The 65,161-nt window shown below is 40.7% G+C and overlaps 1 protein-coding gene across 1 annotated transcript; it reads right to left on the bottom strand.

Annotated features, from left to right (window-relative positions):
• Positions 1 to 5,855: 5,855 nt before the first annotated feature.
• Positions 5,856 to 61,075, bottom strand: runx3 (RUNX family transcription factor 3). The gene is made up of 8 exons (XM_028000325.1): positions 60,861 to 61,075; positions 60,471 to 60,558; positions 37,525 to 37,766; positions 36,743 to 36,899; positions 35,021 to 35,125; positions 19,672 to 19,818; positions 13,205 to 13,279; positions 5,856 to 8,655 (listed from the first exon to the last, which is right to left on the bottom strand). The coding sequence occupies exons 2-8, from the start codon at positions 60,526 to 60,528 to the stop codon at positions 8,174 to 8,176; spliced, it is 1,266 nt and encodes a 421-aa protein (XP_027856126.1). The 5' UTR covers positions 60,529 to 60,558; positions 60,861 to 61,075; the 3' UTR covers positions 5,856 to 8,173.
• Positions 61,076 to 65,161: the final 4,086 nt, after the last annotated feature.

The raw sequence follows: 65,161 nt of genomic DNA, 5'->3' as shown, positions 1-65,161 counted from the left end.
TATACAGTACATTTCCAATGCTTAGAAATCCATTTTATTAGTATTTGGGGAGGGATGGTGCTCAGTGGCTTATATTTTATTTTAAAAAAATGTGCTTTATTCTTCAGCTGTCCAAAAGTGAAATATTCCTTTCATTGCTTTGTTGAAGATATAAATTAACACTTTTTGGGGGGTTTTATACCCAAGTTTTAAGACTGTACTTTATGATGTGGCTGAAGCCGTGCCTGTGGAAAGGCAGGATGTTCCCCCTTGTCAGAGATGAGATTACTAAACTGAGCTGATCGACAAACACTTGACACGCACTTAAACTCATAGGTGGAAACAATGGCTGCTAATGTAGAACCATAATTTAGGAGCAACACGTACAGCACGTCTTCTTTCGACATGGGACAACATTAACTATTCTCTTCCTCAGACATTGATCTACTCTTACATTAACACTTGGAGAGATTATTCATACTTAACAAACTGGAGTCTTCCAATAATTGTCATAAGGCTTTTTTTAAGAATTTGTTTCAAAGTACAATGTAATTTATTAGTCAATGCCATTAAAACATATTCATAGTTCCTTGACTTTTTTGAATTTTTGTTCTTTACATCCACAGATTTTGTGTTGTATTTACGAGATACAAACTCAGTGCAAAATTGTTACATGGAAAAAGAATGCATAATTTAGTAAATGATTTCTGAATAAACCTTTCAAAGATAAGTATGCATTCACAGTCATCCTTCTTTACTCTAACATTCCTAAATATAATCATGTGTCACAAACTGCCTTTCTGAAGTCCCCTAATTAGAAAATATTGTCCACAAACAACATTATGAAGACTAAGGAACACACAAGACATGTCAAGTTGAGAAAAGAGGGGAAACAACCCTAACATTCAGACAGAGATACAATTGAATAATTCAGATCAAAGGATGTTCATGTTAGAACGACCAAGTCAAAGTCCAGATTCAAATCTAACTGAGAATGCTAATTGAAATGTACTTTTCAGAGATATTATCCATACTGAGCTTTAGCTGTTTTGCAAAGATTGGGGAGGAGGGGGAATCTGTCTCTACTGCAAAGCTGGCAAAAACATACTCCTAAAGATTTGAAGCTCCAGTTGCAGCGAAAAGTGGTTCCATATTGTGCAGACTAAAATGGACTGAACAGGTTTTCATTAATCAAAAATGTTCAACTACATTTTCTTTCTTTTTTTTTTTTTTACAGTTTTACTCTATTGACCTATCCCTCAAAAATAGTGTTAAAATGCATAACTGTTGTGGTTTCATGTTCAAGGGTTTAAATACTTTAGCAACGACTATAATAAATCACAAAACAAAAGAACTGTGTTAAGTTTTGAGATATTTCTTTGAAATATACTGTAAGTAGTATGGTGCCATTTTTATTGGTAATTTCCTGTATTTGTCATTTTAAATCAGGGGTTCTTTCAGGCCATGAGAGCTACTAACCTTTAGATGCATCCCCTCTCCAACACATCTTAATGAAATATCTGAATCCACCAGCGGTGTGTGTCTGCATGTGTAGGATAATAGACTGTAAACAGTGTCATTCACACTTTGCTGCTAGCACTGCTATATCATGGTCATTCCTTCCCGCATGTATTCCTGCTGCTGCTCCTGATTAAACTCATAATTGCTTCTTCATACTGAGCAGCGTACTGATGGCAGACGACATGTCAACGGTCCACAGTTAAACTACAAGGTCTGGCGTTTTCAGATGTAAATCACGAGCCAATCAATGAATGCGGTCAACTGTCAAATTGTTTCAGTGCTGTACCTGTCTTGGTGCAACTAGTACTACCCCTAAAGTAGGTACAAAAATCTGAGAACCTACAGCCGCACTGCATTTGCTAACGTAAAATTAACGAACCAGGACTGTACCGGTTAGAGACGGTCTAGTGGAAAAGCATCTATAGGTTCTTCTCTAGTTTGTGGAATTACTGGCGCCTTAGTTTATATAGCAATAGATGATTATTTTATTTTTATTGCATTTCCTTGTTGTTGTTCTGTCTGTTTTTGTTTATTATGGGCAATGTATGTGTCTTAATTAAACGTTTTGATCTCAGCTGTGCAGAGGCCTTCTAATGAACACTTCATTTGAGTCAGGTGTGTCGGAGAAGGGATGCATGTAAAAGTTCCAGGATGGTAACTATCTACTAATGTGTATCAAAGTGATTTTAGAACAAGTGTAAAAAGGCAGGAAAAATCAATTTAATTTTTACATCAAGTTGAAATTTGAGATGTAGGACTGGTGTAATATTTTGTGTGTCTGAAACAATTTTGTAGCTGGTTAAGAAGTCTGGATAACAGTTTTAGGGCCCTTCTTTTTTGGTCACCCCTGGCTTTAGTGGACCCACTTTTTGTTAAAACATTGACTGACTCTGCAGCCTCTTAGGCTGGATATGTGCTGCAGTGTGGGAACTGGGAACTGGCTGGAGTATCGTAACAAACAATGGTCTCTATAGACCCAGTACAGATGAGAAATTACCTTCACTGGGATCCCTCTGAATTGGGAGAGCCCTCTCTCCAAATCCCACACCATGTCAGCGAGGCAGCACAAGTCATTTGTGTGAAATCGGTTGCATCACAGCTCTCGTGGTTTCTTAGCCCCTGTATTCCTCGGTCATTCTGTGGGAACCCTGATTTTTGGCGGTAGCCTCTGTTCCCACCGGCGGCCTGGTTAGAAAATAGACTTGCGTTCGCGTACCAGTTGCTGAAACCAAGCCGGTTCTTGCCTGCTCCTTCTCACGGGGTCCACTGGAGAAGAGGTCAGCGACTGCAGAAGGGGCCTTAATGGGTTTCGCATGCAGGTACCGCAAAAGCGACACGGGATCATGTTTTTATGAGAAATGAGAGAGTTTTAGCAATTGTGTGCTTGTTCCAAAACACTCCCTTTTCTCTGTTCTCTCCTTCTGTCTGTCTTGTCTGTTCTTGTTTTTGTCTCCAAAGCTGGTTTAATTTTTATCTCAGAGATTTATTTGGAACAGGATATGATTTGTGTAATACAAACAAGACACTTTGTTCTTTTCCCTGTTTACTTTTTTTCTTTGCTGTGACTTCCAGTACTTTTCATCAACTTTAAACAATTGTGTTTGCCAACCTGGTTATACATTTGATGACAACTGGAACCAGACAGGAACCTCACTATGTGGGCAAAGATTTCTTGTCTTTCCTGCAGAGTTACAGTTTCTGAAAGAGAAGCAACATAGTGGGAACAAAGGAGATGGGGCGGAAAAAAGTAGCACTTCTTCACATCCAAAACAAAAACTGATGTGCTCCCCACATGTGGACGACGAGATTTGCGCCTCAAAGAGTGTGTAAAGACAGCTGGAAAATTCCCTTGAGCCTGGCCTAATTGAAAGCTTATCATCTTTTCTTTGTGCTTCCTGAGTGACGGGGCGATGCAGAACGACTCCGGGATGAGACCTGCAGGGAATACCGTCATACTCTCAGGGTGTGAAGTGGAGCTCAGACTGTCTGGGTGGACTGGCTTGGGGGGGATGAGATCTGTCAGCACAGGATTTTTTAAGTGTGTGTGTGTGGGGGGGGGTATGTATGGAAGGGCTCTGAGTGTGCATAAATTGAATACAGTGTGTATCAAGGCTTCCTCCTGAGTCTTTGTTGTTTTGCCAAAGCTGCCCCCATAGAAGTCCTGATGCAGACACGCACACAGGAGAAACCATAAAGGGGAAGAAAAGAGGCTGAATAAGAAGAAAGGATAAAAAGAACAGATACAAGAGGATAAACACAGAATAACAGTGAAAATTGACGAAGAACAAAGCGCTTAGACAGGCTTTTCATGCCACACCAACAGGTGGCATTAGTTTAAAGAGTGAGGAACTGTGAGTATTTTGTTACAGGTTAACCACATCTAAAATCAGACCACCCCACAAGGTAGCATCTCAAGTGTTTAATCTTGTGGCTTGGCTTCAGATGATCCAAACAGATGCCATAATCTTGGCATGAATTGACAACCACATAGCTGGTGAGAAAGCCAGCCGACATTCCAAGCTTCTCCATATTGTTTTTAACAAGTGACAACTTGCCGACGTGTGCTAACACGGACTCTGCCAGGGCGGTGTTGGATTCCTGGGATACGTTTTTATGCACATTCTGGGTACCACCGTGTTGACAGCAGAGGCATTTTTAATCCTCTGAGGGGTCCCAGCGAGAGGCTCACTGATGGCAAAGAAGGTCTTTATTAGAGGGTTACTGGGGACAAAATGTCAAGAAACATCCTAAAGTGTAATGAGCGGGAAACATGACATTTGTGGTATTTTTATTGTATGAGGATAAATCTGCGACAATCTGTTGGGTCAGAATGTTCTGGAATGAAATTGGTCCCATAAATATTCTGGCATTTCTTTTTTTTTTACCTCCCATCTTCATGTCTCATCTGAAAGTTTTTGTGGAGGTGATTCATACACTGTCTCCATGTTTAGCATTTTTTAGTCCCGACACCTCCCACAGTTTAACAAACTAAAATAACCTCCAAGACTGGGATCAGTGTTAATTTTCAAAATAAAACATGTACTGCAATAAAAATAAATATAATGATGAAATGGCTTTAGAGAAGGACACAAGTGCAGATGACTTGTACTATCAAGGGGTAAAATTGTCCATGTTAATTTAACTTTGGTGCACTAATTTACTGTTTACTTGACTTCCACACCAATATTATAAAAATGGTTAAATTCTGCTTGTATTTATAAGTAATGTATACTATTTTTTATAAGTGGGTCATTTAAAAAGTCCAGATTGAAAAATGAGGTTGCATGATGAAAAATTGTGACTATCTTTAAAGACTAAATATTCTTCGTGGACTTTTTTTGTCCTCTTAGAATTTTATTTTTCTACATTTTTGGATGCATTGATTATTCCAATGACTATCCAGGTTCTTATGGATTTATGTTTCATTTTTACATTTTATTGTCCAATTGCCGTTTACACTTAATGAAGCAAACTGCTCCCCATTTGTATTTTTGCAATTATTATTTTGTAATCTTACTGTAAAAATGTTTTTTTATGGAGAAAAATTGTCTGGTGAGGGTTGATGTTAATGACAACAATACAAATTTCTTTTTTAAAAAAGAATTTTTTTATCTTTTAGATGATTAACTGAACCATGCTTTTTAAGTTCAAGTGTAAGATCTTGTTTTATAATCCTTACTTTAAGCATCTCCACAACTTTTCTGCTGTTTCTTAGTCTTTGATGCTTTTTGTTCACTAATGACCTCTAACAAATTTCTGAGACCTTCATAGAACACCTGTAATTATATAGAGATTAAATTACTCACAGGTAAACTTTGTTTACTAATTGAGTGATTATTATTATTATTTTTTTTTAGACATTGGACTTAGTTGGCTCTATCTTAGTGGGCCTCTCCTGTCAGTCTACTTTCATATAAGGGACACTAGAGCCCACAAAAGACCCCCTGGAGGGGTAAAAAAAATATATATATATATTTGGTCTTAATGACAGAATTTCTATGCGCAAAGTAAATTAAACTAAGCATCCAAAAATAAGAACTAGGGTGTTTAGAAAGGCTGTATTGAAAAATTATCAATCTGTTTAACAGCACTTGAGAAATCTTTGAAAAATATATAAATTTCATAGGGGGGCTAATAATTTTGACCTCAACTGAGGCATACATGCATATGCCACCATTTCCACATATTTCAATTTTTAAAATATTTTGAATGTGCTATTTTGTGTTGGTCTATCACATAAAATTACATTAAAATTATATGACAAAATGTGAAAAAGTTTAAGTGGTGTTGATACTTTTGTAAGGTGCAATATATGTAGTTTCACCATAAAAAAAATTCAATTCTGAAGACAGAAGTGAGGCGTCTTTTTTTTTAATTAAAATGATTAAAAACTACATTATCCGCAAACTTTACAAGCACTCATATGGAAGCAGTAATGGTTTCAGCACATACACATGTTTTTTAAATTAACATATCAGTTTCAGATGTACATGCTTTCAGCATAGAGAGCAACGAAGAGAGAAGAATGACCTAAAATGAAACTGGGATTCTTTTAAAAAGAAAACTGATGGAACATTGTGCTCTTTAATTAAACATACAAAATTGGACTGACTTGTACACTTTGGCTTCATAGTTTTGCATAAACAAGGACAATAAAGTTCATTCAACACAGATGAGTCGCCACAAATCTCAACATTTAAAGAGTTTTACAGGCAGTTGTATAGATCTTTGGTTTTTATAGAAAGTAACCACACAAACATCATGTGATTTCTCTAGCTGCATGATTGTCATGTTTTTAACAGAGTTGAGGTTTGAGTGGCTAAAAATACAACATGCTTTTCCTTAGTAGGAATGAGACAACATTTGTGGAATAAAGCTGAAAACGTCTTGCATACATGTATTTCTTCACCTGAGCTCCAAATGCAAGCGTGTTTGGGTCACTATTTACTCAGAGATCAAACCTCAGCTCTGTAGCAACCATTTCTGAGTCACAACTACAGTCTTTTGCTATCAGACACCTGATATCTGTTGCAAATACCTCAGCTCTCGGCACAGGAGAAAATGGTCTGCACAGGCGTGTGAACAAAGGCTAGTAAATTAGAACAAGAGGGACAGTTGTGACCACAAATGCTTCAAAGCGCTACTGATGACTCAGAACAAAGGGACCTGTGCAGAACAAGAGACGGTTGGTAAGAAGATCCCGCTCTGGATCCTCCTCTTCCCTCTGTCTCTTTAAAAAGGCACTCAGGATGGGGGGAATGTGCAGACACACCTGTGCTGCAGGATTGTGATTATTTTTGTGTAATATTTTTCAAAAAGGACACTTGAAGTGTGTTTGAACAACATGCACAGGAATATTTCATATTTCGCTCTGCACACTTTCAAATCCAGCAAAATATAAGGAAAGTCAAAAAAATAGTGCAAAAAATTAGCTCTTTTTTTGTTTTGTAAGCGCAGGAAGGCAAATTGTAAATAATCTAAAAGATCCTGGCTCTAGGATCTTTTTGGGCATAGTCCATTTGGAATAAAGGTTTTAGTGCACCAAAGCTACATTGGAAGGCAACAAAATTACATAAAAAGTTTTTTTCATAATTTAGTTGCAATATATTACAAAAACTCCAAATTCATACTTAACAAACATGGTAAATATACTGTATAAATGCTTATAAAAAAGGAAAAATGAAAGAAATGCTTAAGGATTTGGGGTATTTGCATACATTTCCCCAAAGTTTGGCTCAAATAAATATCAAAAGTAAACCACGTTGTCCAGTTAAAATAATGAAAATAAAAATAAATTCTGGCGAGGACTTTAAAACTTACGAAAAAGCTTGAATAAAGAAGTAAAAGTAAGGAGTACAGACAACAGAACTCAACTTATCTGCAGAAAATAAACCAAACTGTTTTTGTCTCATTCCTTCAATAATCATCCATTGTTCTGCTGGAACATGATGAAACAGCAGAGAATTCATTTCTTAATCTTGAAAACGCTTCTCAATAATGCAGCAATTGTTCTGAGACGTTTCCTCTCTAACCAAAGGCTAATGTCTCTCTGTGGATAATAAATAGACCAAAAGGTTCTGCAGAAGTACTCTGAGCACATGAAACAGCCCTGTATGCTCGTGAAAACATTTTTACATCTGATGCAAATTTTTTACAGAAATGAAAGCTTAAAGGGACGATTGCCACAGCAGTGCAGCCATGCTTAGCCAGTGATGGAGCAGAAAACCGGTCTGACTTCTCTTCTCCACCTGCCAAGTTGGCTGGATCAGTCTGAGCAGTCTGTTTGATGAACGTCTGCTGTGGCTTTCATCTCAGCAGACGTACTAATTGTTTGCACCTCCACGCTGTTGTTCGTTTGACCTCGAGTACCTGTCTACATCACTGCGATGGCTTTCTAACAATTATTTACAGTCTCCGCTGAGTGCCACTTTGACTTGTATGGCTTTGGAAGGTCTTTGAGAGTACAGGTTTCAGAGCAGTGCAAGAGTTCACTCTGAAACAACAAAATGTCTTCAAACAGTAAAAGCAAAAGTCTTTAAAGCAAGAAAACAAAGGCAAACATGCAACATTTTTGTTTTTTTTTTTTTTCAGTGTTCAGCTTTGTTGTTCATCAATATTTTCACTTCTCGACCCTCTCTCCTCCCAATCTCCCAATTTTCTAGCTCTCTTCCAGTCAATATGGCCTCCAGACGGATTCATCCAAACGACCTGAAGCGCTCATAGCTGTTGGGGAGTTGCTGTGGCTGCCGTCGGCTTCCACGCCCTCGCTCTGGGTGTTCAGGCCCGGGTTCATCAGACTGTTGGTCCCTCCAGTGCCCGTGGCCCCGGAGCATGAAAGGAGGCGGGTGGGGGAGCGCTCACCCCCAGTGTTTCCTGGTGCCACCATAGAGAACTGGTAGGATCCGGAGCCCGTGCCGTAATACAGGTAAGAGTTGGACTGGAAGTTTTGAGACTGGTTGTTTGAGTAAGGTGGCGGCAGGTAGGTGTGGTATCTAGAGGAGGCCGACATGCTGAGACCGCTGATGCCGGTGCTGGAGGTGTTGGCAGAGTAAGGGAAGGCCCCCGGGTAGTGCATACGGGGGTCTGAGAAGCGAGGGTCTGTCAGCGGGGACAGAGAGGGGAAGGTACTCCTCTGTGGGAAGAGGTCTGTAGTCCCTGTTTGAGACACAAAGACAAATAAAAAACCGTTAGAAGTATTCATCCATGATGGAAAACCGCTGTCGCCGTGATGAAACAATGGGCTCAAACATTTCCTTTTTACAAACATCAGGATTCTCTGCACTATTACACATTTCCAGAGCAAACCTTCCTAAACCTTCATTCTGTTCTCCAATTTCTTGCGATAAACCACTCTATGGAAATATTTGCTCAAAAGTAATGAACTGAGACATTTTTTGGCTCAGTAACAGTCATCAAGCATTGACAGCACATCATCCCACAGCCTCGTGCACAAGACCGAAGTTATGAAAAGGCCCCCCTCACCAGCGCCCTCCTACCGGTCCTTCAAAAGGAAATCAACGTACAGCTCTCTGTCCTCTGAGCAATGAAAAGGGGCATTGTCGGTGCTAAGGGGTGCTTTGTATAAACACTGATGGCTTGTTGCACTGTTGTGCAACATCTCATAAATCATACTTCGGTGAAACAGGCGGACGTTCACAATTGGAGACGGAGAGAGAGAGGAAGAAAGACGTTTTCTGTTCATGTATAAATGTCTATCACAGTGCAGATCCTGTCAAAGTTAAATGTTAACTGTGAGCTTACAGGTAACGAAGCTGAATCCTTCTGGGTCTATATAATTTGTTTAAAAGCCAGGAGGGAAATATAAATAAAGTTGAAAGCCTCTAAGCAGGCTTGAAATGTCTTCATTCCTTAGTTCCCTCCTTATTTATAAAGAAATATATTATGTAGTTCATAATAAGTCAATGAAAAGCTTGTTTTAATACAGAATTGTCAGCTGACTGAAAAATATACCCATGCATGGGTTTCTGGCTTGTCTGAGATTCCTTTTGCTTTGCATTCAATGTGACATAGCTGGGAGGCAATCATCTTGGAGACGACTGCTGAGGTGTTAAGGAATGCCAGCTGCTTTAATAGCAGCCTTTGGCTTATCTGCTTGTTGGCTCTATCCCAGTGATAGTGTGGTAATTAAGGCAGGTTTTGGTACATTGTACAGGTGCCAAGTCTTGCTGGAAAATGAAATGCACATGCCCATAAAGCTCGTCAGCTAGGGGAAGTATGAATTTCTCTAGAGTTTCTTGGTAGATGGTAACATTGACTTGTGACTAGATAAAACACAGAAGAGCAGCAGCACACTCAGACAACATGACTCCCTAAATGATCGGCATCCGTGTAATCGTCACACTGAAGATTTAAACTAATTTAAAAGATGATGTATTTTCATCTGAAAGGAAGAGCTGTCTCTTTTTTCCAGATAAGACGCTTCTGGCATTTCTAATTCCGGAGTGACTTTAAACAAGGATTTAAAACAGTCACAACCAATTTCCTAGATACATTTTTTGTGTTATGGCACTTCTGACTCCACCTGTAGTTCACACTTTTTTTCAAAACCAGTAATTGGGTTTCCTACCACTCTTTTTCCTTCCACTTAACATTTCAAACTGTAAAAAAGCTTTGTTGGCAATATATTGTGTTCCCATTTGATGAGAAATTGAATTTTGGGTTTTCTTTGGTTGTACTTAAAAAGGTATTAAATTTAACAAAAATAGATGTTTACCATTAAACACATATTAAATATTGTTTATTTATTGAAATAAACAAACTTTTTGACATTTATTCTACATTCTAATTTATTTAATTGCATCTGTACATATTAAGCTCTGTCTGAGTCCCTGTGACATTCGGATAGTTCAGAAGAAAGTCTGACATTCGGATAGTTCAAAAGAAAGTCTGGTGACTAAGAGTCACGTTTAAACACGGAACTGAAAACACCCTCTTAATGTCTTTGGTTGTTGGAGAAAGTTCCTCATATTTGCTGCTAGCGTAGTGAGCACCACATCCACACCTGCCACCTGCACACACGTTCATTTATCTAAACAGAGCTCCATTCTTGGTTATTTGTTTCTCCCAATGTGGCTTTCTTGGGCTCAATGTGCCCACATGACTATAAGTGTAAAATAGCTATTTGGATGGCAGAGAAAAGAGAGCTTGTATTTATAAAATAGCAAGCGCTTGCACGCCACAGCCCTAAGGGGGGGATGCCAAGCTTGTGTGCTGCAGTGTTTTTCAAATCTCTTTTCCTTATGTGTGGAGAACAGGATCCATTTTCAGCAACAAAATAGAAAATACTCCTTTGTAATTTCCATGGGCCCGGCTATACTGTGATGTTTTTTTGTTTTTTTTCCTTCCTCACACATTTTTATATTTTGTTTTACTTTTCTTGTATAAAAGCAGAGAGTTTGTTCATGGTGGGGGTGCTGTTTCTTTTTCCAGAGTCTACCAGGAACAGCAGTCGGCTCCATATCTGATTTCATGGAAGGAAAATCCAAACCATCAGCTGCTGTTGATTCGGGTGAAGTGGAGTCAGATTATTTCCTACCGGACTCCCAAAACGCCTTTGCTCCCTCTCTGCGTGTGTGTGTGTCTCTTCGTCTCTCCCTGCCTGCTCTAAATTTAGGCGTCAGGGTGGAGCTGGGGAGGGGACTTGCAGGCTATGGCTGCTGCGTGCCCACCCTGCTTATGATCTCCCTGTTGATTGGAGTTGGTGGAAACATGCTGGCTAAACTGTGTCGGGGATTGACTCCTGCATTCTGTCAGGGGAAACTGGATTGGACACTTATCACAACACTTTAATGGGCTTGTTCAGGCTCAGGCTCTTGGCTGCGAGCCACAAGGTGTCTGCAGACACCTTCCAGGCTCCATGGTCCAGTAGCTCCCTCTGGAGGAGAGAAAGAGCTAAACAAACTGCTGTGTTAACTGAGAGGAGGTCTGCATTTTCTCTCTCCTGCATACCTTTCTGCATCTCCCCTCTCCCCCACCCACTGTAAGTACAGGCTTTGCTATTGTGGCTGTAGTAACGACAGTGCATCTTTGGCCGAGAGGGTCTTCCCAACCAAGCTTTGCAGTAGTTGCCTGTAACCTCTGCGGCACAAACCCCACACATGATCTCCATTAGACTCATCTGAAATGTGTTGACTAAATTGCAGGGACAGGAGGAGAAGGGATGGAACCCAGAGGGCTCGCTGGCACCGTCTCCCGTCTGTGATGTTCCCAGTCTGTGAAGTGGGTAGGTGGGAATCAGGGATTTTATTGAGAACATTGTGTTCCAGCGCCCCTTCTTTTTCTCCACTGCTTCTGAGTCCTGCAAACTCTTTTAAGGGCGGAGCCTTCCTCCTTTCCACATAGCTCAAGAAGTCCACTAGTCTACACTGAAGCGTGTAACCCAGATAGGCCTGGAGGTTTGTCTCATTTGCCTACGGCAGAAACTGATTTTGGTTATTAACATAAGGGCAGGATTGAAGCGATCGCCTCCGTGTGTTTAATTGTGCATCGGGGCATATACGTGTGTATGTGTCTATCCCACTGTGGTAGCTGGTGATGGGAAGATGCAAATCCAGGCGCTCACCTGTGAAATGTTTACTCAGGCTTGATGCAAACTGTGACAGGCAGGGCCCAGGGAATGGTGTCTCAGGCAAATAAGGTGGAGGGAAGGAAAAAGGGAAAGAGAGTTCCAGCTGGTGCAGCTACGTGCTACAGTGATATCCCTGAAGGGACTTCGCTGAGTCTCAGTATTAATCATAAAAATTCTGATTCAATGATTGGTTTGGGTGACTCGAACAGTGGATGCCATTAAGATGAGCAGTCACTGTTGATAAGCATGAGAAGGCGGCTACTGCTGCTGCTATGCATGCCAAAGAATAGGAGACTCAAATGAACACAAATGATTTCCAGGTGTTTATTTAAGCATCAAGCCTTTGCAGTCGGAGCTTCAAGTTGAATGCAAATGACAATCACCTCTCTGCTGTGGAACCGCGGTCAACAGCACCAAAAGCTTCATCTATGGTAACGCTTCATCATGCCAGAGCACAGGCTCTTTGCATGTTCTCCACTTGTGACATGCAATACAAGCAATGGGAAGTGGAATTTGTGATTGTAAAAAAACCTGAGATTTTACTAATGTATCAACAGGTACAGTGGCACGATTACAATGTTTATTTGTTAAGTAAATCCTTTCCTCGGAGATGATTCTCCCCTGTGATTTATTGCAGTCGCTACCGGTCTTTTGTGTCTATGACTAGTTTCAAATCTTGGAAATGGCAGCTTAAAAAGTCATATATCTGTTCTCATAAGTCAGACTACTAAACCCTGTCCTGAAAGTCTTCTTTGTGTCTGAAAGTGGGTCCTCTTTACAGTGTGAGTGGATGACTCAGCACGTCTGGTGTGGGGTTGGTGGTTTCTGGGTAAGGCATGGATTAGTGGCAGTGGGGGCTGCAAAGAAAGCAGCAAAGATCCACATCACCCAGAGACAAAGGAAAGAAAGACTGAGTAGGAGGGGATGAAGGAGGGAGACTCAGTGGTGGTGTTAGTGGAATGTAATGGGATGTAGTAAGGCTCTTCAAACAAAATCAAAACAGACCTCACCCCTTATGTTACATGCATGCTTGTTTTTCCAAATCCAGAATCTCAAAGGAGAGTCATGGAATTGTGTTGATATGTAAACATGAAAAGGGAGAAATCAGTCCCTCACCTGGCCATGATCTCAGATCCTCCTCCACCTTACAGGTCTTCAGAGTGGGTGTATCCATTTGCTCCGGCCACAGACCTGCATCAAAACACAAAGGAACCAGCAGGTCAATACTGCGATCTGCTTATATGACTAATATACATTTTGGCACCCAATTCTTGTGCACACAAATTTTCCCTACAACTCAAATATCCAGTCAGAATGATGTCAGAAGCTAGTTGGGGACTTAAAAAGTGTAAAGTCAAAGTGCAACAAGCAACAACACATTAAGCTAAATTGCATTGGTGTATCCATTTATTTCAGCCTATATGTATAATTTTGAGTCGGTTTAGATTTAAGAAGATTCACAATGTAAAATTATAGAATTAATACTTCTTTTTTTTTGTATAATCTCGCAACCTTAAAAAATATAACAGTTCAAATAAATCAAAAGCCAAAAAAATTACTGGCATTTATGCCCTTTATTATGATTTTAAAATTTGAGTACACAAACACATGTATGGGTTGTAAATGCTTGATGTTTATAGTAATGAAATCATTGTATTTGGCTTGGGAACCTAAAACACAATCCAAATAGCCTTCTTTAGGACAGACTGGTCCAAACTGTTCTGACACCTGGTGGTTTTGAGATGTTTGTTCCTGTCACAGGTTGGCCTCTGCTGACTGAGCAGTGAAGACTGAGAAGAGAAAGGGGTGGGTTTCTCACCACTGTGAGACCAGGCTTGGAAAAACACGCTTCATGGGTGCATATGAGGTATTTTTGGGCCCTTTAGGCGAGACACTGGAGGAGGTGAGATCTCTGCTTAGGACACTCGGTAGCCTGTCCAGCAGAGCTGTCAGGAAGTGAAGGAAAGGTCAAGGACCTGCTGGCCCAACGCGTGGGACCCGGCTTCACACCTGAAGGCTACACCGCAGTGGACTTGGGACAAACAGTTAGTATTTATTCAAAGTCTGAGATGGCGTGTTTGCTACCAGACAACCTGCACGAAGCTCTGTTTACAAATATATCACGTGGTATTCGTTTTTTTCTTTTTAAGGCACAAGCAATCAGCCATGATTCTGATACAACAATGAAGTAAACTCCCAATCTGTCATTGTGACAAGTTGTTCTTCGAATAACGCCAAAGGGCAGAGATGGGAGTGGCGGGGGGGTGGCACTAGGTTTTTCAGCCACAGCTTGTGTAAGATCTTTGCTTCCCCTGGAGCCCCTCCACTTCCTTTGCAAATGTCCAAATCAGCACTCAGCCACCGAGAGGTCCCGCACTATGCCTCACAATGGCAAATTCTTACACATAAATGGCCTTATTCAGAAAAGCTTGCAAGCAGCTGGTGCGATTCGCTCAAGAAAATAAACATTTCCTTCAAATATTTTGATTGGCCAGCAGACAACATCAATACCAGAGGCACAGATTACCCCTGTTAATAGGAGGACCAGCCCCCTAGGAGGAGCTGCAGAGCGGGGAATGGTGAAGTGTTGACTGCGTCACTAATTAGGCCACTCTGGGATGGTTCCAGTGCAATTTTGGGGATGACAAGAATAAACCCTTCTGCTTTTGAAGTTTATGTGTGCAGATGAAAGGGATGGCTGAGATGTTGCTTGAGCCAAAATGGCGTCCCATCCTCATGACTCCAGATCTAGCAACGCCTCTGAGACATGTAATGAATTTGGCGTAATGAAGCGTGTCATTGAGACACAGTGAATACTGGTCCTTGTGCTGACTTCCTGTTTCGCTCAGGCCTTAGGCGTCACACAGGGGAGAGAATGTGTGTGAGGGAGAGAGGAAGACAGAAAGAAAGACGCCAACCGAGGAAAGCAGAGCGAGAGAGAGAAAGAGAGCGTGTTACAGAGGGGAGGAACATGGCCTTGGCTCAGCTATGCGGGACATTTGATATGTCTTTTGAGCCCTCACTTATAACGTGAGCAAAAACAAACACATGGGCTGAAAAATCCTACGTTCTCTTTGAGAGCTGGTCGTCTGCCCGCCCTTCCCGTCTCACCCCGGACTCAATAGAGACTGTTCATGGGATACATGTAGTTTCTGTAATTGCTGAAATGTAAGACTCAGCCTCACTCTGATGTGAAGTTGTGACTTACACAAACAGCCGAGTCTGGTTTGAAAAAAAAAATTCCACTCACTCTCACTTCTCCTTTTTCATTGTTTTTCACAAAGTTGATGGCTTCAAAAGATTTCTTTTTGGACAGAAACATTTTCAGTTTGAAAATTCATCTCTTGGTGACAAAAAAAACAAAAACTAACCACAAGTAAAACTTTCAGGCACCATGACAAATAAACTCTCTGGCAGCCATTGGCATATTATGTAAATATTGAAGTGCAGAAGTAAAGCGGAGCGCCTAAAAAGCTGTTCCAGATTCCTTGTTCTTTTCTGTAGTATTAGCCTCAGTGCCTCCTGCTTTGGTTTGGCAGAAACGTAACGAGCATGACGCCTCCTCTCAAATATCCCCGCCGCTACCGGACGGTGCTAATTTCCTGCCCCGCTACCGCTTCTAATTGGCTTATCATGTCACTCTCGGAGTGTGAATTAGTTGTGCACCTCCCAGCCGAGGCGGCAGCGCTGCCTCCTCAAACCAGGGGGTCCAGCTGGCTTGTTTATGCGGAGTAAACAGTGTGGTCGCTGTGGACAGGCCGGGAGGGGGTACGGCTGCATTAAAAACCTTCTCAAATTAAGTCCAGGCCAGAGGCCACGATGTTAAGATACAGAGAGAGACTGCCAAGGCACAGCTGCAGCAGATGAGTGCCAGTTAAGCGAAATGAAGCCAGAAGTAACAACATTTGTATTAAGTGTCATACATGGAATGGATTTGCTCTTTTTTATGTAAAATGCTTTACAAAATATTCATACTTTGGTCTGATTTATTGGGGTTTTATGAGATAGACCAACACAAAGTAGCAGAAAATTTTGACGTGGTAAAAAAATTATATATGGCTTTCAAATAAAAATCTGTAAAGGCACACATTAATATTAAAGCGCCCTGAATTGTTGCCTCTCCTACTTCTGCTGATTTTGCTCATCCACACATGGAAATTGCTGCCAAATTTTCCATGGAAAATGCCTCCAGCTTTTACATTTTTTCTAAAGACTCTCCTTTGGTTTTGCCATTGAACTTTGACCAGGCTAATAAATAAATTTGTTTTGATCTAAATCTACCATTTGTGTCTGCTTAGGTTGAAGCAAAACATTCCCACAGCATAACACTGCCACCACCATGTTTCACTATGGTAATGATGTGTTTGTGGTCATGTGGATTTTTTTTTTGTTGCTATTCTCACTAAAAGGTCAGAGTGAATCTCTGAATAATTCTTTACTTTCCCAGTTAATGTAGTTTTGTACAGTTGGGACCTATCATGTCTGTTTAGTAACTTGGTTCCAGTTGCTCTTTTACTCTGATGCTTTAGTAGCATCAGAGTAAAAGGGGTTGAATACAAATGCACACCACATTTACAGGTTTATGTAAAAAAACAACAAAAAAAACAACAACAATGAAACCCATTTTGTTTTCCTACCACTTCATATCTATGCACTATTTTGTGTCAAAATAAAATATGTTCAACTTTGTGGTTGAAACCTAACTAAATGTCTTCTTTGCAAGGCATTGTAAGGACAAAAAGAGAGTATGGCTTGGAAAAAAGGAACTGGGGGGAGAATGTATCAGTTCTGCAAGATTTTAGCAGCTGATATTAAAACCATCACCGCACATTGTGAGACACCCAGAAAGGCGCTTTTGAGCCCTCATCAAAGCTCAGATCACTCGATGGTGGAACGTTATGCTTTGGGTCTGATATTCATCTTGAGAGAGGGAACACACAGGTGTTGGAACAAATAACATGTCAAACGATACCACCTCAAAAGTGCCAGCACTTTCTGTTTGGATGATTAAATTGGTGCTGCGTTTCCTTTCTTCCCTCTTTCTCAACTGCTAAAGCAAGTTTAAGTTAAAAAACGTTCTTTCTTCTCGGCCGTCTGTTAGAGCTCGTGCCAGGAGGTGGTCGAGTTTTGTCTGGATTAAGGTAAAAACTGAAATCTGTTTTCCTCTTTTTTCCACCCCTTAAGCTAAATCACTTCTTCAATCATACTTTTTGCTTTCCTTACAGACTGGAAATACCTGTGTACACACTATAAAATGCTGTCAAACTTACATGAACACGGACGAGGAAAAAAGCAAACGATGCCACCCACAGACACAGTCGGCTACACATGTATCTCGCTTGAGGTTTTGAAAACCAGAATAACAATTTAGTGCTTGATTGTCTGAGTGTCAGATTTGCTTGGCTGAACTCGGCGAACCACACATTTTCAAACACACCGGCACACACACACACCCCTTCGCCCTGGCTGAGAATCATTCCACATGTCTAGCAGGCTTACCTGTGGCCACCGAAGAACAAAAACAAGCAGCGAATGAAACGTCTGCTAGCGTGCAGGAATCTTGTCACTGCATGCACTGTAATGAGCTCTTAATTACCCCGTCTGTCTCGGGTGCTAGCAGAAAACTTACAACACCGTTCTGTGTGTGAGAAACAGTGTGTTTTTTATTTTCTACGTGCCCATGGTGCAATTGTGTGATTTAAGATTTTGCACAGATGTCTGAAGACGCGTCCTGCTGAAAACAGTACAGACAGTATTTCACAGCTCAGTCAACAAAATGAAGCAAGAGGGCTTTGAGGAGAGGTGACACCATATTTTCCTCTTCTTTTTCCGTCGTTCTTGGGGGAAAAAATGTAGGATAATGGAAAACATCTTTTGTAACAGCGAGACGGGAATCCATTTAATTATAACTTGCTGATGGGCGATCTATCACCCGGCGATACTCAAACAGGCCCCGCGATGTAAAGTATCAGTGGAGCACAACAGCGCCTGGCAAGGCTGAAAAAAGCAGAGGGGTGCGTGTTGTTGATATGTAAACACCTCCCCGCGTCTCTAGATGGGATTTATTATAGCAAGTCTATTTTTGTTTGAGCTTTGCTTCTAATTCTGCAGCCCTTGTTGTCTGCATGTACTGGATGCTGCTCAGAAGAGACGGTGAAGTGGGAGGGAGGGCCATCTTACTCTTTTATTTAATTATTTTACCACTCTTGCCCTGCGGTGCGGCGTACATGACGCTAATACCACAGATTAAGGTGTGTGGTTTTTATGGCCCTTCCCCTCCTCTGCAACTGTAACATGAAGCTCAAGGCCTTCAGCGTCTCTGACACTTCCAGCTGATGTTAACATGTTTTGTCGGCTCTCCGTTTATGCGCCGCAAAAGTGTGTGTTGCAACACTGCAGCCCTTTGAAGCCCCAAAAGCCTGTGATGCTCTAATTCCCGCCCTAATCCTGCGCGAGGAGTCTGCCGTCTGGACTGTGTCTGCACACCTCTGCGCCCCTCATATTCAAGACGGGCCTCAGAAGCTTAAAGCTCCCAGTTTAAGCTTAGCCGCAGGGGGCTTTCTGCTGGCAGACAACCCACAGAGCTTCTGCCAAAACAGAAAATGAACATCATAGTGGCGGCATTGTGCACTGTACTTAAAAAATAAAAAAAATAAAAAGAACAAACTATTTTCGAAGTTTACCGGTAGCTGCTGTTTCTAAAATGGCTGATGTGTTTTTCATCCCAGTACAGGATGTGGAGGGAACAACATTAGCATCAACAGAAAGTAAGGACATGGGGGAGCATGAGTAAAAGACCCAGTGTTCCCAGCAGTCAGCTGTTAGATTAGGCCTAAACTGGTGACTCAGCACTACCTAAGCTTAAACACAAGGCCAAACACTGTATGGCTGTGATGTTCTGAGATAGGGCTGCACCCACGTACAGCTCCCAAACAAGCCCTCCTGTCCACAGCAACACACTCGCTCTAAGGTAATGAGAATCATTAGCCTGCATGAGAACAGAGGAGTGGGTGAGAGGGGAGTGAATGCCTTCATCCCTCGTTCTCCCTGATATCCTCGCTGAAGAGCCTCTGACACATGATGAGGAATGAAGAGTCATCCTCAGCCCAGTCGTCATCCAGGCAGCTGTTCTCAAAATGCACACATACACTTCCAATAAAAAGATCGCACCACCTCAGCCTAAGTCACAGCCTTCCTCCCACCCCCACACACTCGGCCAGTCTGAGTGACGCGAGTGCCAAGGTAGCGGACGGCTGTTACATTCCTGTAATGTGAGGTTCAGCCAAATCCGATGGCAGGACCGGCTGTGTCACCTGGCAGTTGGTTCTCTTCAACACTAGTTATCCCAAGACAGAACTGAAGCTCTCTGCAAGCCCCTCCACAAACACACACTCACACATACACCCCGCCAACCCAGAACTTAAAAATCCCCCCCCTTGACTTTAAGCCCTCGACAGAACTTTATGTGTACACAGATTTGTGGTTTAGATTACTTTAAACCAATTTCCCTCAAAGTGAGGTGACTTTTCGTTGTTGCGGTTTTTATATTGAGGAAGCCGCCTGCACGCGTTTGAAGTCCTCACCTTGTGTGGTACTGAGGTGTGTCTGGTGGATGGGGCGTGGATTGTTGTTCACTGGGCCTATCCGCATAGACCGCTGGTAGCGCTCGATTTCTGACAGCCGGTCGGAAAACTGCATCTTCGTGGTGTCTTCCATCTTCACTCGGTGTCCTGCAAGATGGAGGCACATGCATGTTTTATTTCCTTCACAGTGGCTGAGGGAAAGTTTTAAACATCCTGAAGCCAGTGTTGATCTTTTTCTTGTGTACAAGAGCAGATTACTAAATTAGAATATCACTGAGAAGCTGCTTTATATCATTAATTCGTTTCAAAAAGTAAAATTTGTACTTTATATATTTATTATATCAAGTTGTCCAGAAGACTGTCACTGAGACCTTTCACAATGATGGTTAAAAGCTGGATCACTGTGTCCAAGCATTTCAGTGGAAAGTTGAGTGGAAGAAAAAGTGGACCTTCTGCTGTACAGTATTTAAAATTTCATGGAAGACAGCTCTGCTAATTTTGAACTTGAACAAACACAGTGAGCCAAAACTAGTAAATAACATGGCTGATCAAATCATCACTGACTGAAACTTCTGAATAAACCTCAGTTACTTGGAGCCTCTTTGTTGTTCCTCCAGGCACTAGGATCTGAATTTCTAAATGAAACTGCTGAATTGTAATTTGGACCTCTGGGCAGCAGTGCAGGTCCTTTTCTCCCTAGCCAAGGTACGGTGGTTTAGAAGATGTTTCTCGTTGAGGAGCAGCTAAATATAAGGGTTGTAATAGTTTTAGCTCTGGTTCCGGACATGTCTTGGAGCACAAACTTCAGCTGCAGTTGCCATGTAAATCTCTCCCAACTTCTTAAATAGAGTTTGGTTTTCAATCTCTGCAAGGCTGCAATTACTTTTGTAACTTGTTCACCTTGTTTTATGACACTTTTTCCTTCCACACAACTTTCCAATAATATTCTTCAATACAGCACTTTATAAAGCCAGCTTCTTATGGCAACTGCTAAAGTCAGCGATCTTACCCATGTTTGTGTAGGCCAGAAGAGTCCTGTATTAAAAATATGTTTTAAATTATTCTGTAATATTGTAATCTTCGGAGAAGCTGATTATTGTTTTCATTAGCTTTATGCCATAGCCGGTGCTCGAAACATGTCTATTTTAAATGTGTGAAATGAATTTAGGTAATGAGTTTTACTTTTTCATGTAAATCATTGGGATTAATCTTTATGTAACAATTATATTTTGAATTTGAGAGAACTAAGAAATTGAAATAGGACCCCTCAATCTACTTTTAGATTAATCCAAGGTAAACATATGTTCAGAGGAAGCTATTGTTGCCATGTTTTTAGCTGCCAAACACAAAAATATTATTAGAATGTCAGCAGACCTTGAAATACACTGGCTAGACACTAAATGTTGCCCAAGCTGCACCTGCTGCCACGTCACCCACAGATAACGATGGTGTAAGTGGTTGAAAATAATTGCTGCAGGAATGTTGTTTTCCCTGAAACTGATGTCTAAAAAAGTGTGAATTATTGCATTAGGAGTTTCTGAAAAGTGATGAGATTAAATGATCTTTATCTGTACTATCTCATTTGAAAAACAGCACAATGTGACTACATCTACCCCTAATAACATCCCCCTATCTTGCTCTCTCTCTCTCTCTCTCTCTCTCACACACACACACACCCACACCCACACGCCCCCGCACCAACACAAATTCAGGTCTGACTGACACAGCACTTAGTGAGAAGGAAACACCCAAACAAGGTTATGAGACCTTACAGTCATCAGTCTTCAACGTAGCAAAGAAAAAACACAGAAAGAGATGTTTATGTGTGTTCAGGTGGTGAAGTCGGGGAAGGAGAAGTGACGCATTTCTGCTGCATCTAGAAAACTAACCAACACACTTAGTGCCCTTATCACTCTGCGGTCCCCTTCGGGGAAATGGTAAGAGAAAAAATGAACTCTGATTGTGCCTTTTACGTGGACAGACGCATGTGTATTCGCACATGCACATGCTTTACATGTGAACACACCTTAAATGCCAGACGTGAGTCCGGATGCCTCTAATGGGGGGAAGAGATTTTAATGTAACTATCAATGCACCAAAACTGTGTGTCAACCAGCATGTATACATTCTGTGGTTTTCTCCCTGGCATCTCTACAGAGTAGCCTAATGTGAAGTAATGGCTGGATTTGAATATTTTATCACAATATAAAGAGGGCAAGGCAGACGGACCAATATGGATTTTGCCCGTCCTTTCTCTCCACTGACCCATGGGCAATATATCTTCCCTTTGAGGCTGACCCATGGGTAAAGTTTCCTCCCGTTTACCGCTCTGTCCATTTGCTTTGACCCACTGCCTCCTTTCAATCTTCATCTTAAAAAATATACAGAAATATATATATATATGAAGACAAATGCATCAGCACACCACATAGACAGCTCCGCTCATAAAAGATAATCAGAAAGACAATGTTAATCAAATAAATATTTCGCCTTTGCTTTTACCATTTATTCCGCTGTGTAAAGTTCCAACTAAAACGCTGGATTTAACTGCGAAGGAAACAGCAGTAGTAGTGGGTACATTAGTAGTAGTAATATATATAGCTTCACATACTGTATATAAGGTTACCCCATAATATGTGCATCAAAGAAAATGTCTAACTTTTCATTGATTTTTAATAAACTCAAGAGTGGATGTTATGTTTAATCTGAAAATGGCGTGAGTTAGTTTTTGTATGCATCTAATGAATAGGACAAAAAATAATAATTTTGATCAATCACCAATCTTTTTCCAATTGACTTATGCTTTCTCTTATTTACTATCCACGTGCCTAAATTAACAGCATTTAGCGCAGTGATCGGCCTCAAACAATATCCTCAAGGTCCATTTGTGAGCAATAGATTTTTTTTACAGAGACAGATTGTGTTAATGGACTTCAAAGTTTTCCTTGGGAATCAATGAAAGCTGGTGTAAAAATACCAATTTATGTCTGTCACACTTTTTCAGTATTTTAATAGATGTTGCTGGAGAAAATGGGAACAAGTTGTGTTTTGTGATAAGTAATTTGAAAACAAATTGCCTGAAGATAAAATTAAAAATGAGCTCTTTGTTAGTTTGTCTCCAGTCTGTCAACAAAAGACCAGTATTTTAAGAGATCTTTTATTCGGGGCATAACGATACATCCATCTCATGAGATGATGCATGGTACCAAGTTCCGAGAACAAGATTTTAGTTATATTTTTTTGAAAAACCACAAATCACTATATTTTGTTTTAGCAAATTGTATCTGTTTGTATTTATAAAATTTATAATCAAGAATAACCCTGTTTGGGCTTAAATATTTAACAGTTTTCATGCTTGTCTAATTCGAAGTTTGTCCTGAAGACAAAAGTCAATGCTTGCTGTTTGCGTACTAACAAATATAATTTTATGAAGCTCAAACTTTTTTTTAAAAGAATCTATGTTCAGTGGATAATTATTTAGCACAGGCCTATTCATTTTACGTATGTAATATTATGAACTGGATATAATTTAAATACAGCCAGACCTACAATTTAAAGTGCTGGATTCTTCTTCAATGCTTGTGTTGTGTGTGAATCCAATGAAAGGTATTTATTAGCCACCTTTATTAGCACCACGGAATAATTAAAGAGCTGCTTCCTTTCCCATTTCAAAATAAAAGTCTCAAATATAGATATGCTTGAAACATGCACCTTTACATCTGAGACTCATTAATTGCTTGCAATTATGGGATGTTATATATTGTCTCAGAAGTTGAAGCTGCAAGTTGGAAAATAATGGGCTTTGGTAATTGACACAGTGCTCTTAGCATCACAGCACAATAACAATGTATTTAGTTAAATGTATGTAGTTAAAGCTAAATGAAAATATTCTCAAAGAAAGATTGTTCTGTGCTAGAGGCAACCCTGATTTAATGAGACACAAACTGTAAAGTGCAAGTAATTGGTTTTTATCTTTCACTCCTAAAGTCTAATAAGGTTTGGAATTACACTTTCAGCTTCCTCACTGTGTTTCCAGAAAGCGCCATTATTTCACCAGCCAACAGCAATTAGGTGTTGCTTTATGAGACAAACTTCACTTTGACGGGAAATGTCAAGTTATTTTAATATCCCAAGAACTAATACCAGCACTAATTTTTAATGCCCGAATGATTCATAGGTCAGAAGTGAGTACCTTAGCTACACGCTTAATTAAAAATAAAACACAAGTAAAACTAATCACAAGCATATCATTGCCACAATGAACTGGATGTAATTTAAATACATTAAATTTAATGTATTTAAAACAAAAATGACAATACGAAAGGTGTTCAAGTTTTGAGTATCTGGCTCCATAGAGAAAATACATGTTAAATGATGCACAATGAGCGAGAATCTAGCAGCGACAACTCCAGGACGTTTGTTTTTTTCACACGTTTTGATCAGCAGTAACCTTGAACTTAACAAGTATGAGAAAGATTCAGTTATGACTAATCTGCTGGAGCAGAAACTGCTGTTCTTCTGGTGCTGTAAAGCAGCTTGATTTCCTGAACATTTTGACACCAACTCAGCCGCTGTACAACTTTGCTCTTTGCCGTTTCTCAGGAACACCACCCCCCTCTTTGTGCGCTCTGGGATATCTCTTTATTCAGATGCTTTGCAATCGGTCTGTCTTCTCTTTAAACTGCAGTGGAAGGAATGGAGGTTGGCGTTTTCTGTCTCTGACACAGAGAGACCACTGTTGACTCCAGACCAGAGTACTGCCAGCCTAGGGGTAGCAGCCCTCCAAATATAGCCCCTATATGTGTCCTTGCGTAGTTATTAAGAGATTTACACCACCTCAAACGGCTGAGGTCAGGGAAATGATACATCCCAACGCTCTCTGGCTGGAAAGAAAAAGCAGATGCCACAGAGGGGAAAAAATATATAATTGGTCAGTTTTTCTGTTTCCAGTGGTGGTCTGAGATGAATTGGCTATTTGGAGATGAAAGTAATCATTCAGCCACCCACAAATGCACACACACACACTCAAGCTGCAGATCCTGTGGCCTGGTTCCAGCTGGCAGGGACACACACACACACAAACTCATATGCTGCATGTGGCGACAGTATTCACAGCTTCCAGCAGGGGGGGTTTAGTGTGATGCGAAAGGGTGATGTGTGTGTGTGTGTGTGTGTGTTTTTTTTTTTAGGAGTGGGAGTTTTAGATGCATCATTAGAACAAGGCCTGGAGCCCATTAACCCGAGACCCACAGTTACTGTTAACACCACTAATCAACTGATAGGCAGCTTAAAACTCTCTTTCCCTCTGTTTTCTATCCTCTTTTCTTTCTTTGCTTGGATAAAATTAACATTTTATTAACAGATTTTTTCTGAATAGTTCTTTAACAAGAGTATTTATTTTTCTTTCCCCTAGTTATAATGGGGAAAGCAATCATGGAACGGCAGTTGTCCAAAAAGATTCAGTGTTGGACTCTTGGCTGGGGAATTTCTCTGATCAGTTTACATGTTCTCTGTGTGCATGTATGGGTGCTATTAAGGTACTTCTGCTTCCTCCCTCCATCCAAAAACATGTACTGTATGTAATCACTCACTTTAAATTGCCCTTTGGTCTGACCAAGTACATGTAGTTGCTTCTATTTTACCCTTTGGTCAACTGGTGACCAGTCCAGGGTGTATCTGGGCTCTTAGAAAATAGCAACGTGCAAACTCTTTGTCTCCTGCACACCTGTTATAAGTGCATCTGAAACAGTTAGAATATCATCTGAAAGTTGATTGTTGTTTATCAGCTGTAAAAGTGAAACCCATATAGAATTATTACTTACAGAGTGTTTTTTTTTATTAATATGACTTCCAACTAAAGAAAACTTGGTATTTAAGAAGCTGGTTCTTAATGAAGAGCTTATTTAATGCATTATGGAAACATTAAGTGGAAGGAAAAAGTATGGCACACAAAGATGCACAAACTACAGCCTGCATTACAGAAACATTATCATCTACACAATCATGGAGAACACTAACAGCTTTCTAGCAGGCTGTAAAGCACAACCAATATAAGGATGGTAAGCCACCAAAGGTCATTTGTAAAGAATCTGGCTATTCATTTTATTTGTAAGCTTAGTGGAAGACAAAAGTGTCACAAAAAACGTGAACAACCAACAGGGACAATTGAAGTGGTGGAAGCAAACTGTGGAGCAAAGGCTGCAGCTGAAATCAACTTCATTGATACCTTAGCAGATCCAAAGGCTGAACGCCGTCATGCCAAACTGCAGTTGCAAGCTTGATGCCATAATTAATAAAAAACAAGCCTCAATCAAGTTTACAGTGAGCAGATATTTCTGTAGTGCAATTTCATTTATTATCATTTTTTATATTTAAATAAAAAAAAAACACGTTTTGTAATTGAGACAATTATCAAAATTATTAGAAGAAAATACTTGAAACATTTCTATTTGTAAAATAATTTATGTAACATACAAAAACTTCATTTCCTTTTTGATGACTTTCTAGTTAACTGAGATGCAATAAAATAAAAATGCTGTATTCTGATGTGAAGAAAACAAAAGAAAGTAAAACCTCTTAATGTACAACATGCATCATGTTAAGGCGTTCACCCTTTAGCCTGGTTGGTTCTGTATTCATGCGCAGCTCGTCGGGTTTGACCACCTGTGTTTGACTTAGTCTGTGGGGCTGAGGGCCAGAGGGGGGGCTCCACACCCGCCCCATTTCAGAAAGGGGGGAGTTTTCGTGGTCAGATGAATATTTAATGTGTCAGGGTGCACTTAGTAGAGAATGTCCTAGTTCTTTTTTTCTATCTATGATATCATAACCACAAGATAGAGCTGGGAGATGGGAACCAAAGCACATACGAGGCCTAAACAGCAGCTCAAATATGCATCCAGTGTTGAAAATGGATGCTGGAGGTTGTAGATTTACTAGCCTCCTCTCAGGGTAGTGGTCGCATCAACTGAAAGCATTATGGAAGTCTATGAAGAATAAATAAAATGCTTGATATAAAATGTCTGGTATTAAGGATGCACTGAGAGGCGGTGGTTGTGCGTTTAAGAACTGGGTGCGCCGTTCCCTGCCCTGCTTTGTTTTGTGTGTGAATTTTTTTTATTTTTTATTTCCTGATAGTTTCTCATAATTGCTGCAGACTAGCGTGACAAGTTATTTTGCACTTTTACTCCAGGCTTTTGAAGCACGTGGAAGCAGGTAAAGTGAAAGCATGGTAAAGTAGTTTTTTTTCTTTTACCGTACTCTTAAGCGGGGGAGCAGGCCAGACCACATGAACTGTAAAATCCACCCTGGCCTTCCTCCACAAAGCCCATATCAGCTCAATACAGAGACCGTTTGCTCAGTGAGGTGACTGCCAGGGCTTGAACGTGATGCCACATCTAAATGATCGCCCAGCCCGATGTGTTTCCTCTCTTCATTCATCCCTTTTTTCAACTTCTCCTCCTGTGTCTCCATTAAAATAAACAATGAAAACTCACTCCTTGAAGACACACACTACAACATGACCTCTCCACATTATCTGTGCAGCAAAGGGCAAGGCGTGCTTTGGCTCGAAACGAAACCTTCACAGAATTTATTTGTAGTATGAATATTTGCATCGACTGTATAAATGGACTTGATGCATGCATCAAACATGGTGAAAACTATGCCTGGACTGCATTGTCTCGCATGATTGCCATAGGGTTACATGTAAAAAGGTTATAAATGGTGATAAGTGCACTTATATTTGAGAAAAAATACACAAAAATAGCAGTTATCCTCACTTGTAGGTCATGTAAGCTTGGATGTTTTTGCACTAAAAGCTTGAGAAAAAAAGACGCGAGCTGCATCCTTATCTTGCTTCTGAAAGCTGTCAGCTCGATGTGGAGCGACAGTTGAACACATGCAGCGCTGGGGCCTACTTGCCTGTCTGCAAACTTCCGTTTGCCCTCAACAGACGCTGAGGACGTTTCAACATCTGTTGAGCAAAGCAGTGCACACCTGTCTTCCTCTTCCTCCTCTCTAGCGGACCTGAACGCCACCCTCGAACTCTTGCTCCCACCCCGCTGCTTTCCGTCACCCTTTTTTCTTCTACTTCCCTTTTTACCTCTATTCCTTGCTAACAAAGCATCTCTGCGGCGGAGGCATGTTTGGCACTCCGCTTGCCAAGGCCACCAATCACACCACCGAGTATTTACAGTGGGGCAAATCAAAGTTCTTGTTTTGAGGCAGACCCTGAGGGATGTGGGTTTTACCCTTGGTTGGTGATTGTGGCTGTCTCGTCTGGGCCAAATTGAGTCAATGCTAGCCACATACAGACATCTCCCTGCTTTACAATAATTTACATAACTCTAACGCTTTCAATATGAAGGCATGAGACGGCAGTGCTGTGTTATTATCACAGATGAAATGTGGGAAGCAATTTTTTCTTTTTTTCCACAAACGGGAGTAGAAAATCTCTGGACTCGGTTGCAAGTAGGGGTTTAATGGAAACGCGGTTTGGGCTTTCTGAAGTTATCTGTAGCTCGTCCTGTACGACCACAGCTCGGATCTGCTCCCTCAGGCAGATGCATCACAATCTCTGGGGACATAAGCAGTGTGAAAAATCCCCCTCGCAGGTCTGAAAACAAGTCGCTCACAGCGGAAGTTGCTACATGAGACTGTTTGAGCAAAGAGCACAGCCTTCCTTTTCTGATAAGGGGGGATAAAGTGCTTTTTGTGTCAGTGTGTGTGGGACAGAAGCAGTGACGGGCCTATAAAAAAAAAGACACGTTCGGGCAGGCTGGACGGGGTGCAAGGATGCCAGAATAGGAGCCAATGCACCCGGATTCTTTAACAATACAGCAAAGCCCGTAGCAAGTTGAGAGCAATCTTTTCTCCTTTGTTCTTTATGTGTGTGTGTGTGTTTAACTGTCATCTACTGAAACACAGGCATGTTGGGGGGTTGATAGAAATGGGGCTGTTTTTCAGCCCTCTTGGCTCCTTGCCTGCAGACGTTGCCGATTTCCCACTGCTGCTGCTGCTGCTGTTTTGGCCTTGTCGAACACAGAAGGCCTATTTGGCTTCACTGACAGCTCAAATTAAAGCAATAAACTGCCGCTAGTATGTTATTTTAGCTCTAATGGTGAATGAGGTTGTTGTGAGTGCGTGTGCGTGTGTGTTGGTGTTTGCATGTTTTCAGGTTGCTCTAAGCAGCAAGGTGTTGAGGCAAAGGTGGGGGCTCTTGCAGAGCTGTGAGAAAGGGAAGCAAGCTGCTTGCTGTCACATACATCAATGCAACGCCAGCAGATGTGTCAAACAGCTTTGTGTTCACACCTCCATGCACACCCCATCGCGCACAATAAAGTGCAACAACTAATGCAGTGGCCCTAAACAAACACATAGCTCGCTCAAAATTCCACTGAACAGACAATTGTTATTCCAGGTGAGTCAAAGGACATGTGAGAGATGTAAATGTATTAATTTGCCATTGCGCTCGCTTCATCTTCAGCACTTTCTCTGAATTCACTGGGCTGTTTGAGGGCTACAGCTGCAGATGTGAGCTTACAAAACTGACCTAACTTTTTCTGCAGCGATTCCTGTCGAGGCTTTGCTCTGTGCTTGCCACGAGGGCTACATCCCTCTCCACTTTTGGAACCTCGCTGTACCTATTATTTGCTTGCTGTTCCTAACTATTGAGGTCTAAAGAAATAAATATCTAAACCGCAGGGTGGTGGTACGCTTCGTCTTTCCCAGCATCCAACAGGTGCTTCATACCCTCAAGCAGCCCCCGCGGCACCGTCCCAGTGCTGAAAACCATTTATTGTCATAATGCAGCAGCCTAGAAAAATTGACTATTTATTTTTCTAAATACAGATCAGAACTTTTACTGAATTACAGCTGAAAGGTCGTAATGCCCCCCTCCTGTAAGGGTCAGTGTAAATAAAGAAGAATGAGCGCACACAGAGCTGGCATTTTAGTTCCCCTGGTAGGTGAGTAAACAGGAAAGACGCTTGGCTGGTGAGTTTAGAGGAGAGCCAGGCTACTCATCTGATTCTCAGAAAACGCCTGCTTGCATCATCAGAGCAAAAAAAAAAAAGGAATAAAAATAGCACTGTCTGAGTCCTCTGTAAATTATTTGGTAATTTCTAATAAGTGCTAATCCTCTGTGTGGCGTCAGCAAAAATAATGTGGAAATTTTAAGCACCCTGAAGCTGTTTTGCATGCGTCTTTGAAAGTCATCAGCTGGCCTGAGGATGTGGCATTTAGCTGTTTCTTTTTAAAACATCAAACAATGTTGTTCTTTTTCTCCTGTTTTTGCAGTGACAGGACACCATTTTTTGTAGTAAGAACCACAGGAGGATTAACATAGCTATGTGTAACAATCTGTCATATGGAGAGTTGGCCTCAAAGCTTCTAGATGTGGTTAAGGTGGCAAGAGAAGTTAACAAGCTTCCATATTTCTGTCTAATTTAATCACCTATAAATAAATTAATCAGAATTACTGATGCACTAATCAAATTTATGTTGATTTCCGGACCAGTTTTGGCTGACTGCTTTAAAAAAAACAACTTGTTCTGAGGCTTATGTAAAATCAAAAAATGTGCCAGATTTTTTTTTATTTGTAGAGATTACAGGCTCAAGCACAACAAAAAATAAAAGGAATTTACTAAATTATTCCCTAATCTTTGGCTGACTTTAATTAAATTTAAAAATCAGATTTTTTTTATTTCAGAATTTGCACTGAATTCGATTAAGGAAAAATGGTCAGATTCCGATCGCTGGGCAATTTATTGGTATGGCTGTAATCATAGAACACATGCTCTCATGTCTGAAATTTATATCTGTAGCATAAAAATCTGTAGGAGAAAAATTAATAGAGTCTTGACATCCTGCATTACTGCTGGAGGGAGACGCTCATCTGCACCCCATCACAAGCCTCAAAACCTCAGAATGTGGTGAATGTTTTAGCCTGAAGTATAAAAGAAACACGCCACTGCATTCCAGCGGCTTTATCATATGGCCAATATTTGCTCTACATCTAATCACTAAGACTGTGCATGATTTGTCGGCAGTGACCCAAAGGGAGGAAACATGCCACAGCCTCTAGTCACTGTAGACGCAGCAGAGGTTAATTTTTACCTTTTAACTTTAAGAGTACAATAAAACTGCTGCTCTTCTATTGTCATCTGTTTGAAATGACACTTATTCAGACTGTCTTAATGACTGAATGTGAAATTCGATGGTGATGGATTTGATTATTAGGACTTCTGGCTTTGATACCTGTAGATTACAGATGTTGAGGAAAGCACCCAGAGTCTCACACGCTGCTGTTTCCCCCACCCCTCCCTTGGCACTGATACACCTGTAGGCCTTTCTTTCAAAGACTCTCATCTCCGTTTTCAAACATCAAAGTTGCCTTTGAGAGCAATTGGGACCGAGGGTGAGCCCTTTCATGTGATTTGTGGAGCATGGGCGTGGCGCTGTATAGTAAGAGGGGGTGGTGATTACCTTTTTTCTTCTTCTTCTTTTTTTCTTTTTTTTAAAGAGATGCACCTGGCAGGTGCATGAGCCTGAGCACCCGCACACGCAAATGCATCAACATGCATGCTGTCTTTTTGTTTACTTTGCAGAGAGACTGCAATATGACAGGAAAAATAACACAGCAAATGTCATTGTTTGGCTATTTGCATACTTTGTACAGTCTGTGTGCCAAATGCAAATAGACTCAACCCGCCAACTCGAACATGCTCACCCCCCACCACCACGCTGAGTCCTTCCCCCACGCCCATCATTCTCCTGTAGGAGCAGAGCAAACACACCCAAGCGAGCAAATAGAGCAAGAAAACACGGTGGTAGTCGTGTGCTTTTTGGAGGCAGGGGTTCCCTTTGGGGTTACGACGTGTTTCGCCTTCATCTCGATGCAAGCAGGTGTTGAGCTCACTGTACGGAGATGTCATTTCTATGAAACAAGCTGCCACTTCAACCTCACTGAATTGAAACAGCCACTGCTGATAAGAAAATGTCAGTTTTCAGATATGACTGTAAATACTCTGTTTATTTTTTGTTTCTTTCACATGTAGCTGAAAATAAAAAGGGTTGGAAGCTATTTATAAAAACGAGATACAATCGGTAACAATTTTTTATTGCCAATTATAAGTAGTAGGTAAAGGAAGCACTAGTTTACTCAAGAAAATTGGTGTTATAATCTAAATCAACTACTCAATCTATTTTGACATATTAAATTATTTATGTTTTTATTTTATCTGCCATCCCATTGAGATCTGAAATCGTTTTCAAAAGGCAACTTTGCCTAGGGAAGCAAAATAAAATCGAGAGTGGTAGAATACATAGTAAACGGTGAAAATGGAGTGACAACTTTTCAGACACAATGACAATACCCCTTTGCTACATGTTTCAAGATGCTCTGAAAATCACTTACTGAAGTGAATGTTTTTTTTATATTTCTTACATGAAAACGGACATCTGTATTTAACAGTTGTTTTGCCAAAATCTGAAGAGCAAACATTAACAGCCACTGACAGAAAACCAGGGTACAGAACTTTATAAATCCTCACGTTTATTTATTTTTTACCTCTGAAATTAGATCCTCAACCCCTCTAGAGAAACTGTGAATACAATTTCTAAATATCATTTCACACGTTCAAAATATCTTAAGCTCAGTAGATGCAGAGCTGTAAACAACTCTTCCCCTGTAAATAGGTGAATGATGATGTCATGTTGAAGCAATGTGAGAAAAACTTCAGAAGTCAATATAGCTCCTGGAATCTGCTTTACACAGAAGTTCTTTCGAATATATATATATTTTTCTCCCATGTTCATTTGCTGCATGTCATTCCTTGCTGTTGTCATTGGCAGTTATGAGCACTGTTTCCAGTTTAAGCATAGACAAAGGATGATAATAGTGTGTGACAAAGCTAAAGAAGTGCGAGTGCGTGGTGGCGCGCGCAGGGGTGTGCGGGGGTGTGTGTGTGTGTGGTTGGGGGTGCTGTTATAATGACGAATGCCGGATGCATGATGAGGAAATCAGCAGCAAAGACGACAAAAATACTTAGCGGAGCATACTTTCTGTTCAGGGGCAGAACTTGTCTCTGTGTGTTTGTATCTGTGTGTGTCTGGGCATGTGGAGCTTCTTTAGTGTACACAACTGTGCCTAGACGGTATGTGTGTCTAACCTACTGCTCAGGTGTTTTCAGAAGGCATGTCATTCTTTGTTTCATGGCCCCAGGCAAGCCACCGTTGCAGTCTTGTCCATCAGGTTCTCCCGACTGGATCAGCAAACATTAATTAAAACGACCTCCCCCTCGGTGCTCGCTCCGCTGCCGCGGCTCGGCTGGTTACCATGCAAATGCAGAGGGGCCCTGCCTGCACAAACAGCCTTCAAGCCCTGAGCACGACGGCACTGCTGCCTGAGCAGAAGCCTCAACCTTTCTGCACGACACATTGTGTGGCATCATAAACCAAAAGCAGATCAAAGCTGTTTAGGAGTACAAAGCTGTCCCCAAAAGGATGCAATTAATAATAAAAAAAATCCTGGTAGTTTTATGGTGCCTGTCTGTTTTGTTCAATAGTAGCGATATAAGACGGTTCCTTGTGGTTAAAGAGGAATCTGATTATTTTTATGGTCCTAATAACGTCTGAAAGGCAGTGAGTGTTCCTGTTCTTCGACTCTGCTGCAACATGACTCTGAGAATGTGTTCCTTGTTTAAAATATGAGAGCTCCTTTATATCATCCCGTGCAATGTCTATTTCAAGGCTACAAAGTCTCAAATGCAGTAAAGAGGGCCGAAATGCCATCTCAGCCCCGGATCTGAAAGCTCATTCAGCCCAACATAATGGACAATATTAATATGCTATATTTTCTTGTTTTGTCAGCTGTTTAAATTGCTTTGATGATGATGATGATGCAGGGATGATTAGATGTGTTGTTTCCATTGAGGTTTTAATGTTTCCTCCGTTATCAGGTGATTAAGCTCATGAGGTTCTGTGTTGTAAATATAAAAATGATATTCATTTAAATCAGCTTCAGCAGAAGTTTATTTTTGCACCTTCTGTGAATTTAACTCGGTGTAAAAGCGGATTTTAATGGAGCCTTAAATTCCTCCTGGCCTATATTAAACAGTGTCACTTTATAGCACCGAGCGCCAGAGTAAAAGTAGCTCGGAGCCAGAGCTGAAACGTGTCGACAGACAGACGGGAGACAACTTTAATGCGCAGTTATTTCAAACCAGGGACTGTACATCAGAACACATTTATGCACAGACACACGCGTCTTTAGAGAACTTCTTTCTTTCTGTTCAACAGCAGAAATTGAAACCATGCACACACATAGTGTCTATTATGCAGTCAGTGTTCTGTATTATACCGCTGCAAATAGCATCCAGCATGGCAAGGGGGGTGAGGGGTGATGCCGCTCATATCCCCTCTCATGTGACACTGCTGCGCTCTGTTTTGACTGGGTTAAATCCACCCTGTCCCAGTATCCACCTCCACACAAACCACAGCAATCCATTTGTTCGGAGAAACCTTTAGCGCCACATTAAACACACTCCCTTCTTAGATGCCATCTTAAAAAGACGCCCGTCTTGTCTAACTTTGAGCCGTACAACACATTTATGCACATACAGTTCTCCCCTGAAGCGATGGATGCATCTGATTAACATTAAGCTCCTCCATCCCCTTCGCATTGGCTGCTTTTACCCCACATGTGAAACGCAGCTGCATGTGGGTAAGCAAGGGCGCTAACAGCTTCAGAACGCCGTGGGAAGTGCCCTCGGCCTGCCCTGCGTTAAATCAACGAGCCACTTATGTGGTCAGGCAGGTAGGACCCCACTGACCAGCACTGAGAGAAAGGCGAGGAGGAGCGGAGCCACCTGTGGCTTGGAGTCACGCTCAGCTCCTCTTAGTGGTCTTTGGTTTTTGCCTTAATGTGCTGCAGTTTCCTCTGACTGGACCTTTCCAGTGATCCTCACACACACACTCACCCCCTCACACACCTGCACTGCTGTTCTACTGAGAACAATAAGCTGCTCTACCTTCATCCTCCAGAGACTCCATTCCTAACCACACCTTTTAACCAAAACCTTAATTTTATCTTAACCCCAAAACCAAATCTGGTGAAAAACTGGATTTCTGCACTTATGAGTAGTTACACACCTACGCATGGACACGTATCAGCCTTGTTCTGTGTGTTGTTTTTTTTTTTCTAACGGCACATGAGTCATGCATTTCTCTTACGGTGAACAGATACTGACACCCACACACTCTCTGATGGGGTGGCTGTGCAGCAGCCGCATCTCACCGCAATGCATGCCAGATTTGTGATGTGTGTGTGATGATGTCTGCGTGCACTTACTGCGTGGTTCCCGGGGTCCGTCCACAGTGACTTTGATGGCACGGTGATAGGTGGCCACCTGCGGCGGTCCGGTGAACACTGTGATGGTCAGAGTGAAGCTCTTTCCTGCAGCAAAACCACATTACATTCATGATGATGGATCACTCATCATCGGTTAGAATTAGACACTAAACTCGACTATCCCTCATTTTGAAAATCAAATAAACGATTGAATTTGAATCTGTGTTTATGATTTTTTGGGGGGGGGAGTTGGTTTGAGCTGATTATATTTTAGAAACTTGGTTAAATTGGATTAATAAGTCAGCGAATATTTTTTTGAGACCTTCAAATCAGTTCTCCCTACAGAAATAAAAAAATAACCATAATCATAATTTTGATTCCTGTCAGAATGCCTTCCAGATTTATCCCAAAGAGCTTATAGCAATAGAATATTATTGGCTAAATCTAGTCAGCATTTGAATAAAAGCAGTAGCAGAAAAAAAGGAGGGCCTGGTTGGCGGGGGGAGGACCACCTCCATGAAACTGCTACTTCCCACTCTGACCAGTCAGTCTTATATGCATGTAAAAGAATTTCTATATATTTTTAGAATTGTAAGAGAGAAGGAGAACTTGGGTTACTTGCAAGACTTTGTATTTATTTACTCAGCAGTGTTTTCTGTCTTGTGTAGTAATCTGTTTTGGATACCACAGTATAATTATATTATATTATGACTTCCGAGGTATTTGTGCCATCCATCCAAAAGTGGCCCTCTTTCTCACATTCACATATTTCTGGATGCACCCCTGCACTAGAGTCTGTGCAAGAAGAGGAAGGCTGTGTGTGACACCTGCGGTGAGTGTGTGAGAGGGTAGGGGCGACTCCTTATCTTAAAAACAATAGAGTGTGAGGACAGCAGAAACTTTTTTTTTAAAGAAATTAAATATGTACCCTATAACTGGTTTTATTTGTATTATTTAAGTTTGTTTGCAGCCTATCCATTAGACATGAATCGGGGTTTTTAATATTTAATGAGTGGGGCAAATAAAAAAAAGTGCGTTGATAATTAAAGCAATGCTTTTTTCACTCTGTGACATTCAAACTTTTGAATAATGTTTTATGTGGAGACAATTGGTTGTTTATGCCTTAACATTGAGAGGTTTTGATTTGCTTGATAGGGTACAAAAATTACAGTCAGCAGGCCTGCGCTTTAACCGCAACATCCTGCACTCCGGCCTTAATGTGTGACTTTCTGCACAAAAATTAAACCCAACACGGATGATAAAACCGGACTTAAATAATGGAATCAGCTGGTAAAAATATATGTGCTCATCTTTCCACCAAGAAAGGATGGATGATTATTTGTACTCTCTCAGATTTGGAATATTGCAGACAAGTTGCATCGGCGCATCAGGCCATGATATTTGATAATAAGAATGGACATCAGAGTGAAATTATCTAGGCCAGAATGGCCCATAAAACTAACGCAAATATTTAAATTTTTTAAATTAAAATGCTGATAAAGATTTCTTATATGCTGAAGGAATGAGTGTACACAAACACGGAAATAAGATTGTGATCTATTAGCTTCCTGAGTAGAAACATTGTCATCGTCTAATTGTTTGCAAGAAGGCCCTGAATGCATCTGTGAGAGCGCGCGCGTGTTGGTGTGTGTGTATGTGTGTGTGTGTGTGTGTGTGTGAAAGAGAGAGAGAAGTCAAGCGAGTTTCATAGTTTTGACTCGCCTCGTCCGCTCCTGCCCACGAAGCGGAGGTCGTTGAAGCGGGCCACTTGGTTCTTCATCACCGCGGAGGCGTTCCGCAGCTCGGCCGAGTAATTCTCATCGTTCCCGGCCATGACAGTGACCAGTGTCCCGTCGGGAACGTCGCCGAGCGCAACGACCTGCGCACGGGAGGAAAAGCAGGTGGTCACTGCGGGTCACCAAAAATAATAATAATAATAAAAGAAAATCTCCATAGGACTTAGCGTAAAAACCACATCCGGTTGTATTATAATTAACTCCAATTTTCTTTTACATTTTCCCCCATAATGTTAGTATTGCAAAAGGTATAAAATGTGTAAGCATGCAGGAGAGAGATTTACTAACAACACACAGCACTATGAATCTACCGCTGACATCCAGTTAAATGTTTGTCAACATCTTGATTTGCATGGTGACCATTCTATCTCTATCCGGCTATTTATTCCCAGATGTCTCATCATTTGGATAATATATTTTTAGAAAACTATTTATAAAATTATGAAAAATAGATAAAAACGAAGCTTTACTGCATCCTGGTTTCACAATTCTAACTCCAAATTGTAATACCTCTGAATGTCGCAAGCGTGTCTCTTATTGCGTCTTAATAATTAAAGTTTTAGCTCGGATGAAGTTCAGTGTACATTTATAAACACTAGCAATTAAATTCCTATGCACAGATCACACCATCTCTGACATTACAGTAGGAAAGTAGCTCCTATAATTATTAAAATGAGAAATAGTTAATTTAGAAACCACCAATCTTGCCTTGAAAGCCACGGGAAGCGTCTTGTTGCACCGCCAGTGCGACGGCAGCACGGAGCAGAGGAAGTTGGGGCTGTCGGTCCGCACTAGCTCTCCGGCGTGGTCCGCCAGGACGTCCACCACGTTCCTGTTGTCTGGCCGCGTCCTCATGGGCCCCGGGGTGGCCATGGGCCCGTTGCCGTCTCCGATCTTACTGCAGGGGAAGGACGTGGAGGGCGGTGTGAACCGTCTTGTGGTGGGCGGCTCTACGGGAATATGCATCACAACAGCTTGGGTCAGCGCCACCTGACTGGGGTTGTGTCAAAGTCTCTGGAGGACAGGCAAACTCAGGTTATTGGGGGGGTTTGTGTCTCTCTTTCTGCTCCAGACGCCGCTGGTCTCAGAGGATGAAGGCGAACGCGAAGGGGGCGAAAAAAAGTTCCACTGATTGAATAAAAAGAATAATAATAAAAACTAAACTCTGCTGATTGTGGCGTTAGATCAGCAACCCACAATGTGTCATCATGAAGAACATCCGAGATGAATAATATGTATCTAACAAGCTGAAGCAGTCCAAGCTCTGCGCAGGGTTGGACTTTTCTATCTGCGCTCGGATCTACCGCACACTTGAATACTTTTAGCCGCGTGTAAACAATACATTAACACCACAGAGCACCAAACTCAGGAAAAATCCCCCTAAATATTTTTTGTAACAAAACGATAATCCAGCAACGATAAATGTAAAAGTTAGAGTCCAGCTCAGCGGTTGTCGCAACTTCTAAATGCTTTAAAAATATCACCATAAAACTACCATCACCGCTGAGCAAAAGAGAGAGAAAAAAAATATATATCGACTTGAATGTCCTGAACGCGAATAAAAGCAATCAAACTGCAGCAGTCCTTTGTTCGTGCGTAAAAGTAATTTTCCCGATTGGATCTGCGAGATACTGAAATAAAAAGGAACGGTTCCCCGTCGCTCCAGCTGGATTTCCTGTCAAAAGTTATCCTTTATGGTGCGCAAAGAAGGAGACTTGTGGCTGAGCAGACTGCAGAGTGCCGCGATATCACTTTTACACAACTCATTTCAGCTTTTGGTGACTGGGTTCAGCCAATGAGGGCGCTGGGTTGGGCTTTGGCGCACCAATCAAAGTGCGTCGCTTCTTCTCCGGATCTGCCCCGTTGTCACATACTACACGGGCTCAATTATTGATACATATCTGCTCTTCTCCGTGAGCTGCAAACTACATGGGTAAATAGTTTTCTTATAAGTTATGAATTATTAGAGTTCATATTTTTACGCAGAGCTGATAGTGTAAAACAATAAGATACATGAGATGCACATAAAATTTGATGGATTTAATGAGGTTAAAATGATCTCAGATTTAGATTGAAACCTTTTATCTCATGTATTAAAAATAGAGCCCATACAACGCAACTGCTGCGGCAGGAAAACAAAACATTAAAACATTTAATTAAATATCTTAAACTTTGTTCTTTCCACGTTGATTTATTTCAGCCCAACTCACTGACTTGTTTTTTTTATTATTATTATTTGATCTGTTTGTCATTTATCTAGAAAAACTCTCACAGAACTGTGGTTTTAATTTCACTAATTCATCTTGAAAAGCCATCAGCCAATGTCTGGCGGCTCCATTGCTTCTCCAAGTAAATAAAAACTTTCATAAAGCAAAATTAGGGTTTCGGGCAGATTCTTATCGCGTTAATTACCTGGTCTGAATTAAATATGGAAAATTAAAACAAGCGTGCAATAGTCTCTTAATTGCCTCCACATCAAACACTCAACCCATTTATAATTGCATGTGTCTGTGTACGCCAGAGGCGTAAATTATTAGGAACTCAAAAAGTTGCATGAAATGACGGCACACCCTGCAAAAACGCAGAGGCCATACGTCCTTCTGACACTAGTTGGCGCGTTTGCCTTTTCAATCGCTGTCAGCTCGACCAGTCTGAGGCGCATATTTCACACTTACTGAGGCACAGAGAGGAGGGCAACCTTTATCTGCCGGCGAGAGAGTCGGAAATCTGAAATATTTTAGATTAAACCCTGGAAGTGAAATACAACACTTTAAGGTGTTATTCATGCTAAAGAAGCATTTTTCATCACTTCATAAGGTTATATTTGATTTATATGCTTCTGTTTGGTTTTTGCTGGAAGTTTTAAATATCATTCCAGCTTTTAAAATAATACCTACTGTGCGTTAAAATGAATGGGACCACATTTCCGACTTAATATCTGATATGATGAGGTTTTGTCCGTAACGGAGCCGAAGTTGGCAATTTCTACTAAAATAATCAGTACATCTTTACTATTTGAGTGTAAGCTCTAGAAACTGTTATTGTGGATTTAAATGGTCAGTATTAATTTGGTAAATATTGGACGGTGAAATTATTTATTTAGTTATTTGTAATTCTCATTTATTTTTCCCCATTAATGATTTGATACATCCGTCTTGCTTATCTTGATCCCAGATTTTTTTTAAAAATAAATCACCCGAACATGTTTTTAAGCGCATCTATACTTTGCATCAGATGGTGTATAATTATGAGGCCGAGTTGTCGTCGTGTTCACGCGCGTTTTGCGCGTGCGTGGTGGCTTTTAAGTTGTTTACTTGCAGGAGAATAAATTAAGTGGCGAGAAGAGACGCCAAAAGTGGCTTTACGATCACCCGTTAGTCTCATCAGAGGTACAGTGTGATTGGACGTGGGGGAAATGAATTAAAATAAAAAAAATTTGGTAATTTTAAGATTAAGTTTTACTATATAGAAATCAATCATTCAAGTTTAACTGATTGATTAAAGGGAGGGTTTTCTGTCAAAACAGAAAGAAAATGAAGTACAATATAGAGGATATTTTAGTTGATTAAATTAAATTAGTATTGAGCTGTGTATTGAACACCGTTTTTTTTTCTATGTTGGTTATTGCTGCAATATAGTAATGCAATTAAAAAACAACACCAAAAAACTAACAAAAAAAATAATTATTAAAACCTACTAATTTGCTTATGTGGAAAAATGACCTAAAGCTGTCTGACTGACAGGAGTGACCTCCAGAATGTTCTTTTAATGAGTGACCAGATGGTGGCCCCTTAGAGGTGAGACACCAAAACCAAAGTCAGAAAAGAATTTCAGTTTTATGTGGCAGAAATAAGAAATTTAGGTCTCATTTCTAAACAAAAAACCTAGCTTTGTTACATTTTTTTATTTTCTTTTAAACAACCTAGTAGTCTTACTACAGATTTTGTATTGCTGAAAATGTGTCAATATATGTGAGCGTGTGATACAATTATTGTCCAGAGTCCTGTCCCTCTAATTTCTGACACATCTGATCCTTCTGGAGAAAATTTAATATGCAAACAAAATTATTTGCTGGTATAAAACTGCTTTAAAAACAATACCAAATGTTTTTAATTACCTAGTTTACCATGTTGTGGTCATATTATTAAACTAAATATTTGCTCTTTTCTCTTTTGATCCTCATTTGAGCCTGTTGACTGATATAAAATAATACTTCACCTAAAAACATTGTGCATGAAACTATACAGGTACAAAATGTCATTTATCTTAAATTATTTCAAGCCAATGAATGGTGGCCCTTGTGCTGCTGACCCTTCCTTGATGGCCCTACTGCTAAATGATTATGAAAATATGATTTTGAGAAACATGGCAAAATACTTGAAACGATTCCGATTCAGATTAAAGAAAAAAAAAAGAAAGTTATAAAAGATTAAAAATCAGAAATTTCCCTCAGTTCAAGCTCACTTTGTAAGTTCATATCAGTGGTACCCACAAGGGGAGTATTGAGGAGAGAATGGCTGCTCTGATATATTCAGTGTGGTGCCACACAAAGATTGCTGACTTGCCACCTCTTGCAAAACTTTTTGAAGCGTTCCCTGCATTCAGGGATCAAATCTGCAACCCTTAATCTTAAAAAAGAAAAAAACAACATCATGTCCATTCAGATCACCTATCATGCAGCATCTATTTCAAGTACAACTCAACTGGGACAGTGACAATGCTGCTGATATTTTAGCTGTCCTCCTGCCGTAGTTCATTATTAATACGTGACCGCATGCTCCAGCTTCACCCCACTCAGCCGTAATGTGCGCTCCGGGCGCCTGTCACATTTAGACCGCCGCATTTCAGCACGCAGTTTCTACGGTTTCAGCCGCACAGGCATTGAGGACGGAGCCCGCCGTGCCCCTGAACGATTTTTAATGATCCGAATGGGCTGAGCCTGAAATCAAGACAAGAACTCCTGGAGGACATGTGAAACCCCCGAACCCACCTCAAAAATAGGCCAGGGCATATAGGTTACTTGCCATTAAAAGAATAAAGAGGAAAACAGAGCCTGCAGTTGCAAATGACAAGAGCATCACATCATTGTTAACAAGTGGTTACAATGTGAAAACCTGTGATGAAGACGTTCTCCCCATTTGAAAAAAAAAAAAATAAACCAGAGCTTGCTGTATCAGAAAATTGATGAACTATCGGAAAGATCATCTTAAAATGTCTTCTTTTTAATAATTTGAACCAAAGATCTAATTTTGGACTTCTTGCATTGACGCTTTCCATCATTATTCTGCTTTAAAGCTGAAGAAAACCCCTCATACTTTAAGTTTTCTTGTGTAATGAGTCAGAATGTAAAGACTAATATGACTGTGATAACCCTTAGCAGAGAAACCAGTGAAAGCCTTTGGGGTCTGCAATATATACCTGCCTCTAAATGCCACCCACACAGCTTTCAGCGCCACTTAAAAGTCACTTTGAAGTCAGGGACAGTCTGAGATACATGAAGCTGCTTTCAAAGTTTCTTGTTTTTTACTGAATTTGATCTATTAGCTTGTGTAAACTCCCAGGCTATTTTCAGTTCAGACGTGGCACACATAAGCCTTTTGGAGGGGTAGTTATTCATTTGGAAAAAAAGGGGGCTAGAGGTAGGGAGAGGGGGGCAATTAGAAATAGTTTGAGGTTCAGCGATGACATAAGACAAAGATTTCTATCTTTAGAGAAGCTGTGGCGCTCACACATTTCTGTACATTCACAAATTACAGGGCGAGCTTTGGCCCTCAACCCACCGAATGCATTCCTTCCGAAAAGTGTCTGCTCGAGTTTCAGCTGGGGGTTTCTCTTCACTGGAAATATGAGTGTTCTGAATGAACGACTCCTATGAAATGGAGTTTTATTCCTCTCGGATTAAATTAGCTCTTCTTTTGGGGCTTGAGGTATTTTTTTTTCTCCATGAATGATGAATTCTGTGGTGGCTGTGGAACGTCGGGCTTGTTTACCCTTCCCTCCTATTTTTTCTCTTTTTTGTTGAAACGCAGTTCGCTGTGAAGTGGACTTTTTTTCTGCTTGATATGACAAGAGTGTCTGTGATTAGACTCCCCAAGCATGATGTAAGTCACCAAAAGTCATTTGTGCCAGTCTCCTCAAAGCCAAATCATATTCTAGCGTCAGAGTGTTTATATACACAAGTATATGGAGAAACTTTTAAACAACACTGAGTGGGTACAGACTGTTTGGGTTTTGGGTCTTTCGCTGCTCTGATGGCTGATTCTTCCTCAAATTTTGATTACACAACGTGTCAGCACATCACAATTGGCGGTCATTTTTGCCCATTTTGATGTTCAGACAAGAAAATAGGAAACACATTGAGCAATTTCGATCATACAAATTTGTATGTTTCTTTTTTGTCCACCGAGGTCGTCTGTGTTAGTTTTAATGATGGCAGGAATGCATCTGTGTACTCAAACGTCTGCAGTTTTTCTCATGGAGCTTCGCTTTGTACATCCAATAACTCATAAATAAGAGTGTCAGGCCCCTAATTTCAGATCCTTGAAGGCACCGAGAGCGTATTTTATCCAGGCGAAAATGAACAGAGCGGTGACATTTCCAAACCCAGCATCTAATTACTATGTAAGCGTGATGAGCTGAGATGCAGCGGTCACCGGAGGAGACAATGAGCACATTCATCTCATACATCTTTAATATTCTGCTTGCATTTTAGAAAAAAGGTACATATCAGAGGGCTTATTAAATTTGTCTGAAACAACTGAGCGTCATAATGGCTGCTAAGGGAAAACTCCAAAAAGGTTTTTATTTCTGTCTGCTGAATGTAAACGGGCTTCTTAAAGAGATTTTCAGACATTTGATGCATGTAGCTGTCTGACACATCCTTAATCCTCCAGAGCAATCTAAATATATTTACTCAAGTACCACATTTAATTAGCAATTCTATTTATTTTCACACTGTGAAGAAAAAAAAAGATTGTTTTATGTTAAACATTTAATTTCATACATTAGACAAAGTACTTTTCAAGTTATAATTTTTAAATCGAGAGGATCTGTGATGCCATATCAAAGTGACAGCTGCACTTTAAAATGATCGTATGGCTTCACTTAAATAAGAATTAAAACAATATAAGTAAATTAGTACAAATATGTAAAGGAAATCAAATATACAGACTTATTAAAAGGTGAAAACAATTATTTAAAGTGCTGAATATGACTTATTTTGTTAAATACTAGACTAACTTGCAAAACAAACAAGGAAACAGTAACTACACTCTGATTTATCAAACATTTTTTCATGTAGGCCATAAATTTTACATAAAGACGCTGTTTCCAATCATTCTTTAGGCTAATTTTATTACTGGAGGTAAATTCAAGACCCCACATTTACTGTTTTGACCACAACTTTATCTTAAAAGTTTCTGCACAAAAAAAAGGGGGTTAATTCAAAACTGTAGTTGGTATCAATTGTCAAATGAGTAGAGAAACATAAAGGTAAGACAGTTCAATATTTTAGGCAACGTTATTGTACTACTTTTGTTTTAAACAGTGGGTGATGATTTTAGTTTCAGAAATTCTATGTACGTAATGGCTCAGATGATACTGGGAAGATTGCTCACTTAACATTAGCTCAGCAGACAGTCGTTGAACATCTTGGGAACTTTTACCAAGCTGCCATTATGACTGTATCCTCTGCAACATTGCAACATTGTTAATAAAGGTCAGGTTTTGCATCTTTAAAGGTTAAAAAAGCTCTTCTGGTAGATATTCATATCTGCCCTTAAAGGTACCTATTATTTATGCAAATGTCCGATTAATTTTCTTTAGACAATTAACAAAAACATGGAATACATTTGTAGTAAAAAGGGGCTGTTAGAAAGCTGAACAAAACTTTGTGAAACAAAAATTTATCAAATGTTATACTGATGTTTTATTGTACTACTAGACATTGGAATACATTGTCACAACTGTATTCAGCACCAGATGTTTGCTGGGGAAAATTTAAACAAGCTTGAAGCAATTTGTAAACCAGTAGAATCGACCTTTAGTTACAGTGAGCAAATACACATTACGTCTTGACAATCAAAATGTGCTGAAATTATTACATGAGGATGAAATAATCCTCATGTAAAGAGCTGCAACATGTTAAAAGTCGCAGCTTTTAACATGACACTTTGAGTAAAAAATAATGAATTCTGAAAGCAAACTTCAAGCCATCCAGTAAAGTGCTGTTTGGAGAAGCACTGTTTGCATTACATGATGATTTTAGTTTCAGAAATTCTATGTACTGTATGTAATGGTTCAGATGATACTGGGAAGACTGCTGACTTAACATTAGCTCAGCAGACAGTCGTTGACAGCCTCTATAAGGAGGGTAAGTCACAGGAGAATTTTACTGAAGTAATTCTCTGTTTCCAAGCATGTTAAATAATGGAAAGTTGAGTTGAAGGAAGAAGTGCTGCACAAAAAGGTGCACAAGGAACATGCCATCCATCCAACCATCCATTTTCCGTTCACCCTTGTCCCTAATGGGGTCGGGAGGGTTGCTGGTGCCCATCTCCAGCTACATTCCGGGCGAGAGGCGGGGTACACCCCGGACAGGTCGCCAGTCTGTCGCAGGGCAACACAGAGACATACAGGACAAACAACCATTCACACACACACTCACACCTAGGGAGAATTTAGAGAAACCAATTGACCTGACAGTCATGTTTTTGGACTGTGGGAGGAAGCCGGAGTACCCGGAGAGAACCCACGCATGCACAGGGAGAACATGCAAACTCCATGCAGAAAGACCCCGGCCGGGAATCGAACCCAGGACCTTCTTGCTGCAAGGCAACAGTGCTACCAACTGCGCCACTGTGCAGCCAAGGAACATGCTGTTTTGTAATATTTACATTTTCTGAAAAACAACATTTTGGGCAGAAACAAATGCCTCAGATACATGTCTGTGTTTGTAATGAATCTATATCACACATGGGTTCACATTTTGATCTAAATTGCTGAAAGAAGTTCACTTTTTTATGATATTTTGATTTATCCACCAGCAGTTGGATGTTCATGCAAGTTCCATTCAAACAAAACTTTGAAACCGAGATGCTTTTTTTTCATTTCATAGGAATAGCCTGCATTTTAAATTTTTTATGTGCTTCACATTATCTAATGGGCCTAAATAGGCAGGGATTTTTAGTAACCAGCATTCAAAGTCAGCATTCATTTAGATATTACAGTACATTAAAGCATATTGTTTAAATATGTAACAAGGAAGTAAAGTTTATTGTTAAACTAAATCATTTAATTGAGATTTTTCAACACTTGATTTGTAGCTTCTACTTAAATATTTTATTTTATATTTATATATTTTGTGCAGACAGATCTTTGATATAGTGTGTTTTCATATTTAACATATATTTTACCTTAGAGCAACTTGCACCTAGTGTTATTGAATATATAATTCACTTTACATGGTACTTTGAAGGAGTTTTATTTTTTATTTTTGCAGTTTCCAGGATATAAAGCAACATTACACCAAAACGTTGAACCCCTCACATAGCTCTGTTCAATATATTATCACAACTATGGCACCATTTCAAATCCATCACAACATGGCTGACAACCTACGATGACAGAAGGGGCAAGGAAAGTATTTTTTAATACTTTCACTCCTTCAATAGATTTTTTTCCTCCACTGTTTCCTGAATTCAAATCCAGTTTGGGTATCAAAACGTAATTGTGTGACCAATCTCTTTTCAACACCAAAGTTTCAGGAGCTGTTCATTCGTGGCAGATTATGAGGCAGCCTGATCGGTTCAGTGTAATCGGGATTTGAGTGGGGTCAGACCCTCTCCCTGTCCTTTCAGCCGCAGTTCAATAAGACACTCCACACCCTGAGCAGCCGGGGGTTGGGTGATGGGGGTAACTCCCCGTAGACCTCAGTGTCACTCTCGCCCCGCCCTCACATCATCCGTCGGGTACACTCACCCAACGATGACAGTGAGCTGCCTGTGATGTGGTTTGCAGGCCTGTTTATTCTTTTGGAAACCCACTAAAAGTAGAACTGGATGGTAAGCTCACCAAAAGGCCCCAGTGCCTATTATAGGAGCACTTTGGGTTGAGTTTTGATCTGGTGGGTTTGTAAATAGGGCCCTGCCTTGCTGCGGGGCACCACTTTTTGGCTATATTGTTTAGTGTGACCTGAAGGAAAGTTTCTGATGCTCATCATGATTTGTAACCTGGAACCAAATTAATGTAACGTGTGGTATTTAGTATTGTGTACGCCATGAGGACATCAGAGTACAGTATTCATAATGCTGATGTTGATGGACAAAGGATTCATGAATGTACCCTACGCTGCTTTTCTTCATGGTACTGAAGGACAGATTGCATTTCTTCTTCCTTTATTTACCCCTGAAAGTCAGTATAAGTTTTAAATCTAAATGAGACCCATAAATACGTCAACTCCCCCATTTTTTTCAGTTGTGGTTTTTGGTGTGAGCTATAATCATTTCTCATCTTTCTTTGTCTCTGGGTCTCTGTCTGTTTGTGTGTATCGACACACATCCACACACAAATGCAGTGTTTCTCCTTTTCTGGCGAGGGCTTCTGATGCAAGGACGGCAATCTGTAATCTGTAGTAATTGTATGTTGCAGAAAAACATTTTTCCGCTGTGGTAATCGCTGCAATATGTGCAGTTGCCTTGCCAAAGTGACAGCACCACCACCCCCTACAGACAAACACATAAGCCATCGTGACTTTGCCAAAAGAGTCCTGCTAAAAGTTTGCTGAGTGCACCTAAAGATGGCTCAGGGACAGACAAAAACCGAAGGATTGGGAAACACAAACACTTACAGTGGAAGGAAAAAGCATGAGCACCCCTGAAGCCTCATAATATTTTGCTGCGTTACAACCACAAACTTCAAAGTTGTTTATTGAGATTTCTATATAACAGAGAAACACTAAGTAATGAATAATTATGAAGTTGAAGATAAAAAAAAAAATCTTACTAGAAATTTAACTGCTCTGTGTAATCCTCAGAGATTTGTTGATAACATTAGCGAACAAACAGCATCATGAAGACCATTAAACACTACAGACAAGTCAGGACCTAAGGTTTGGAGAAGCTTAAAGGCTCTCTCATGCTTCATCCGAAACAGAAGCATCGACCTGCAGTTACATGGTTGCAGGACGCTCAGATTCACACACATCTTTCACACACGGCACAGACAACCTGGGAACACACCTCCCTCTTCAGTATGCGTCACGCCGCTAAAGCATATGTAAACGAAACTGTCACAAAGAGAGAGCCACACTTTTCTGCAGATGGCTTCCTGCGTGGACATTTGCAGTTTCCAGGATATAAAGCAACATTACACCAAAACGTTGAACCCCTCACATAGCTCTGTTCAATATATCATCACAACTATGGCACCATTTCAAATCCATCACAACATGGCTGACAACCTACGATGACAGAAGGGGCAAGGAAACCATTAACCAGAGAAGCGCCTCTGGGGGATCTGCTGAGATTCTCAACTTAGGTGTAAAAATCTGTTGTCAACCACCAATCTGGGCTTTATCAAGAATGTAGCGATTTAAAGAAAAATAAAAAAAAGGATAATTTGCTGTTTGCCACAAGCCCTGCAGGGGACACAGTAAATGCTGGATGAAGGTGTTCTGGTCAGATGAGGTAAATATTAAACTTTTTGGCCTACATGCAAAACAATTTCTGTGGAGGAAAACAATCTCTGCACATTTTCCTATGACACATAGTGTTGGCTGCATCAATATGGATGTTTTTGTCTTCCCAGGAGCAGGAAAACTTGTCAGGGTTCATGAGAACATGACTTGGAACTAAATACAAAACCTGGAAAAAATAAGGGTGTGTTAATGGTTCAGTCAAAGTTCTTAATCTGTCAATAACTGAAAACTGATATTCAGACTTTGACCATTCAGTCTGGATGAGATTGAGCTATTTTGTAAAAAGAATGGGCATTGATTTCAGTTTTTAGATGTGCAAAGCTTGTATATACATAACGTCCAACTGCCATTACAGCCCAAGTTCGTTCTACATATTGCTGTGTCCATTGAGCTAAACATATGCATGCCACACTTTCCAGATTATGTTTATATACATTTTTGAAAGCCATTTATCATTGTCATTCTGCTTTACATTATGCACTAGTTTGTGTTGGTCCATCCTCTGAAATCTGCATGAAACAGATTGAGGCTTTCTGTTTGTAAGAGGGAACAAATGTGAGAAAGTTCAATGGGTATGAATACTTTTGCTCAGATTGTATATGCAGCACCTGTGGGACTGTCTGAATGCATTCACCTTCTGCCAAAGATTTACAGTTCCTGTTAGTGACAGTTTAACTGCCACGCACTGGTGCCAGAGCCCAGCTGCCACACACAGATCAGTATTTTAAATCTTTCACAGAAGCCACATCAATTCACTCCTCTTCTGCTCCTTAACTGCTAGCGCAAACTGCAAGCAGGTGATGTTCCCAAATCCTCTCTTAATGAAGTTGTCCTGGAAAATCAAGTCTAATTTCAGAGTTCCTCTTGCTTATTTGAAGTCTCGGCCACATTAATTGTAGGGGATGTAGTGACGGTCTGTGGCTCAACCATTGATGCATATTTATCAAACCATCGCCTGCTATTTCATCACTCTCACACCAGCAACTGCTCAGTTCTGTTGGACTGTGGCGCTGCGCTATGAGGTGACCGACGCGCCGAGAATCTGAGCGTGAGCTATGTTGTGTGTGATAAAGACGACGGCGTGCTTCATATCTCACCACCTCAGCAACTAACCTCTCTGTCGTTGCATCGAAGCAGTGAAATCATTACCTAGTGCGTCATCGGCCTTTTGCACAGCAGTGCCCCAAAAATATGTCAGCCCAGTTTGTAACCACACACACCTACTAAAAGGACAAGTAATGCTCGGAGACATTTATAGATACACAGCACAGACACCAAGATTGCAACCAGACTGTGTGTGCAAACCTTTTCCTCTCTGGCCTGCTGAAACCATCCAACTCCCTGCAGTTGAACTTCCCTGTGTCTGCAATGGAGTCTCTGTGTCAGATCAAACAGCTCCCTCTGACGTGGAGAGGAGACAGATCGCGGAGCTGGAAGCCATTCAGTCTGACAGCTCGAACACGTTTGAATGGCAACACAGCCTGTGTCTACTCTTCCCTCGCTTGAGATCCCACACAAATATAGTAGCGCCACCGGAGAGAGGGAAGAGGGGGTGAGGAGAGCAGGGGAGCAGCAGCAGGAGGAGGAGGGGGGTATAGCAGTCTGTCAACTCGGAAAATAAGTTGTGAGGCTTCCCTCTCACACAAAGGCAAAGCCCCACAGCACAGACCTCTCTCAAAATGAAATCGCATGTGAGCTGAATATTAGGAAGTGCGCATGGCTTCCAGCAACCACCGGGCCCTTATAGCCAAGCCTGTAAACCACATTTTCACCAGCAGACAATGGCTCTTTGTGCATGTTGTGTGGCTGTCCCCCCTTGATCGAAGCCCTACACATTTGATTGAAACCGATGAGGAAAAAGTGTCAGTTTTAAAATGTTTGTTAATTATCAGGGACGATGTCAGTAGGGGTGAACAGGATGGTCTGCCCTTATTTAGCGCCACTGCAGGGGAGAACTTTGATGTGGCTGCTCGTGGAATGCTGTTGTTCATTCCTCTCTGCAACAAAAGCCACATGTTTTTACTTTTTCAGACTAGTCGCTGTTACTTTGAACTGTGAAGGAACATGGTCAGGTCTGCAACGCATGATGTGAAGAGCGACGACTGCATTGTATGTTCAAATGGCTTTAAAAGTTTTTCACCAACAAACAGTAGACTAGAGCTTGTTTTATCATCTGGTTTTGTCTTATCTTATTTTATTAGGAATACAAGTCAATATAATCAATCTGTTCTGCTTATAGCATCCATATCTGCTTGCTCCCCCTTGTAGTACACTACTGTTACATCTATGTACTGCTTTTTCTCCTTAATCTAGGTAAGATGTTTATAAAATTGTTTTATAACAACTGTCTTATAACAATTTTATAAATTGTTATAAAATTTATATAACAATTTATGAATTGTTATATAATTTATAAATTATATAACAATAATTCATAAATTATTGTTATAAATAACAATAATTCAGCATTAACATAAAGAATGCCACCATTTTTGGGTATATCCTAAGCACCTCTATGCTTGGTGGCTTTTGAAGTACTTTGCCAAATTTTTCAATGGGTGTTTGATCACCTCCAGGCACTTTTTTCAACCACACTTTTTCCTTCCCCTAAACTTTCTATTGACGTACGCATACTGCACCGTCTTTTGAATAAGACTTTTTGTGGCTTACCCTAATTGCAGACGTGTCAGTGACTTTCTGCTGGAAAGCTATCAGTTCAGACGTCTTTCTCGTGATTGCGTCGGCCATGCCAGCAGTATTTATCTGATGGTAAGTTAATAGAACTTTTCAAAAAATGGGATTTTAGGTTTTCATCAATAATAATGGAATAAAAGCTTAAAATATATAGCTGCAGTGTGTAACACATCTATATAATGAAAGAGTTTTACTTTTGAACTGAAACAGATTCTTGAAACAGACTGACTTTCGAAAGATATTCAGACTGAGATGCACCATTTTTTTCTTTTCTCAAAGAAATTCATGAGATAAATATTTAATCTGAGATTCATTTTAATTTACTAAATTTGTTAACATTTATCTAAATGCATACAGTGGTTTTCAATAATTTATCTTTGAAGTCAATATTTGTATTTTTGCGTTGTATTCACATTTTTGAAGCTGAATATTTTGTATAGATTAGTGTCAAAATAACCAGTGCGTATGAAGGGAGCTGGGCAAACTGCTTTCATCAACACTGCTTTGTTTTCTTTTCTTTTTTTGTTCCTGTATGGTACCTCTGCTCCCATGAATTCAAGCATAGCAGTCTAAAAACACACAAACACACAGCATGTATTGGTTTTTGACTTTTCTACTATTTTTATGTTCTTTCAACTTGTTCCATTGCTGCTCAGGCGTTCTTTCAGTGGGGTCGGTTCTGTCAGGTTCTGTCACAGTCATTCCTGAGCAAACAGACTTCAAAAACCTCATTCAGAAGGTCACTCTTTCAGAGCTCCTTCTGACTCACTGCAGACTTCAACCAGATTGGAGCAGGAACCTGGTGCCGGTTTCCTGACAACTGTCCATGCCACTTTCCTCTGCAGACGTGAGACAACTCTTGGAAAGTATTCGACGGGCCCTCTGGGCTTCTCATCGCGAGGAAGCAGGGGTGTGGTGGCTCAAGTGGCTGCAAGTCAAGGAGCTCTGGAAATCCCTCAGACACATAATATTGCCATACCTTATTCAAGTACCGTTTGATCATTTGATGATTATAAAACTCATTAAAAGAATTAAAAGACATCGGTGTAGCTGTGGCAGAAGAGAGTCACAGCTGGGCTTGATTCCCACTTTAAGATTAAGCTAAACCAGTTGGAAGCCTTTGCGTCCCCTTGGATTTGTTTTAATCCTGAAAACCACCTGCGGGTCCAGAGTCACTGAATGCTTCCTCTCATCATCTTTACAGCTAATGAGCAGTGGCGTTACCTCTGTACGAGGAGCAAAGCAGCCACGTGGAGAACAAATATCAATGCAGGATTTTTCTCTTTTGACTCAGAGCCCGAGGCGTCCAGTGAGGCTCAGACTCTAATCCCCTGATTGCTGTGTTTAGGCCCGGCACGTCGCCGCTCCACGTCAAGGCAGCCACAGCTAACGACGAGCTAATGACACAACGATGACAAGCAGCGTTTGTAAACCCAATCAGTAGCTCTGGATATGGCTGCCTGGTGATTAGGTTAATCAAACCTCATGTACGGCATGAATGAGTGGCCCACTGTCTGCCTCTTACGTCATCACGATGATTAAAGGGGAAAAGCTGCATTCGAGTCAATGTGACACAAACTTTCTGCCAGGTTGGCTGTGTTAGCAGAACTAGTTGTCTTTCTAATGTTTTTTATCAAATTCCAGAAAATAAGAGAACTGGATGTTCCTTGGCTAATAAAAGCATTTATGTGCTTCAGTTCTGAAGAGAGGGAGTCCAGCAAGATTTTAAAAGACAGCAAAAGCTTTGAAATGCTCATTTCAATGCACAGATTTCAGCTGATTATTAGAGACGCTGCTGTTCAGTCACCCAGTGAGTAATTCTACTGGAGTAAGCCATTGGGAGGCCATATGTTAACCTGGACCAGCTATTAGGATGAACTCAGATGGCACTTAGAGCTGAAAGAAACGTCATACTCGTCATGATGACATGCACTTCTCCTCTCTGACTCAGCAATAGCAAGACTCCCACTCCTGTCTGTGTGCATGTGCCCCATATGTGGCAATTAAATCATGTTCATATGCCGTAAAACCTCTTGCATTCAAAATAATAGTAGTATGCATTAAGAGGTGAGTAAAACTCAACATTTTTATAATAGCTTTTATTTCCATGCACACAAATTTCCAAGGAACACTGCACGTCCTATTCCCAAGAAAAATTGGTTAAGTTTGTTAGCACTCTATAAAAGAGGCACCTCAAATAACCAAAACTGTTTGATTTTTTTTATATATATAAACTCAAATATTCTTTCATAATATGATAAAAAAAATGCCGTGAAACACACAACACATATTTTTTGTGTGTAACATCTGTTTGGGGTTTGTACAACCATGTTTGATTATTGGATTAAGGTCCTTGGATTGAGCTGGCCAGTCCATAAAGTTAACTAAGGTGCTACTGGAGTACTGGGGCAGTTGGGGTTGTCATGTCATTGAAGTACCCAAAACATGACAACAGGATTTCCTCTTCAGCATAAGACAACATGACCTCCTAAAGTATTTTTGTTGTATTTAAACTGATCCAGGATTCCCGGTTTGTCGTAAATTGGTACAACAGATTATGAGAAATAGCCCCACACTTAATCCCAAGTATTCATATATTTGCAAATTTAAACTTAAATAATCTATTATGTTTCAGTTAATCCAAGTTGGAGTAATGGAGGCACCAATTTATAAGTTTATAACATCTTCTAAGTTAACCAAAATGTTTCTTCTGACTAGAAAAAAATACTAATGGAACAGTCCAGCCAGACTCCTATGCATTATGAGGAGTTTTTGTTAACTACTAATAAATTTATAACATTTAAGGTTAGAACATGACATCAGACCAACAAAAATACATTTTAATGTATAAATGTGGGCTTATTCAACTTAATGCAGTTGAATGAAAAATAACTTTAGTTTTTTTAAATCTGTCAGGGTATGAATAATATCTAGACATCTAATTTCTATCAAAACAGGCGTGTGATCTGGTAAGTGATGTCAGTCGGCTGTTTTTTTAAAAAACACAACTGTACATCTGTGCTTGTGACTGCTGCGTCCGTGAGAAAAGCAGACGGAGTGACCTCGCTGTAGACAGACGATACAGAAGGAGCGCAGGGCCACTTCTGCTTAGGGGGAATCCCTGGCATGGTGTTTCCTACTGAGCCGATACAGAAGTGAGGCACTGCGCAGAAAATACGAGTCCTCTGAAGTTTACTTCAGGGCAAAAAAAAAAACAACCTGCGATCTGTCTGCAAACTCTACAGAAAGCTGCTGTTGTACGACACAAAATAAATGAGAGACATAGAATTAGCCTTTAAACAGGAAGTAGATTTGAATTAAAACAGCTAAATTAAAACTGTTTATTATTCAGAGGGTTGTATGGGACTTCCTGTAATGGTGCATTTAAGATGCTGCATCTGGCCACAAAACATACTTTGACACGTAGCCTTATATATTAAGGTTAACCGTCATTTTCGCTCTTCAGTTTCTGCGTATGCTGGAAAATTTTGATCACATGCATCAAACAGGGCTGACTTTCCACCTGTTTGGATCAGCAAAGTCAGCAAGCTAAAAGCAATACAAGGCTGTCTTTCAGCTGTAACTTCAACACTTTCCACCACTTCAGACTAACTCTGCAATTTTCTTTTCTTTCAGTTGTAACATAAATGAGAATGATCAAATTTGCCCAAAAGGAAGGAACAATTAGGTGGCCCATTAGTGACGCAGTTAGGAGCACTGACGGTTATTTGTTCCCCCTGATGAGTAGTTGAACAGAGAACTGAAATCCCATTTTTGAAACGCTAGCTCCACAAAACAAGAAAAAAAAAATCATAAAAAAAATTAATTATCTGCAGTGAAAATTATGTTTGAAGAGACAGGAGAACGCCACCCCTACCCAAAAAAACAAAACAAAAACATGTTTTATTGGAGCGTCAACAATGTATGTAAACAAGTTGAGAAAAAAAATTCTGGGAAAATGCAGAATCAGAGAACATCTTGTATCCTGCAAAGCCTCGCATCCTATCATTATCTGCATTTTTCCTCCTCCGTAATTAGGTTCTTTCTTTATTGCTTATGGGAAGAAAGATCGACTATAAGGATGTTTTGAGCATGATTAAAGTTAGTCATAATGAAGTGAAGATTCACTGCGAAAGGATGTGAAAAACATGATTTTTTAATTCTTTGATGGTGCCTTTAGATCTTAGCTAAATTTTCACACATGATAAATTCCCATTACCCTTGTCTACAGTCAAAGACATAAATGATGTTGCTGTCTGCTATGTTTCAGAGCATGTGGGATCTCCATAAGTTGAAGTCAATTTTTGTGCTAAGGACCAGGCCCATGCCTGCCCATTAAAGTAATTTGTGGGTTAGGATGCAGCTGTAATGTTAAAAACTAAAGTGCAAAGCAGTCGAGGTCGCTCTTGGTCATGTTTTGATTTTCCACCTTCTTGCTGCAGCAGAATTCATGTTAACAATGCAGGGAGGAGTCTAAACAAAACTTTTCTTTCTTCTTCTGAGTCACCCCCCGAAAAAACAAAGCAAACCTGTGATGAACCTTTAAATTGTTTGACTTATTTTCATCTCGGCTGGAAATTGCCAGCGTATCGAATTTGGTTGCGACATAATTTTAGGTCGATGCATAAATTAGCTCACAATGATGCTTGTGTTTTTGCTACGGCCCTGGCTTTACCGCTTTATAGGCCCTGAGACCGTCCTGTGGTTTAGGGCGTAGGTTTGAAACAAAATGGAAAAGAAAATTAGGAAATCAAGATAGTGGCTTTACTTGAAATTAGTCATCTTTGATGGAAACCAAATGTATTCAAGCTAGTTTTTGTTATAAAACCCAATCGGGTAATGTGTGAAGCACAAGCACAAATATGTTTTGCAATTATTTAAAAAAAAATCTCATTTAAATATACAGTGTCTTGTAAAATTATTCATACTTCATTAAGTTTTGTTTTTTTTCAGGAAGACATCAGTCTCAGGTTTTATGCTAGGATTTCCTTACACTTAGGTTGTTTTCGCAACTGATAGTCCAATAGACTTGGTTTGATTAGGGACCAAAATTACAACACTTGTTAGATTTTCAGCTGTTTTGCTTTCACACAAACTAACCAAACACTTTGAAAAACATGTTCCTCCACCATCTCAACCGCCTGTAGGGCGCTGTGCCAAGATCTACTGAAGGAAAAAACACAAAAACATTTGAAGAAGACATGAACGCAACTTCCTTCTTCAAAATGTGTATAAAAATGGAGTGGTGTCAGATTTTAGAGGTTGTAGGATTTCACTTTTGTCATTGGTGAAAGACCACAAGCTACTTTCCCCTCTAGTGTTAGGCTTGCATCGCACATTGGTTTTGGTTGTATTTACCCAGAATGCCCTGTGCTATTGTTCACTTCCTGCTTTTGGAGTGGTCTGTCAGAGTCTTATTGCACATTCACACCTCCACAAACCAACTTTCTATGCAAACTTACTACAGTTTGATCAAAGCAGACTAAAGAGGACTGGTGTGAATGCACCCATAGATCTCAGTCCTCACATTAACTCTGACTAGCTTTCTGTCTTGCTGAAGAAAAGCTCCCCGCAGCATAATACTTCCACCACTGTTCCCAATGGAAACAATGTGGGCAGAGTGCAAGATTTTATGGTTATATTTGAACATTTGAAAATTTTTTATGCTTCTTTAACTTAAAACGTGAATAAAATTTGTGAATGTTTGTGGAGATAGTTCAAGTCGTGTGAATACTTTTGCATTTGTATTTTCCTCCAAAACAAAATTTCCTGAAACTTAAAGAAGCAGGTCTAGATCATTATTTTCATCATTCTATACTTTTCTGCAGAAAAATAAGTTATTTTTGTTGATTAATGTGGATGTCCAGTCCAATGTGACCACATCAGGTCAGTGCTTAATAAGTCCCGACGTTGGCTTCACACTGGTTCTTCTCTGGTTTTCTGCAGCTCCACTGTGCATTGCAGCAGGATTATCCCCCCCACATCTCCACTAAAGTGTGCGCTTGTTGAAATAAGCAGCTCAACCTTTCAGAGCAAGTCTTTTAATCAAAAGAAACATTATGAAGCCAATTCATTCTATCAGATCGGCAGCAGAAGAATTTGGGCAGTGTGGTCGCTCGCCGACCACCAGAAAATTATATTTACAACAACACTCTAACCTTGACCGGCGCAGGATGGAGCTCGATGCTTTGAGCCAAAATCGGGTGGATCGGGCCAGGCTTTGGGATCAGTCGACCACATAAACAGTGCACCCCTCTACCTCGAAGCCATCACACTTGCAAACCCCTAAAAGTGTTTTCTATAAAGCTGTGTTGACAGGAGGTGGAAGCAGCGAGACGGACTGGAAAGTAAATAAGTACTCAGAAATACGTTTACAGCCCTAATCAAGTCCAGAACCTTCTTTCTATCCCATATGGCTTCAGAGTTTTATAAATATATATTATATTCTACTAAATTGGAGACAGGGTTTCGCTGCTCTGTGGTCGTCATGAGCTTTATATTATTTGCTTTCGCTTTAAAATATTGAAACTCTTTATATCTGGTTACAGCTTTCAGCCTGCTACGCCAGTCTTTTCATACTCGGGCCTCTCACTCAGCGGGGCTTTGAATGGACTCTAATCAGGCATGTTAATTCAACAGAAAAGAACAAAATCTTCTCCATATGACTTGGTAATAAATTCAGCAGAAGCAAGGCATGTGATCCAGCAAATTTTAAGGCATCTCTTTTGATGGAGCTACTGTACAGGGGCTTTTTTTTTTAACTTAAGTAAGTCGCTGAAAACAGCATTTGAGTCTTTTATCTCTGGTGAGAGAGATTCTTTCTGGTGAGGATGAAATGCTGCCTTCTCTGCATTTGTGGAGCAAAATCTTCGAAAATAACCTCGCTGCTACTGTGCTGAGGATTTCTCTCACTGAAATTCTCACTTCCATTCATTCAGCACAATAAGCCAAACACATAAAAATCCTTCTACTCTAATAAACTCGAGACCTTTTTTTAGTCTGCCACAAAAGGAAGCTGGCTCCAGAGCGCGTACCATGAATAAAAACAGCCTGCAGGGGGAACACAGCGGCCCTTCCAAGCAGATGGAAATGAGGTGACAGAAACCGAGCCAAGGATATGACCCTCCACAGAGGCCCAGTCTCTGCTGCTAACAAACCAGGTTTTCCACCTGATGTAAATACTCCCAAACTAACCACAACTATAAATGTTACGACTCATTTTTCTTTCTATGGAGCCTGCATCTTTATTTATTTAATTTCTTTCCAGAAACGCTGCTCTGCTTGAATTGTGTGAGGGTTAGCAGGTGTAGCCTCATTGTGGTTGTTATCAGTGAAGTGCAGCAGGTCCATGAGTCTGCATCAGATTAACACCTCAGTGAGGCGCAAGTATGTATGTCTCCTTCTGTTTCTCGCAACGCGCTAACTGTCAGACTTTTAGCTTTTTCTTGTACTCAACAGAGTTAAACGGCACGAGAAAAGCACTGTCTGTTCCCTTGTGTGTATGCGTGTGTGTGTTGTGCATTTTTATTTGTGTGTAGTTGTGTGTGTCTCCCTGAGCTTTCAGCGGAGGACTGAGGTTTCTGAGGTGAGGCGTCCTCTAGCTTCTCACGCGAAGTGCATCTGATGTTGCACATCACACGCTTAGATGTGTGCACTGTGAAACAGGTTGTGATATATAAAAGAATTACCAAAATAACACTGGAACAGTGATCGTTGTTTTTGTGCTGATAAAATTGATGCATAATTTTCCCCTTTAGATTTGTTCTTTTTTTGGCTTTTTTGAAATTTGAAAGATACCGCTACATGAAAACAGAAAAGATTGAGATGATTTTCAGAGTGTGTATTTGCACACATAAATTTGATGTTGTTCTTGCTTTGTGCTTCCTGACTTCTGAGGAGCTGAAAACAGCGTTTCCATGAGCTTGATTTTTCTAAAACTGCTTCTATTCACTTCAGTTTGAACCTAAAAAGGTCTAATTTCTTTGCATGTGTGGCACACCATTCTGAGTTGTGTTGCTTGCATGTGGTAGCCCCAATTTAAATGCTCTCAGACTGAAGTGGATGATTTAACATCTTTTTTCCTTTTTGAGTTCAGTTTCAGTCCCCTGGCTGCATGGATTTTAAAATAAAATTGCACATTCGCTATTGATTTTGGTCGCTGTTTTGAGCGCCCTGGCTCTTGTTTCCCTTTTTGACCCGCTGTCTCCAATCCTGCCTTACATCTCAAAATCAAAATCAGATCCCCGCGAACAAAAGCGTGGTAGACAGCACTCATGAAACCTGACATTGGTAATGCGCTGATCTGATGAAGAAGGGCGCAGATCCAACAGTTATAAAGGAGTAGAGGATGGGTGGTAGAAGGGGGGTGACTTGGAGCCGTGTCATGAGAAAACTATAAATGCCTGCAGAAGCTGCGAGAACACTGGAATATCACCTTCTGTCACTGAGAGGATATCAGAGGATTGTTCTCACGTGAGGCACAGATGGGGATTCTGACTGCGTGTATGTGTGAGGCTCCAGAGATTTTTAAGATAAATTCTGCAAACAATTATGAAGTGGTAGTGCTTCTCCTGTGGCTGTCTCTAATTAACACTGCTACAAGGCCTTAATTGGGAAAGGAGCTTTTTTTTATCCTCTGCTGTCTTTCTGTGGCTGGAAATGACTGAAGCCTCCAGCATAGATTAACAACTGAAGTGTCAACAATGCCCAGCATTTATTTTTCTTGACATTTGGCACAGCCTTGCCATCTTTCTCCTCTTCTTCTCATTGTTGTTTGCGAGCAAAAGCTGTCTGATTGCAAATGCCATGGTAACAAATGGTTTCTTCATTAAGGACAGCCAAGTGCACTCACCTCACCGCAAAGACCAAAAGTACCTCCTGGAAGTAAGGCACTAATATGTTTTTCTTTTTCTTTCCTTTCCCTACTCGCTCTTTCATTGCATTGCCGTGTTCCAGTAAAGCAGCCAGTCACATGGAGCCTCTGAGCTCGTATTCTCGCAGAGAGTTTCACTTGATAATGAATGTCTGTGGTGAGAATCCCATTATGGAGCTACTCGATCAAGCCTACAGAAAACACAGAAGCTGAGAGGCCTTTATGGAACCATATCAGTCAAGCGCAAACCAGATCCTCTTTTTTTTTTTTTTTTTTGGTATAATCCGTCTCAGCACATTAGAGCAGTACGAGAAAAAAAAAGAACAAGGACATGGATCAACTGTCTAAACAAGTAGAGAGTGGGTTAGATGTGAGGGTGGGCTAGGGGCTCACCTCTAAGTAGGCTGCTGCTGTAGTTGGAGAAGGAGTCAAAGATGCTGTTGGATGCCATGACAGGACAGTGTCTCCAGTCTCCACCAACCTTTGGAAAGAGAGGACAAAAGCAGAATTAAAACACAGAGTGAAACAGACGAGCACGGGAAGGAAGGCGAGCCTAAGAGGGCAAGAACTCCTGGAGCTCTGTTTGCAACCAAGAATCTTTGGGTTTTCTGACTACCACAGGAATCCCAAGCCACAAGCTTGCAGAGAGAGCAGCAGCATGTGCTAGCAGCTGCATCAGAATGTGTTTGAGCGAGAAATGGAGGAGAAAGAAGCAGCACTGAATCTGAATGGCACTGGCGGTGCCAGAGTTCTCAGGTGTCCAGGTGTAGGAGGTGGACTCACCAGGGCTGGAGATGAGAGAAGGTGGGGGCCCACGTAACAGAGCCCGACTTGGCGGTCTGTCACTCAACAGGCCGACACTCCGAGGTTAACCCGCTTGTCTGACAGCGTGGTCTGCCACTTTTCTTTCTCTTCCTCGGCGGCGGCGGCCTGACTGGAGCTTCAGTGCTAGTAAAAGGCTACAAGCCACAGTCTCTCTGCATCCTCCTCGCCATCCTCCACACAGAGAGACAGACACACTCCCCTCCGTGAGTGGTGGAGCCCACGTCACATGTCACATGAGGTCACCGGGCCTCTCCCTCCCACCCTCTCCCTCCCTTCTTCTTCTTCTCCTGCTGTCTTTTGGCTTTTTTTTTCAGTTTTTTTTTCTGTTTCATCCTGTACTTTCCACGCTTCGCAGACTTCCAGTACTTACTCTCACTTTTCGTTGGTCGTCCGAAGTTTTGGAAACATTTTATTTTCCTTTGAGCTTAAACCACACAGGGGCCTTCGCCGCTGTTGAATGTCCAAGGCTCTAAAGTAATTGTAGATGAAGCAGTAAAATGTTGAAAGCTCAACACAGCAGAGATGAGAGGCATGAAATTGAAAGAAGCAGCTTTCTGAGACTAATCTGAGCTACCCTGAACTTGTTGCTGTTGACAGTGTACGCATGTCCTGTGCTAGTTTTATTGTCTGTTTGTCTGACTCACTGCACATCTGTGTTAGTAAGAACCGGTGGTTTTGGGCCCGCAAAACCTCCACCCTCACTTACCACTTGATAGTATCATAATCTTAGTCTCATCAGAAGCAGCTCTGCCTGTGCCTGGGTCTTTCCCCCTTTCTCTGAACAGTTACCTTCCAATTTTCTCTTTTTCATTTGTTTTCAGCTAATTTGCCTTGATTGACTCTTACATGTCAGCATAAACCCAGTTAATGCAAAGTTCACATGGACTTGGGTAAAAAAAAAAAAAGTTTGCGTTAACTTGATGCCTTTTTTCTAAACTTCCTTTTGCAAGTATTGAAGTATTTGAGGCCCACTGTAGCGTCTCACTTTACAGGTTAGCTCACTTTACAGTGAGCTAACCTGATTGTGGTTTTCACACTTTTTCATTTTCCAACTAGAATTTAAGAATGGAAAAGTGCTTCACTGAAGACTTGGACTGCCAGCCTGTCTGCAGCTGAGATACAAACATCATTACTTTTACAATTATTATTATTCTCATGCCAGTGACAACCAAAGTTTTGCAAGATGCATTGAAAAAAAAGTCAGCTTAAGTCAACCAAATTAAGTGAGACGCATTTCAGGCTGTAGAGACTGGGGATGGTTGGGAGCAGACGGCTCCACTGTCTCTGTTAATAGTTTAAATGCACAATTAAAATATTGTGGTGAGCTGGGGGCTCACCCTAGACAGAGATTGGGGAAGTTTCGTTTTGCAGCTTCATGCAGAATTTCTCCCTGAACACATTTTGTCTGAGTTCATGTGGCAATTATCATTAGCTCATCCATTCAGTTGCAGCTTCTCTAATTTAGCAAGAAGGTAACTTAAGTGTAAATTAAACTCCTAATCTAATGGAAAGAGACGGAGCAATCCAACCAAACAGGCACCACTCTGGGAATGATACTTTCTGAAAAATGTGACTTTTTTTTACTTCAACTATATCTATTTTATTGGACATTTCTGTGATAAATGAATACAAATAAGCACAAAACTCTGACACAGAAAGAAAATAGTGTACTGTTTTGTTTTTTTGTTTGTTTTTTTTTTTTTTTTTTTACCATTTTTTACTACAAAGAATCTGAGATATGTCATATGTTTATATTTAGTAGAACCAACTTTTGCTTACAGTCTAAGGTAAATTTCTTGTATTTACCTCAAATATCTTTTTGCATTCACCATGACTGGATTCATTATTTGCACCTGCTGAAAAAAAGCATTTCAGTTTAGGGTTATGACTCTCATAGCAAATTATCCATGTAGAGCAAAATGTTTGAAGTCTTATCTGACCAGAGCGTCTGCTACCAGAGGTTTGCCGCTCCTGCACGCTCTATAAAACATAAAATTATGTCATTTATTTGATTTTTTTCTTACAACAATTTTGTTTTTCTTGCGATTTACAATAAAGTCTAGACTTGTGGAGAGTAAGGCTAATTATTGTTCTACTGACAGACTTTTCCTCCTGAACTGTGGATCTTTGGTGTTTGATGTCTGAATGCAGTTTGTGTGGATTTTATTCAGGGATATCAGATTAAAGGTAGCTCAGTGTGAACTCTTTACTGTGTAGATGAGGGGTAGTTGCATCACATAAACTCCTAATCAAAAACATTGAAGTTAGTGAAATAAAAAAGGCTCCAAAGGGTGTGATTAATTTTGCAGTGTACTATAAGCATTTTAAATCCGTTTACAGCTTCTTCACTTTGCCTTGTTTTGCAAGGCATAACAATTCAATGTTTACTTGCGAACACTATATTTTGTTAAAAATATCAGTAGCAAAATGAAAATTCTTCTAAAGATTTGACTTGCAGTATTCCAATATTAAGCCATTAAAGAAAAAAACCATTCACTTAAGGATTTCCTCACGAGTTATTTGGTAACAGTCCGATTGCTCAACATTAACATAGAAATTATGGATGTGCGGGGTGACAAACATGCTGCCAGAGTTACTTTCATTTTGCTGTGTGAAGCCGACTGTCCTCCTAAACTACACATATGTACGTGTGTGCGTGTCTGGGTGGATGTCTGTTTGTGTGAGAGCTCTCAAATCACTGGCATTTGCAGACCTGTGGTCTCCACACTTCCCTTCTCCTTTCTCCTGTCTCTTAGTGACACAGTGACCACGTCTGACTGTGGGACAACAGACCCAAACCACCGTCTGGTCACTCATGTGACCCAGTGCTTTCCCTAGAAACCTGTATGTGTGCAGATACATAGGTTTTTCGGTTCTGTTTCCCCTGCCATTGTGTATGGACGTGGGTCCGCATTGCACTCTGCTAATTGTTGGACAGAAGCTTTGTTTGTGTGTATATGTATGCCATGCGTAAATCCATGTGTGTGTTGGAGAACGAGAGAGAAAGAGGCGAGAGCTCACTCTTCTTCCTGGTAGCCCGCACTGCCCTGTAAATGAGCAGTTGCCGTTGAGTTAGGCGGCAACGCGGGCTAAATGACACGGCGCGTCAGCGAGTGTGGCCGAACGCTGAGGCCACAGCCGCGGCCCCAGGGCTTTTATCAGTCCGTCCACGAGGCCGCTACGGGCCTCTGACTTAACCTCACACATAGCGAGGCTTCCTTTTCTAACACCTCTGCTGCCTCTTGACATGGCCTCGTCCCATGGCCTTGCCAGCCTGGGGACAGATTACAGCTTGGAGAAACAAGGGCAGACGGAGCTCCTTGTGAGGCCAGAATCAGGGATTTTAACCTCTGGCAGTCTTTAAAACCATCTGCAAGTTTGTTTTACGACCAAAAATACCAAACATGAAGAAAATGCTCAAGAGAAGCCAGCATGTTTTTGTTTTTATGAATTTGTACAACTAAGACAAACTATTTAGTATTAATTTTCATCTAAAGGTTCTCAAAAATACTCTCGTCCTGGGAACATTCCAGGTTTCTTCTTCTATTGTGACACATCCTGTATTATTAGAGTGAAAAACAGGCATAAAAAATGTAAAGAAGAAGCTAAAAAATGCACAAAACCACATCCTTGAAATTAAACTTCATTAGCCCTCCTGCGGTCTTAGCGCGAAGCTCAGGAGGAGAGCGGAAAATGTCATGGTTGGACAGTGGAGATGCAGAGGGTTGTCTCGTCAGACCATCAATTTCCGAAAACACATACACAAAAAACTCAGAAAAGCGCACATGGGGTCAGTGTGACCCCCGCCAGGCTGCGCACAAAGTAAGAAATGTGTGGGGTCTAAATGATCCCTTCTCTTAAGACTGCAGGAGGATTAAAGCACATCTTGATTTAATGTCAACTTTTGGTTTTCTTTGAGGACATCTCCTGTCCTCGGCCATCCCCTTGAAATGACTGCATATATTTTCTGTCAGGCTTGTTTCTTGAGTCGCCATCCCAAAGCTTTGCTCGTCTTCAGGTGAAGTCATTATTTAGTTGTACTACTAGTATTTCTGAATGCTGAAAAGTAAATCCTTCTTCACATTCAGCTTCCTTAGCATCTACTGAAAGATTTGGGTAAAAACTGACTGAATTTGGTCATGCTTTCAACCATCTTGATAAAAACCCTAGTTCAATCCGAAGAAATGTGGCCACTGAGCCTGAGGGTGCCACCACCATGTTTCACAGTGGGAATTAGGGGCTTTTTTGGTTGGTGTTTT

The sequence above is a fragment of the Xiphophorus couchianus genome, chromosome 19, assembly GCF_001444195.1.
Source record: "Xiphophorus couchianus chromosome 19, X_couchianus-1.0, whole genome shotgun sequence".
Lineage (NCBI taxonomy): Eukaryota > Metazoa > Chordata > Actinopteri > Cyprinodontiformes > Poeciliidae > Xiphophorus > Xiphophorus couchianus.
This window is presented reverse-complemented; position numbering and strand designations above follow the sequence as displayed.

What these genes read in the sequence shown, in the direction of transcription:
- runx3 (XM_028000325.1), bottom strand. Translation starts at nt 60,528, where the DNA reads ATGGCATCCAACAGCATCTTTGACTCCTTCTCCAACTACAGCAGCAGC. An exon ending in CAGCAGCAGCCTACTTAGAG is followed by an intron (nt 37,767 to 60,470) that starts GTGAGCCCCTAG and finishes ATATTCCCGTAG; the next exon opens with AGCCGCCCACCACAAGACGG. An exon ending in CGTGGGCAGGAGCGGACGAG is followed by an intron (nt 35,126 to 36,742) that starts GCGAGTCAAAAC and finishes GTTTTGCTGCAG; the next exon opens with GAAAGAGCTTCACTCTGACC.